At 40.2% G+C, this 72,089-nt stretch overlaps 2 protein-coding genes across 3 annotated transcripts; one reads left to right on the forward strand and one right to left on the reverse strand.

Moving 5' to 3' along the window:
- Positions 1-16,516: 16,516 nt before the first annotated feature.
- Positions 16,517-24,082, reverse strand: gask1b (golgi associated kinase 1B). Its single transcript, XM_085789082.1, has 4 exons — positions 23,152-24,082; positions 21,744-21,961; positions 20,171-20,397; positions 16,517-17,806 (listed from the first exon to the last, which is right to left on the reverse strand). Exons 1-4 carry the CDS (start codon positions 24,059-24,061, stop codon positions 17,599-17,601), a joined length of 1,563 nt encoding a protein of 520 aa, XP_085645208.1. The 5' UTR covers positions 24,062-24,082; the 3' UTR covers positions 16,517-17,598.
- A 1,765-nt stretch (positions 24,083-25,847) lies between these two features.
- Positions 25,848-32,170, forward strand: tmem144b (transmembrane protein 144b). 2 transcript variants are annotated; one of them, XM_085789086.1, is made up of 13 exons: positions 25,848-26,027; positions 26,135-26,302; positions 26,444-26,566; positions 27,336-27,435; positions 27,552-27,632; positions 27,766-27,844; positions 28,053-28,132; positions 28,615-28,733; positions 29,082-29,201; positions 30,249-30,346; positions 31,371-31,424; positions 31,645-31,738; positions 31,868-32,170. In XM_085789086.1, exons 1-12 carry the CDS (start codon positions 25,943-25,945, stop codon positions 31,726-31,728), a joined length of 1,191 nt encoding a protein of 396 aa, XP_085645212.1. In that variant the 5' UTR covers positions 25,848-25,942; the 3' UTR covers positions 31,729-31,738; positions 31,868-32,170. The 2 variants fall into 2 exon arrangements, with proteins under 2 accessions (XP_085645212.1, XP_085645211.1); XM_085789085.1 differs by lacking the exon at positions 25,848-26,027 and having other exon boundaries at positions 26,129-26,302.
- Positions 32,171-72,089: the final 39,919 nt, after the last annotated feature.

The raw sequence follows: 72,089 nt of genomic DNA on the forward strand, positions 1-72,089 counted from the left end.
TTACGAGTTTGACTGTACATTCTAACGGGTAACCATAGTAACAGGTCGGAAAAATACGAGTTACGGGTTGCCTGGAACGCACCATTATCTCTACAGTAACGTTCTGTTATTATCTCATAGCTTGGTGAATGTGCAGGTCACAACAAGTCCATGAGAGCGTTTTGGAGTTGTTGGATTGTGTATTTGATGAGTTTGATGAGGGAAACCAAGAAATCCCATGAGCCTCCGTAGCGTAGCTCTGAGCAGCTCGCGGTTCTGCTCCGCCGTTCTAAAGATAGCTTGCACCAACAAATAAAGGTAACGAACCTACTGTAACGAACCTACTGCTATGACTATAGCGATTATGGCAATGGGCCAATTTGCCAAAATGTTGAACTATCGTTGAACTATCCCTTGGGCATATTTCTTTCCACAAGATTGCAGTTAGAGAGCACAGACAGGGTCAGGCTGGTCTTCCATGTTAATAAGATTAGCACCGGGGGGGTTGTGTGCCGGTGCCATATTTATATGGGAAATATTCCACATTGTGTTCGTGACGGGGTTGCGAGTGGACATGTGCACGCAGTGATGCATGCGTCTCACACTCGTCTGTGACACAGCTTCCCACGTCCTGGCGGTTGCTATGGAAACAGTCCCACAAGCATAAGAAACACTCCATCACTAAAGTGATTTGGTGCAGATAGAGAGCGCCTTCTGAAAAAAACTCACTCACACACAGGTTATTTCTTCTGGCTTATATTTCACCAGACCCTCGGGAAGCAACAGTTCATCAGTCAGTCACACCCGGAGCGTATACTGTACTGCATGCAGAAGTTAGCAAGAGCAATGACAAATGGTAGGGAAATGCAGTTTCAAGGCATACAGCAAGTAATACAGCTGCAGACATCTTGGCAGCGTAACTTCACACTGTAAAGAACATTTTCTGTGTGTGAAATTTCCAGGTCTCTCTCTGGCTGAAAGTGAAATACTGATGTGACTCATGACTCCACACAACATGAGCCAGTTAGTTGTCTCAATCCTTCCTCTCTCTCTTATGTCGCCCACTTTTTTTTTTCTTTTTTTTTTGCCCCTGTTCACTCTGTGCATAAATAATGGCAAGCATTCAGTAAGTTCCAGCCTGATATCTTATTTAAGATGCTATTTATTCCACATTCATGTGTTTCAGTATAATATGATTTTAATATGGGCATTAATGGATAATTAATTAAGCACTTAAGCAAAATCCCAACATAATTAACTTTAACTGGGAGTGAGCAAAGATGAGGGCTGGAGCAGAACAAATTAATAATTTGTCAGTTTAAAGAGAAATACACAAAACGATTGTTAAGAAAAAGATAACAAAGTTCAGAAGTAGCATAATCATGAATCATAAATCAAATCGACTTTTATAAAAGGAACCCATGAGGGTATTCCATGAATGGCGACAGCTCTTTGCAATTAGAGGAATGATGTTTGATGCTGAACTCACAATGTTCACACTAGACATCTAAGTTAACAGGTGTAAACTTTAACACTGGCCATGTAACAGTAGCAAAACCTACAAATGGCCCCTTTTAAATAGCTAATGAGTTCACCCAAGAGATACAGAGCCATTATGGAGTGCCGCTGGGAAAATGGCCTTTTCAACTCATAGGACAAAATAAACATAAAATACAATGAGCATACTTTGAAAATATATTCCTCAACTACAACATACTGCAAATTGTTGCCATTGCTTTTTAAACCCACCCATAAACCTAGTGCAAAATACAAATGGGGAGTTTAATGTAAACATCACATAACAGAGATTCCACCAGTTCCATTTCTTTTTCATCTTTATAAGCTTCTGTACTGCAGGGACCCTAAAGGCCAATAATCTATGATAGTGCTAACTCAGGCAGCAAGCATCTTTTTTTCTTTTTCTTCACAGCCTAACATTACACTCATTCCACCACTAGATGGCAATAGAGTAACTCTTTAAAAATGGCACTCCTTCCTCCGTTAAAGCTCCAGGTGCTGTCAGTGAATTCACTTGATTAATAAAACCCTGCTTCCATAGCCTACTGAAGCAGCCTCTGCAAGTTTGTTCAGCTTCCACAGGGACATTCCTGTAGTTACTGACTTCACTGGAGCGGATCATTTTACTCAGCTACATACCGATGTCAAGCTCCTTCTGCTCACGTGTTCGGGGTCAGTGGCATGCAGCATATATCTAATCTGGCCGGGGGATATTTTAAGCTCCACAACCACTGTCAGTGTGAAATGTGATATTTTTTCAGGCAGCTGTAAATATATTGAAAAGAGACATAATCTAATGGTTCGAAGACTGAACCCTCCAGATCTCAGTCAGATCTGAGGAGATCAAACAGTACTGTGTGACCAAGACACTCATGTTTTTCCTTGATGTTCTGTTTGAATTTCTCTAGATGGCACTGTTTTCCTGCATATGGGGCAAATTGTGCTCATGCTGTTGAGGACTGTGCTTTATGATATAGACTACAATATATTGTTCTCTTCCTGTTAAATAAAACAATGCATAACACGTTTGAAGTTGCTTGAAAGTGCATTTTTACATTTTTGATGTACACTAACTAAACTTCTGTCTTTGTGCTAAGACTAAATACTTTATGTTCTGGGGCTGTTACCCATTGATGGAGCAATGAGTAATGAATTTCAGCAGTGAATTTTAAAAAAGTGTATTAAAAACTCTAATTTGAAACAAGATGGACAATATGAACAAAGCAAATGAATCAACCAATAAAGAAAAACAGGTTAAAAAAAAGAAGAAGAACTTAAATGTACAGTGACAAGCTTTTTCCAACAAATTTGACTTCAGCAGCTGCGATGAAAGAACCTCTTGTTGCGAATAAAGACCAAGTGTCTGGGGTCATGACCCATGTGGATGATGTGTGCCAATTGTATGTGGTTCTGGTCCACATTCAGCCTCCATGCTGAGTCATTTTCAGCATTTTGAGCTTTTAATCTGAAACAGAGGGGTTTTTTCAGTTGATGCTGTGAAAGAAAAATCAATGTTACAAGTGGTATTTGTGTGGAGGTGGAGGTTTGAAATGTTGCCACCCAAATGGGAGGACACCAAGGATGCAGCGTCTGAGATGTCTGATGTCACAGGTTTCAGATTGCACTTTGGAAGCAAGAGTTAGAAACCACTCAAGCACTTTTTTTTGAGAGTGAGAGACCTTGGGCATATAGGAAGACTTAGATGAGTGAGCATCCACCAAGACATGAAGTGTGATAAGCAGATATAGAAAAAAAACCCATATTGTGGTCTCGGTTACAGTGGTCAAACACTTGCATGGATGAAAAAGCAGAATCATTGCTCAAAAAATTGTGTTTAAATACAATGAGAAGATAAAAAAGAACAGGTTTAGAACAGTTTTACCCAACTGCCATATAGGCTTTGACTTATTTGTCTGGGTTTATTGGACTCCCCGTTGTAATGTTTGTCCCTGTCTGCTCTCCCAAAATAGGTGAACTTCACTGTGTGTGGATGTCTGTCTCGTGTGTGTGTGTGTGTGTGTGTGTGTGTGTGTGTGTGTGTGTGTGTTTTTATACGCAGTCACACACTAAGTGATAACGTCACCCTGAGTTATTCTTCCCTGCTGTTTCTGCTCTGCGCACGTTGTGGGAGCCGCTCTCTCACAGCAGCAGGTATATTACATTAGTAGAGTGTAATGCTTTGATATTGACCTTTCATACTGGGCCTGCAGCAGGAAAAGGCCACAGTGCACAGTTTATTTTCTCTTTAATTCAGCAGATAGCAAAGCTGTCCTTTTCATTTGTTGATATGCTGTATATTTACATAAACAGTAATCATTCGAATGTCAGTAAAATGATAATCAGCATGAGAAACAAAGAGAAAGGAAAACAATTGGTTACGATAATTGTACATGTATAATGGTCAGTCTGACTCAGATAGAAGTGATCACTGTGATCTGTGTCCCCTGCAGTTATAGCAGCAGCGAATAGCAGGCAGTCATTTAAATCTGTTTCAGTGATATTTAGTCAGTTTAATAGTGCTGCTGATAGTTTGGCATTTTCTTATTGCTGAGGTTAATGGGTGTCTGTACTGCCCTGACCTGCACAAAAGACTCACACTGACATGCTTTTTATCTTGCTCTTGGCCTCCAGTCTGCCCAGGAAGTTGTATAATTAAGAAAAGAAAAAGAATTAATTAAAATGACTATCGTAGCACTGTCAGGGGAAGTGAAAGTCTCCTATTAATTAACAGCAATTTCAGTACAAGAATAACAGAGCACGTCTGCAATGTAGAGAAACATCAGAGACAGAGATGACCAACAGCCTGATGATGTTCAAATCCTATGAAATGAGTCATTGGGCTACGGTCTGCACTTTATCCTGAGTATGGTTAGAACACAGGATAGGGAGAGGTGGGTAAGCAAAAATATTGACTGGCACTGATGATGCTGTTAGCCTGACAGAGAATATAAGTTTATTTCAAGTTGAACTTTAAAAGATAAAGTCTAGTTCTCATAAAATATTGTAATTAAGAAGAAAAAAAAAAGTCAGACCCCTCAGAGCCGTGGGCACCATGATGTGTGAATGGTTGCTTCCTTGATGTGTTTGGAACTCAAATGAGGCAGTCAGTGACTGGAGCAAACCGATAAGCAAACATGACCCAAGGTGACATATAGAAGTGTATAACAAGTTGCAATAAGCCTCTGTCGAGCACTTTTTAAGGGGCTGATATATACTGCTTCTGAAAACACAAACTAACTACAGTAACTTGTTGATGGTTTTCTGAGCTCGTGATGCCAGTGAGGCTGGAGACTAGTGGGCATGACCATTAGACTGAACGCACCGCACCCTGAGGCCGGTCTCAGTCATTTCCTTTCTGCCAGCGCAGGCCAAGCTGTTCCTGTTTGGAGTCTCGCCTCAGCCACAGTGGTGCCACATTCTTTCCTCTTCCCTCTTCATACATACCAAGGATGAAACCCCGTCTGGAGATTCATGTGAAGAGGAAAGAGGACTTTTTTTTTTTTTTTTTAGATAGGAAGGCAAACAAGCTGGTGGAAATGTATTCCATTGTATTTCCAAAGCATTCTTCTGCTCTGCATAGCACTGTCTGGATGGAGTCACTGTCTACTTTCAAGTGAAAATGTGTGTTTCAAAGATCTTTTTTTTTTTTTTTTTTGATGGTGAGCTCTCGGACAGATTTTATAGTCGTCTCTGGTAGTGTGCTATTTTGTTATCAATCATAGCTGAAAGCAAAAATAAGTATATTTTTTTAAAGCGTACAAGTCTTTCCACAATCATATTTTTTTTAATCCAGGCAATGAGCTCAAAGTCACAGTGATAATGAAAAATGGAAACAAGAATGACTCACTTTTTTCTCTTTCAGACTAATCTCAAATAATAATTTCTTTGAAAAAAGCAGCAAATTATAAATTCTTATGTTGCCCCGCAATTCTGCCATGAAAATTTGATTTGCAACTCCACCACATTGCATTCGTATATTATTAGGGACATTTCCTTTTGAATGCAGTCCTGTCAGTTTTACAGGGGAGTTTGCAGAGCGCTTACAGTGTCTGGCCCGCCTCTGATTTATGACCACTTTGCTTCCAAAAGAGTGAGTGGTGCACCGACCAAGGCCCAAGGTTTCCCACTGAACGTTTTATGCTCATGGCCTCTCGTCTATGCAGCGTCAAAATAGCACCTCCTTCAAAGGGACGAGCATGGCGGGACTAACTTTACTGCTTTAGCTGTTATCTTGGGCATTAAGACCTCAATGAATAAATCACCCCCATCAGAGCTCTCAGCACTGTGTATATTTGCATAGTAACATGAAACATTTTCCACATGAATAAATGTCTATTTTTGTTGTGCTTATTTGACTTTTAGAAGAAGTCGCTGTACCATCCCAGATAGAAATATGGTTATGAACAGTTGTACCTTTTCCCCCGTCTAAACAAACACAGTATTGGGGAGCAAAGGATAAGTTATTTTGCAAATAGACAGTGTTCTATAAAACCCACAACAACAAATTGTGGAGGCATTTAACAGAAGACTCTAATAATAAAAAAGGAATAAGATGTAGACTTTCACCCTCATTGCATCCCAGTTAGATGAAGACAAAACTTTGAGGTTTGACCTTCGTGACTATTTGTGTTTCTCTCCCATGGTGCTGTAAGACACTGCACTAATTTGAAAATCTGAAAGCAATTCGTCTCTGACAGCAACTGTTTTGAAGTCTGCTCCTCAAGATGAATTGGGAAAAGAAAGTTTGTTGTGCTGGTTAACAACAGAATCACCTATACGAGCATTTTATTGATCTGCCAACAGTACTTTTTTTTTACTTGAGGCAGCTGATTTATTGTGCAAAGAGGCCAGCTTTTTCCAAGATAATCCATTTCCTTGTCAATGGGTGTATTGTGTATTTGATTTATATATTTACAAGTTCCCTAACTTTATGAAAGTGCAATAATAATAATACTGGAGTAGGATCAGTGCCTCGCGGTAGGAGAGCGAACATGAATCACAATTTCATCCCCGATGAGAGGAGAAGAGTGCTCCATGAAACACCTTCAGTAATCATCTCATCACTCTGATGCATTCAAATATGCTTCAGGGGCTCCTTTCTCCCCTCAGTCATTTTCTCAGTGATCAAACCATTTAGTGACCCCTCGTGCCCTATGGATGAGGCCTTTTCATCCCAGAAGAGACCACCACTCCCATCAGGATAGAAAGGTTAATCGCAGCATGAAGGTGATCACTCAGAAGAAGTTTTTCTGATTGGCAGTGACTCTTCCCTCTAAAAAGGACAAGTGGACCTAAACCACAGCATAACAGCTTGAGCCGATCTTTTCACGGTGGGGGTCAAGTATACTCTTTTGGTGTGCACCAAGCACACTCCCACTTAGATGACTCATCTAATGATGTCATCTTTTGCTCCACTAAGTTCTCAAATGTGCATCTGTCTTTGTAATGAGTCTGATCCCATTGACATGAGAGCCACCTGATGAACAGCTTTCATTCTGTCTCTCCTTTTACATTGCATTTGTACACAAGCATTTTGTTTATCACACACTGCACTGTCGACCACAGTGCCATACCTCTAAATGCAGATGTCATTTCAGTCACTTTTCTTATTGAAACACTATCCAGTCGAGTATTGTTGTGACTGAAGCTCCCGCCATCTTCGCCCAAGCAATGAACCCTCGTTCAAAGTAACTTTGATCTTTTCCTTCTTGCTGCCATCTTGATACAGGATCAGAATCAACCGGGCCTGCTCAGCATTTTCATACCTGCAGCAAAGCACGATCGAATGTTAACTGCTTTACTGGGCTACACAGTGCACCTGTGTGCATTCATAATATTACTCTATTCATTTTCCCTTTTAATTTGTTTCCAGTTAGAATTTTAGGCTATACTATGTGCTATTTTTTTTTTTTAATTTTCTGTATTCTAGGTCTTTTCCTTACAGTATCTACCATGTCTTTGCAGTTCCTTTTACACATCTCTGCTGCTGTGAGACAGCACTTATTTACCCCCACTGGGATAAATAATGTGCTATCTGTCTATATATTGTAGTTTAAATCTATTCATCCACACTGACCTCTTTCCTTGGCAGTGTGCGGGATTGCAAAATTACTTCTTGCTATTGAACATTACTGTTTATCCCGGTGTGAAAATGTAAACATTGGCTTTTTCCTGCTGTTTGAATAAGCTTTCCTGCTGTATATAAGCAATCGATTTCAAAGTACATTGAGCCAGCACAGCCAGGATGTCTTCATTCCAACCAAACTAAAATTCAGCAGATGGCGAGAATATGCAAAATGTCCCAGTTTGCCATCCCTTAAAGGCTATAGGCTACTTCCTCTAAGACATGCCATAATTTGTTCCCACAGGTATAGAATATACAGTAAATTCCTCCTGTATGACTTGAGATCTTTCTATAGCTCATGGATGAGGCCCAGCTGAGTTAAGATTCCTGCTGCTGGGATGGTTTTGACCCCAGAGAGACAAGCCGGCGATGGGGTAGGTGAGGAATGTTTGGTGCCTCTCTCTCTTCAGGCTGTTTACGCCTTCAACATTGTTGTGTCAGTTTAATAGAGCACACTGTCAGTTTTTTCAGAGTGGCTTCCATTAGCTTGGTTTTACACTGTATGAGTTGTTTTTTTTGCCTTTTCCTCTCCTCTGGGTCCTTGTTTGTTTTTGCTGGGATGTTTTCCACCAGAGATGGCTGTTGGATGGATGATCACCAGCTTCAACCATCTCCAGCTCAGCCCCCCAGGGTTCATATTTGGATGCTACTCAAACTGTACACACAACACAAGACACATGTGGGAGAAGATTAAGTACAGTATCCTCCTCTGAAAGGGATAATTCAGTTTGTGTTGTGAGGCAGTCATATTTAGATGATACATTCACCTGCAGGAGAGTCTAATCAGTACAGTGCACTCCATAGGTGTGCTTGTTTATGTGTAGGAATATGGTAATTATAGTTGGAAGAAAAAAATGTTAAAGAGAAGTTCTGTTTCTTCTGAATATGTATATGCATGTACTCAGCCTTACTTTAAACATTTCTGAAAACAGCTTTTGAGAAAAGTGGTGGCTGGACATTCGCTTGACTCCCGTGATCTGTTATTTTGGTTTTGAAATTAGGACTTTGTCTGCCAGTTGCAGATATTTTAGAGAAGTGGACGTCACATGCTCATGAAATGCTGCCAAATGTGTGCAGCGGTACAATGCAACATTACACACAGTCCTTTTACTGTGCATCTACAGAATAACAGTTAACACACTTCACAAGTTACTCCTTGAGGAGATATCATCAGATCTGAAACTATTAAAACAGATCTTCCATCATGTGATGAATTGGCAGCCGAAGTCCAGAATCATATGAGGAATCATCCTCAGTGGTCTCATTCAGAGTCTGCTGCATGCTCCACATGCCACACCTCTCTCATCACAAGATCTCTAAATATAGAATGTGACATATTCAGCCCCACAACTGTTTGATTGCCCCATATATCTCTGGGAGCAGATGTTTGAGATGCCGGTCCATGGAGAGGCCTCAGCCCAGTTTTCATGTATGCACTCATCCCTTTAATCTCACATCATAGCTGCTCAGGTTGTGCTTGTGATGGGGGTTCTTCCTTTGATCACAGTTCAGTTCATATTTTATTTTCTTGTTTTTCCCAATTGGTTCTTTAAAGAAATAATTTCAGTCACTTATTTAATGTCTGGTGCATGGATCGATTCAACAAGTTATATTTGCTCTCTGTCAGGGCTTCAACCAGTTCATGAAGGTTACTGTTCATGGGCCTTAAACCTGCAGGTTCACTGCTCAGGTAGTTTCTGGCAGCTGAAAAACTCAACTACAAAACACACCATAAATCAGCGTTACTCTCCTCCCCGTAGAGGAATTTCACCTCAAGGTTAAAATCTAGTCTGATTGCACAAATGAAATTGAACAGTGAGCAAGTTCTGCTCCTCTTGTTGCAGAAACATATTGTTATAGTAGTAAACTTTACAGTGCAAGGAGAAACAATTCAAAGTCAACACTTGGCATTCAGTGCATGAATGTATCGAGGCCAAGATTCAAGAGTATTTGTAGGTGAAGATCAAGACATTTGACAAAAAACTGCTCACGTCTCAGCTGCAGCTGAATTGTTGCTCTCTGGGTTTTGTGCAGGGAAAAACCTTTGTCCTCTTTTCAGGTCAGTAAATCATAGGCATGAGATGTTAACAGGAAAATATCTCCTCTAGACTTTACAGATCAGACAGGTGGTTGGAGATGATGCCATGTAGTCGACACCTAGATCGATTCCGCCCTCACCTCAGAAGTCCTAGTCAGAGCAACACAGTGATTTTTAACCATCTCCGGGGGAAATGCTCTGCCACCGACTGTGCCTCCCCGACCCGCTGGCTTTCCTCAGAATGAAGAGAGGATTGAAAAGTAAGTGGGAAACACAGAGCTTAGTTCTGGGTAGCTACCTGCCGCGGTGGGATAATTTATCCATGCATTTGGCAGGAACCTTCTATTCTCTATAATCCAATCACAGATAGGTGTGATCAGAGATGCACATCATTGCACTAATAGAGCCCACTCACACCTTCCTCTTTATCTGTCGCTAGATGAATCCAAAGCCATTTCCCTTCATCTCTTCTAACACTGTACATGGTCTCTCACACACATATGACATTCATTTTAAAATCAAAATGATCAAACAGAATCCAACTTTGTTAAAAAAGATTTTTTAGCCCACTTTGGGTCAAGCTGTTTCTTGACCCCCACTTCTTTCATTAAGTCGGCTTTGAAAGATAACAGATACTGAGTGTCCGTACGCCGCCTCAGGCTTTTTCACTTGGCTGCATTCTTACCTGACAGAGAGCCTTCTGCTTGAATAGACCTCTCCTCAGTCTGAGCTGCAGCTCTGGTTTTAAAGCACACACAATAGCTGCCCCAGGAGAATGAGCTTTAAAAATTTCTCTAATCACTATTACGCAAACATCATAGATAGAGCACATGTCAAAACTTTTTTTTTTTTTTAGGTCAGGGGTTTTGAAGTGTAGGAAAGTGAAACTTCCCTCTGAGAACATAAAGACAGCTGACCCCTCCCCATCATCCACCCTCGGTTGTACTGTAGGGAGAGTGGGGTAATGTGAGACACCCCCTGTATCTAGAAAACGCAACACATTTTTGGTCATGTAACCATTATGTTTTCAAGCCCCTTCCATTTCCCCATGGCCATGAAGGAGAGGACCTCATGATGCTGTGGAAAGCATGTTTTTTTCACAAAAATATGATTTTTGCATGTAAAAGTAAATTTTCTTGCTGTCAACTTAATCAACTGTTGTGCCAAAGCAAATTGATTCAGGTAGAAAAACTTATATGATACATGATGATGAACTACCAACACATAAAACCATGTGATGATGCTGGCTGAAAATTTGCCTGAATTTCTAAGAGAGGTCGTTTTTTCTAAAATGGGGGTGTTGGGGTAAAGTGAGACAAATGCTGCGGGGTAAAGTGAGACCATGGATGTATTATAATAAATCCATGAGTGAGACTGTGAGCACACCACACACAAAGATTTACACTAGAATCTCGTCCCCCAAGCCAGAAATCTCGCGTGATCAAACATGATCTGTAGCCACACTGCTTTGTTATGATGTGCTCTTCAGTTAGCTCACTTAATATTGGTTACATTCAATTTTAGTCACATTCCACTTTGTCGGCTCCCCCCACATAAAAGAGGACTTTTGATCAAAATGGTCACCATTGTCGGGTCCTACAATCTGACCCCCAGACTATCTAACTGGTTCTATCTGTCATTTGAATGGCAATTAAAACATTCTGTGTTGTATTTGATTTTGTTCTTGAGTCACTTTGTGTCTAGAAACAAAAGTGCTTAATTGACCAATCCCCATGATTCTGCTACTAGTCCGACATTAGTTTTGGGAAGTGTGGTTGTCAAGCTGTCAGGATTCTAACTGTTACAACAGGTGTTGTTATGGTAGTTTCAGAGTGGAAAAAGTAAGTGGATCAGTTTACCCCGTTGATTTCTCTAGTCTGTCTCAGTTTACCCCTGAGCTGTGGTAAAGTGAGACATGAGACCACTTTTTTTAAAACTATCATATTTTCACTGTCCTTCATCCTGAATACATTCTGATAATTTCCATTGCTAGGAAACATCCTGAATTAATGGGAAATGTGTAAATTTTACTGATAAATCATTTTAGCTCGCTTAGAGGGGAGCAAATGTAAAAAGTGTCTCACTTTACCGCGCTCTCCCTATTTCTTAAAGCAACATTGCATAGTTTCAGCTCAGTGCTTCCACCATCTGGTTGAGAAGCGCTATTGTCTGGGGGGAAAAACGAAAACGAAACTTATCAGCGAGCGCATCCAGCGTTTATTCCCATTAATAAACAACAGTATTTGCCACATGTTTGCAAGGAGACTGTGTGGCGGGTGGTCGGGGGAGGGGGGTGTGTGGGGAGGGGGGGCGGCGGCGGCGGCGGCGGCGACGACCGGAGGGGAACCGTTATGTTTCGCTTTTACCCACCACGTCTCTCCCTCGACGCAGAGGGGAGGGGGGGCGGTGATTCGTACCCGTGCAGGGAAGTTACATAGTGCAGTTTCAGCCGACACGACCCCGCTCAGGCTGCAGCGGCAGCACCATTCATCCTATTAACCATTTTTCTACCATTGCAATGAGTCTATTTAAGGCCGAAAAACTCTGCAATGTTACTTTAATGACAAGTTTTTTTGAAAAGATTTTTTTATCACATTTGGAACCATCTTTTGAACCGAAGTCAATGTCACACATTGTAAGGTATTTTTGTGCAATTTTTCTGAAACCTTCACTATGAACCATTTATATATCATTGTCTGTAAATCCTTTTCAGCAAATAACTGATTCTTATTATGTGGCCCTGAAGGGCAAGGAATAGATTAAATAGGTGCACTGTGCACAGCTCCACAAAGTTGTACAGTATAGCCACAAATCTACAAAGAAAATCAATCTATTTCTTTCACATGTATAACTGAGGTTAGCCAACCTCTTTAGAGTTACATTTTCAAGTTTGTTTCTAGTGTCACATTTTTTAAAGCTGTCGTACAGTATTTTTTTTTTTTTTTTTACCATAATCAGATCCTTACTTCAAAAAATGAACGAAAACCAGGAATAAAACTTTTCAGAGATGATATAGAGGTCAGATTTATAAGGAGGGTGGAGGTGGATGATGACACACGAGGAGTGAGAGGTAAGATTTGTAGATGAGGTATTTTCAGTCAGGGCAGCTGAGGTTGAAAGGTCCTGGCTGCATGCCAAAAGCCTGCAAGAGATGTTTCTACACGCAGTTAAAGATGTCAGAAAATTCTCTCATTTACAGTGTGCTCTGATTCCATAAATCTTCAGGTTCTGAATAATGCAGCGTTTTTGGTGCAACAAGCTTTGACATGACTTTATCTGACACATGTTGACATTCTTTCAACTCCTACTGTAAAGTCCTTATCAGCATAAAAAGGAGCTTCCTGCACCGGTGTTATGTTAGAAGCAACGTGGCAGGACATTTTGTTGTGTCTGCTGGCTTCTGTGCTCAAGGAGACAATAAGTCATTTTGATGGTTTTTTTCCACTTGTTATCCTTCCATGTAATCTGCTTGTGGCCACACATGTGCTGTGCTATGTTGAAACGCTCTAGGAGACTCTTGGCAGTGAAAGGAAATGCAGTGCTCTGCTGGATCCAAGAGTTGTTGAGGCCTAAAAAGAAACAACTGCCGGCTTGAATAATAAAGCAGCTAAGGGTGAAATATAAAAGCAAACATGTCCTATCAGGAAAAGAGCTGCAAAAGAGAAAAAGTCAGAAAGCCCCAAACTCATAATCGATAGATCTGCTTTTTAAAATACTGAATAAATGAATAACTGTTTTAAGAGGAAGAATAACATAGTTTGACAGAAAGTGTGTTTAATTCAAATGATGCAACTCTTCTATCCATCTATGAAATATGCAGTTGGTTAGCTTATCTTAGCATGGGAGCTAGCCTGGAGCACAATCTATAATTTTATTGTCTTTTTTTTTAAAACATTAAACTTTCTATGGATTAAACTTGTAGTGAACTTTGACAGGTCCATGAGCAAAGTTTGTTTCAACCTGTCTCCATTTTTATGTGCTGCTAAGATAACTTGCTCTTGGCTATAACCAAATATTGAGCACACAAATTGAAGTGGTGTCTATCTTGTTATTAAACTCTCGACAAGGAAACAAGAAGTTGGATTTCCTATTGTCATAAAACTCCCTGAAAGTGCCCTGGACCATCTGCATTGCGTACTGCCTGTGCAAAAGATTACAACACACTGCTGTGTGTTGTGTGGACTTCTCTGTGGAGCAACAAATGGAACAGTTAATTGTGAGAAAGCCAACGTGGGTTCAACAAGGGTGAGTGGCAAAACTTTGCAGCAAGAAATGGGACGAGTGACATCATGGTAAACCAGAGTGAGTACTGGGGCTGAGCTAAGGTTATGAGGATAAAGAGCTCCTCTGTTTGGAGTCTGACCAGGCAACAGCCAGCTGGGCACAGCTGAGGCAGACTGTCCCAAATTATTCTCATAAACTTCCTCAAAGGCATGATCTTGTAATTTCCCATACGTCCTTGGAAACAAGATAAAGTTCAACTGCCCATAATGAGAAGACAAGGTGAAGGGAAAGAAAAATAAGAAGACATAGTGTGAGGAGGAGAGAAAAGACTCATTATCCGTGCCAACAAGAGTGAACTTGTAGGGCCTGTCGTGTAAAAAAAAAAAAAAGGAAACATCATAGAGAGTAATTGTATACATTTCACAAACCATCCCTGAGGCTTCTCCCTTGTGAAGTTATTTGAAATCTGTTGCGAAAATAATCCCATTTAACAGTTTATCAAACACACACAGACTTCTGTGCTTGAGCCAAAAGACGCTAAATGAAATGTGAAAACTGAAGTACAAAGGGTTAGGGAGGGTTCTTCTTTAACATCCTGAATTTAAACAACCTGCCTGAGGACACACAATTTGGAAACACTGCCTTTTCTTTAAGGCACGGGCACATTAAGCATTAGCTAAGCTTTTTTTTCCCTCATTAAACTTTGATAATATATTTATCTAATGAATGTGTTTGTTCAGGATCAAATATGAAGTGTTTTTCTAAATTTGCATAAACCCTCCAAAAATTAAAGGAATCAAAATGATAAATTGAATTAAATGTAAGTATTGTTTATACAGTATATGGCTATGATAATGAACACAGTAAAGTTGTCATATCACTACATTGGTTCTAAGGGCCAGTAACTTCCTGGAGTCTCTGCCAGTTGCCTGGCAACATGGTCCCGGCCAAGAAAGAGTCCAGCACATAATCCCCCATAAAGCAGTGTTATGCATTTTAAATCAAGAGGATGTAACGTGTTAATTAGTGAGCTTTAGAGGTGCTGGTAGGAGGATTTTATTACCCTTGGGCAGAGCCAGGCTAGCTGCGTCCCTCTATTCCCAGTCATTATGCTAAGCTAAGCTAACCATTAGGCCTATCACACACAAGACATGAGTGTGACATCATTCAAAGATAAAAGATTTTGAGATTCAAGGTCTTACATGTGACTCTCAATTGCTCCAGTCCATGTATGAAGTTATTTATTTAGTGAGCATTTTCACCACTTCAGCATATATATTTCAGGCCCAGTGTGTAAAATGAGGGGAAAAACAGTGACATCTAGCATTCAGATTATATTATTTATCTATTAAATATTGAGTGCTCTCTGGATTTTCCATTCCGTATTTGGCGCAAGATGGCGACACTCTCTAAGCAAGACCCTTGGTATATATAAAAGAAGAATTATAAGGCTATGAAAACCAAACAGATTTAATTTTATAGCGATTATACACTACAAATATATTCATATTCAGATTTTGCCAATAAACCTTGACAAATATTACACACTGGACCTTTAATTCAATTGTTTAGCTGTTACTGTAATTCATAAAATCGCAGCAGAATTGGCAACTCACTGTGTCAACTGTCTCTTATCCAATAAACCTGGTAGAGATTTCAAGGATTTTAATTTGGACAGGAAAATGTCTTTGCTTCCATCTGCTGCTGCAGATGTTTGCTCACTTGAGGAGAGGACTTAACTATATCCTCTGCTCCGGTCATTTTCATGTTTGAAAAGCTGGAGCATGGCAGGGTGAGTCTGAGTCAACTGACTAAGTAGTTTCTTGTAAAGTCTTGTTTGCCAGTTTGGAGTGTGGCACTTGACCTGCAGAGCCGTACACACTGTGCTCTCGTTTCACTGAATGTGGAGACATGGAGAAGGTCCAGGTCCCAACCCTTGTCTATGTGTGTGTGTGTGTGTGTGTGTGTGTGTGTGTGTGTGTGTTTCTGTGTGCTTTTGAATATATTGTTACATATATGTATTGGTCAAAAGTCACCCTTTGTCTGCATTGTGTGTGAACATGCATACACACATTCATGTAAAGAAAAGTAAGTTCCGCTGCAGAGCACTCTGGGAACTACAGAGGTTTTTCTAACACAAACACACACAGGCATGGACCCCACTGACGCACTAATGCAGGAGCAGAGGGGTTAAAACAACAGGCCAGTGAATGCCCGGCATGGACATGACAAAATAACCCTCAAAGCCCTGTCAACTCCAACTCTGAGAGCCCAAAGCACAGCATGAAAGGCAGACGCCACGCTGGAACTCAGATTTCACAGCCACAGACTATTTCTGATTGAGCTTTAAGTAGGTGGCCAGGAGGGGAAAAAATGTCTTTGCTATTGCATTTTCATGTATATACTTAGTACAGTAAGAATGAGCAGGCTTAACACTAAACAGATAATGAAGAACAAGTCTGAAACCTTTTACACAAACGCATACAAAGCGGATGAAAATGAAACGGAGATCCTATCTTTAACTGACAAATTACCTGTCAGGTCTCGGCTATATTGTAAATGAGGTTACTCCTCAATATATCTCCGAGTTTAAATAAAGGTTATGAAATGAAATGAAATGAAATTAAAGGTGCCCTCATCTGTCACGCCATGGCAAAATTCAGTATACCTAAGTTAAAATGAAAAGCTACAGATCATTATTAGGCTGAAGTGTTTGACAAATATTTGTTTTTATTGACCATTTCATGTTCAAACGTCTTCAATATTTAGAAAAGAAAGTACAAAAAATAAATAAATACAATGAAAACGGTTATGATGGAAGAAGTCGCTGTAGTTGAGCTAAAATTAAGCATGTGAGAGTGAACAGCACAACTTGTCATAAAGAGCTTTGGTTTTTTTCACATACAGTCACTGCCCCCAGTTCTGTCCATGTTGTTGCATAATAAAAAATGTTCATGATAATACTTAACAATCTTAAAAACATGAAATAACACAGGTGAGGAAAACAAGTGAAGCCTCCTCAGGGTTTTGGCAAAAGAATATTTTTAAGACTGTGCATGAGAGACTCAAGAATAAATTACTCATTAAAATCGAAAAAAAAAATTCAGCTTAATAATGTGCAGAGTGGATCCTGGCTGTGGCTTGTTTCATACAAAGAGGCTTCACCGACATTTTCATTCTTAGCATCTGCTGGAGGAAAAATAACATCATGAAGAGTCTTCCCATCATACACAGTGCAAATTTCACTCGCTGGAAGGATAAAGGATTTATAACGGCACCAAGTATTTACATAATGACAACAGCACACTGGCCTCCGGGAGAGAAAGTAATGAGGACTTAAAAGACGGAAGTAAAACTAATTAGTTTCCTTAAGTCAAAGTCAGAATCAGTCTCTCTTGCAAATGATTGGTTGAACAGTTTTCCATTGCAAAGTTATCACCATGACAACTATTTTGACAGTTTATAATAAGTCCTTCATTAGCAATATTTTTTTAAAATACATATATTAATTAATCTGTGTCACACTCTTTTGATACATAATATTAAACAATTTGCATTACTTAAACCTAAAGTTTTTAGTCACGACTGTAGCTGATGTTATTATCCAGAACAAAATGTAAATGGATGAAGCTCCAGTGTCTTGTAAAAGGGCCGACTTGGGACTTTTGTTTTGTGTGTGTCTCAGTAATTTGGCTTCTGTCTGGTGTGAATTTCATCACACATTCATTGTGATGACTTTGATCCCGTGGGCGTTGATGTAGGTGAGGAGGACATTCGCCCGCCTCTCGATCACATCGATCAGCTTGTCGATGCCCTGTCGCCCGCCCTGGCTCTCCCAGTACGTCTGGTCCAGGAACAAAGACTGGAGGAGTTTCTCCCTGAGCCTCCGACTCCTCAGGACCGACACCGCCTGCTCTGGGAGCCTGCAAATACACAGAGGTGAGAAAAAAGTCAATCCAAATTTTAATTTCAGACACGTCTCTTGGCTGGAGAGCAGAGGCAGTCTGGTAGTTTGTCAGGAGGTGAAGCTGTAGCATCTTTTTTGCAAGAGGCGGTGTATGTTATAGTAACTGCAGGATGAAACCTGTTGAAAAAACTACATGATGAATAGGATGTGACAGTCAATTTCATCTTTGCTGCAAGTTTATCTTGGTTGTTTCTTCACAGGAATTAGATACTGAGAATGTGAGTGTGACCTCAGAGAAAAAAAGCACAGAAAACAATATCAAGTGAAGGAGCAAGCAGGAAACCGAATGACTCATTGACAGATACCACCTTCTGTCTTCATACTACAGCTAACAGTATTCAGCAAACTAAACACACTGCCATGAAAGGGTTCAAGGCAGGAGCTGGCTTTTCAAGATTGTAGTGGAAGCTTATGTCAAACTGTGAAATAAATCCCCACATATTCAATGATTGTGGTCACAATCTGAAAAAGGAAAGGTAGCTACAGTACCATAACAGGGCTTGCTTCCCCTTTTCTCTAAATTTAACCTTTTTGTGAAATATTAAATAATTGAATGAAGTCTTTTGGCCTTGACAAGATATTGCTTTCCACTCTTGTAGCATTATATTTGTAATGTGTAAAAGTACCTACAATTGTATGGTACAGTAAATGCAATTAATGAATTACAGTATGTATTCAGGATGGGTTGATTGTGGGAAACAACAGTTAAAGCTTGTACCATCAAGGTTTGGCCCTTACCACAGCAGCCTGCACCTAATCCAACCCACAACCCTTCGCTGCCTGGCAAGTGGCAACCCCTCTTTTTATCCCCCCTACCTTCCTGTCTCTCTGACACTGTCACTGTTTTAAAAAAGTACAGTAAAAGTAAGTATATAAATGTTGTGTAAAAGTATAAAGCTGTAAAGAAAATACTAAATTCTGAAGTACAAGCACTTCTCAGGTGTTTAGTGGCTTTCCATAAGTGGTGGAAAAAATAGTTTTGACATTTGAAATTACACTTATTGCCCTGTAAAAAGTTGAAGTGCAGTAAAATGAAAGGTTACTCATAATTGCATATGGAAAGTTAAAAATTATTGTATTTATAGACTTTTTAACAGCTTTTGAGTGGATGAAAGCTGCACTAATGGGAGTAAAATATCAGAACAGACTAAATATGAGATGAATGGGCTCCATCATGAGATGCTGAGTAGCAGCTGGCTGCAGCCGTCAGGTTTGGAGTCGGTCCTGGGCTTAGTCGTACTTTTTGTCTTTTAAATATGAATGTGGGTGAGTGACACCTCCAAGTGTGTTCAACAAGAACAAGACAAATGGATGTGGGTTGAACCTATGTACTTAGAGTGGCTTGAACATGGTTAAACTAAAAGTGTTGTGTGCTGCTTTGATCTATCATCCAGAGATGCAGCTTTGTGGCTTGTCTCTCGATGTGCGATTAGTTAACTTCGAGAACAACTGGGAAAGAGAAAACTGTATCTACTGTATCGTAACCTTTTAAGCCCAACTTTCCCAATTAACTGTAACAGCGTCTGATGGGAACCTCAACCCTCAGTGTATTTCGCTTTGATAAAAGTCAGAGATTAAAACACTTTCAAATCTACAAAGAGATCAAAATAAAAAATCAGGTATAAATGACGCCCTGTGATCTTTAACGTCATCTGTTAGCAGCTAAATATAAACTTAGGTTGCCCTTTTATCTGATTCTGATGCCAGAATAGAAGCTGCAGTTTTGATGAGGATCACAAGGACCTATGTTTGGAGCAGTTACAAGTGCCCATGCCAAACCACATCTCCTTTTCTGTCGCCACTGATTTATTGATCAAAAGATGGATGAAATGAAAGCAATGTCTCTGCGGGACGGGTTGGAATTACATATCCACACAGATCAGTAGGGAACAAACAGGGGCACACTTGTCACGTGGATTCATCTGAGCTTTACTCTGTCAAACCAAAGTTAAATAAGTCTTTGATTGATTGTAATACAGCATTAAATAAGGGTTTATGGTTTAAACTGTGGTTTTAAAGCTCAAAAGGGGATTTCACTGATTAAAAATGACATTTTTTATTATCTTTAATAGCTGATTTGTGCTTAAAGTTGCAGATTATTGTATTTATATTCTTAACCAAAAAACATTTTAGAAATAGTAAAACACTGTTGACATTTTCAGCAACATGTGTTGATGTTTTAAGTACAACAAAAAAGTCTCATTGAAATCTAATCTTTTGATTTAAATGTGCAAGGTAAACAACACTGAGATAATCAGTATTAATCAGATAATAATTTGTTTGTTTTTTCATCTGTTTCAGTATTGTGACTCAAACTCACTCCTTGATTCCCTCCAACAGCCTGAAGTCCAAGTTGTCCTCATTGCGGTCGAAGAACCCCTTGTTGTTGGCGAAGACCAGGTGTCTGGGGTCGTGACCCCGGTGGACGATGTTTGCCAGTGGTATCTGCGCCTGGTCCCCACACTCAGCGTGGAGGCCCAGCTCCACACATGCGTCCTGCTGCCGGGGCCTGAACCCACAGCAGCTCTGATCCAGTCTGTTGTGAATCTGAAAAAGGGAAAAGTTCACATTTCCTCAGAGTGGAGTTTCAGTTGTGAGTAAAGTCAAAGTTACAAGTGGCATCTATGGATTTTCCAATTGGTCTTTCTGTAATTTTCTTTTTTTTTTTTCCCCCATTTTGAGCCATTTGAAAAGCCTGACAAGTAAACTGTTTTTTTAATTCTCCTGAAGCTGCAGTAGATCAGACTGTTGATTGACATGATTGCTCAGTGGACTTTCTCAACCCTGTCAGGCAGCACCTCAAATAAACAAAAAAAAAGGATCTCATCCTTCAATCATTCTCACTATGTTAAACCATTTGATTGGATGAGGTTTTTGATGGTGCTACCAACCAGGCTGTAGGGGGAAGCCCTAAGGATGCAGCATCTTGACACATGGGTCTCAGATGGGACTTTTGAAGTCAGGATTAAGTGACACTCGTGAACGCCTTTTAGAGAAACCAGGGGGATTGGGAGACTTGGATGAGTGAGCATCCACCAAGACATGAAGCGATGTGCAGAAATACCTCCAGGATACCTGTCAATCAAGCCAAAAAGCCATGAAGCATACCTCTCTGTGAGTCCTAATACTTTAAACCAAAACTATTAACCCCTCCTCCGCAGCCAACATCTGTCTCAATCAGAGGAACCGCAGGAGATTCACGCAGCTGTTGCTCTTCACTTGTGGGTCAATTCGGGACAAGTAAATAACTTTCTCTGATATGAATAGATGTGACTTGTCTGTAACTCAGCGCCTGATAAACCGGCGTAATAACTCCATCATATTCAATTCACTTCCCTCTTTGACAAGATGGTTCATGTACTCTCGGGAATGTGTCTCTCTAAACTGCACAATATGAGTTTCTTGTTACTTATTCATTGATTTATTTATAAGAAACCTGAAATGAAGAACTTACAGGAGATGCACGATCAAAGCTGTGGCACTGTGGCCGCAACAACTAATTTACTGGCTCTATCAAAACTGTTTTGCAGTCCTCACTCTACAAGACTTTGCTGCTCCGTGATCAGCGAGCGAATTAAAGAGTTCTCCGGGGACTTGTCCTCAATGCCAAACTGTGATCCAGTGAGGCTTCCCACACAGGAAACAAGGAGTCGCTCCAGCCAAAGGACGAAACCTCAGAGGATATTTAACCTATTTTTTTTTTCAGCAGCAACAGCTGTTGGAGCATATTGCTAATGTCAGACAAAAAGAGGTTAGGAAAAGTCATGGAGCATTTTAGGAATTCAAAGAAGCCCGAGGAGGCTTTAACTTGACAAAATCAAAAACACAAGAATGGAGAAGCTTTTTTTTAGTTCCTTATTGTCACAGTTTAGTGTTCAAACTGCCTCATTTACCTGCAACAAGAAGTCAAACAGAGCCAGCTTGCTCCACTCGTAGTGATGGATGGTGGAGCAGCCGGAGTCGGGCTTCGGGCTGATGTTCTTGTGCCAGCACCTTTGCTTCAGGGAGCTCTGGTAGCCCCCCCATGTTAACCTCACAGTGGCCCAGCCTGCAGCAAGGCCCTCTGGGTACAGCGACGCATCCCATGACACCACTGGACAGGGCTGACCATCTAAAGAGGAAGGACAGAGGGATTTACATCGGTCAGGCTGGAACAACTGCTCAGTCTCACAGAGTTTTTAAACCTATTTTTATCCAGGGAAAGCTTACTGAGCAATGCATGCGCTTCATGAGTGGTGACCTCATTGGCATTTTTTCAGGTTAACACATAGAGAGGCCTGGAGGCTGCACAGTGTCTACCTCATGTTACTGAACAGATCCAGCTAACAGAAACACAGAGAAGGGTTTTTCCCACCCAGAATGTCCGAGATGTATAAACCTGAGTGTCTCTCGCTGCGGGAACTCGCCCTCCTCAGTGAGGACCGGAGCTGTTAATGGACTGATGTGTTTACTTCTCCAAATGCAGTTTATCAAACACGTCGGCAAATGTTGTTACTGCAGTGTTTTCTTTGGAACATGGTGGAATGAGCCAGGGGAACCCGGAGAGCGGGGAGAAGCTAGACTAATGTGCCTCAGTGTGTTTATAAATATTTCATACTTTAATTTTTACATGTTGTTCATTTCCAATCGCAGCACTAACAAATCAAACTCTCAGACACATGATGCCATGCTATCTGAGGCACAGTGGACAAGGCTTTTTATGGTGTGAGGACTGAAACCCTGTTTCCACTACAACACACTGCTTCATTTCTCTTCATTCACTGGAAACTAATTTCATTTCATTTTCATACAGATGCTGTGTGATTAGATTGTCATTTGTTGATCATAATAGTAATTAATTTCTCATGTGCAGGTACTTAAAGCATAATGGTATTCCTTCTAAAACCAGCAAGACTGTGACAAAGCTACTGCTGGATTTGACTTAATCAGGGTGATATTATTCATCTGTTCAATAGGGCTGATTACACCGTTGTCAAGTTAATTGATTTTATTATTTGGATCCTGAGCACATTCAAAGGAGGAAACCGACCAATCAGGCCATGTCATTATTAATCCTTCTTACACAGAAGCTTCCCCACATCCAACCTCACTCTCTCCTCTTCTCTGTTCCTGACTAGCACACACTTAATCAGTGATTGTTAGCATGATTCCCTGTTTGCAATGAAACGCACAAGAATTCTGCTGTAATAAAATACTGTACTGTATATGTGAAATGCACAAGTGAATCACAATTGCTCAAACTTTAATCCAGTTTGGATCAGAGAGTCAATCCTCATCTCTTCAGGTAACCGGTGAACCTACCGTGCAAACGCCTGAATCTCCTGCTGACGGCTGGTAACGTCCTGTTCAGCCTCAGCACCCTGTCCAGGTGGAAGGCGAACACCTCTGTGGTGTCCACGGGGCTGCTGATCACCCCGCACTGCCCCGCGCACACGGTGCCCCGCCGCGTGCCGTGGTCCTGGTTCGCCGGGGAGACCCTCGTCGTCTCACCCTCGAAAATCAGACGCGAGGCAAAGTCTCCGTGAGAAACTTCTCTGATGCGCAAAACTTTGGCATCCGCGAGAAAGCGCATGGCTCTCACGTCCTGTGGGCTGAACCATGGCGGTGCCCTTTGGCTGTAGATCCGTATAGAACTAATGTGAGAAGAGTCTGCTGCTGCTGCTGCTGCATCTAGATGAGATTTATGGATTATATCTAAAGATTTGTAGTCAACGTCCCTGCTCTCTCTCCAGGAAGCCTTATTTGGTTCAAAGTTGTGCTTAATTTGGCCCGCGTCTCGCTCCAAAGTGCCCAGTCTGTTCTGCGTAAAAGCTGAATTAACCGGTTTATCCCTTCTCACTTTCCTCCTCAGTTTTGGTCTGACTGTGCCCCGTATGTTTGCTGGTTTTAGCCGCTTGGACTTGAGCGTTATGTAGACCACGTTGGACCGGGTCGGGACACCAAAGTTGGCACCGGTCTGAAAGTCCACGGAGTCCGGATGGTCAGCATTAGGCTCCAAATTATACAGCCCACGGGTGTGTCGGTACTTGTCTCTGTCAGTCCTCCTGTCCCGGTGCTGCGGCGAGTATCCAACATGTAAAACCACAAAAAACAAATAGACCCCACACACTGTCGCAATTAACAAACTCCTTTTGGAAAGAGGGCATCTCCGAAAGCTGCTTGTCAGTCTTAGGAAAGGGAAGCACAGCCGGTGAGAGCGAGACTTCCCCATTAGAACTTATGTTATTATCATTGCGTGTCTTTTTTTTTGCGCTAAACTCAAAGCAGGGAGGAGCGCACAACTTCCGAAACTCATTTTGAAAGGGAGGCTTTGTGGCCACAGAGACAACTACGCAGCGGATGGAGGCGCTGAGGAAACCTCCCCACAACACAAACATGAGCCTGCGTCAGGTTTTGTTGTTGTTGTTGGTTTTTTCGTCCTTTTTCATGGACAAACTGGATTTGTTGTGTGAATTTGTATATTAATGTGGACACCTCTCGCCAGTCTACATAGTATGAGTGAAATTTAATGAACCTCCCCTGCAAATGTGTCGGATTCACTTTTCCATTGCTTGAAAAAGAAATATATATATATACAGTATATATTCCAACACTTATTTTCAGCCCAGAGCCCGTTTGAGACTATAAATCCCCAAAAATGCGAGATTGATATCATTAATCTAACAGGCATTGTTAGGAGGATTTCAGTAAGGTCAGTGTGGATTTTAAGGTTATTTGATGAAATTTAAATCCAGGGGTTAGAGGTGAGGGTGAAAAGTCACACACACACCTCTGCTCAGTGAGGAACTTCAAGTAGCCTATCCTCATCTATTATTCATCTGCGCGTTTCAGGCGACACCTACTGGTCCAGTTCCCTAATTAAAGAGCAAATGTGTCCAAGTTATTCATAATAGAATAGGGAAAAATAGATGTGAAAAGGAAACGGTTAACATCAGGAGATAAATATTTCCTCCTCGGGCAGGGAGCAGGAGTCCATTTTGCAGGATATCCTGGCGTGAGTTAGAAACCGGTTTAAATATGGAGCTATTGTGTTGTGGCCCATAAAGACAACTGATGTCTATACAAGTGTTGTCATCCTCAACATACCAGCTGCATGAGTCTTCAAATCAAAGGAGGGAAAGTTACCAACAGGTCCATGTGTTTATCAGAGCTGTTCAGTAGAAACCAATGTGTACATAACTAATGTTAAATTAAGGCTGGGGAATGAGGGCTGGAGTTATTATAAGGGTCTGGAGTCTGGAGGGATAATTTTGTGCTTTTGTGTCTGATGTAGAACAAACTAGCCCATGAATATGTGATGCTCATGAAAAAAAAAAAAAGTTAAGTAGGCCAATTTCAGACCATTTCTTCTGCCAGAGGAGAGGACAGATGAGGTCTGACTGAAACGTTGTGTTTAGTATAATCACACATTTCACAGTGTCTGGATTATTTTTCTAATAAAAGACAACGGCTTTGGTTTTTATTTCCAATTATAGTCACAAAGTCTTCTCGTGTTATTCTGAGCTGCGGATGGCATGAGAGTGTGGCCTAAAGGCATCTATCTGCACAGTCAAGGACCCTGTTAAATGCAGCTATAACCATCATTATGCAAACTAGCCTATGCTTTGGCAAACTACAGCAAAGTGATTCTCCTGATAAACATCTTTTAGGTTATACTCTTTATTATTTTCGTCATTTTATTGCACACTGTCATGGTTTGATGTGAGCCAGCTGAATGAGGCCCTCATCAATTTATTTATTCATAGTCATTTTTAATTAAACACTACTGTTTTACCTGCAAGCTACAAATATGAGAGTAAACCTGCAGCCTGTAAACAACATTGTAAAGTGAAAGAGAAGAGAAACTTAATTAGAACACAGTTATTGATTAATGAGTTCACTCACGCTCCAACAAACTTAATAACATTGATGAGCCCACAGAGACAGAGGCAGCCCTCAGACGGCTCTGTGTCATCTGCACACTGAGTGATTAGATAACTGGCAGCACCTGAGTGACTCTCGTCCTCCCCACTGCAGACACACGTGGTCTCAGCCGGTGGCAGCTCTGAGGCCTGGCTCCATCACAGGAAACAAAACACTATTCAGTTTTACCATGCTCCAAGGAAAATGCTCACCTTTGCTTTTATTTATAGCTACATTATTGATGGAGAGCTGCCATAGCACCGGAGTCGGACAAGGTGGGGTGAACCAAACTCTAATTGGACTGTATATGAATGATTTAGTGAATGAATGTGGCTGTAGGTGTTCTCTGACGTTTATTTATTTTTATTTGTATTGACTCCAGGAGGCCGAGGCTCTGGAAATGCTGCAGTTGGCAAAGTGGAAACATTTGATTTCACGTATAACTCGACCAACATGACTCACTTCGCCTATGGAATTGCTGCAAATGTAGTTGCTGTGTTGTTGTACGGCAGCAACTTTGTTCCTGTCAAGAGGATAGAGACGGGGGACGGTGAGAACACAGCTTTTTAACATTTTCATCCAAAGAAGTTATTAAGTCTGCTTTTGATTTGATTCTCTAGAAGAGAAATCCTCAAGTGCTTTTTAAAAATGTGATGGCCTACATAAAAGTTTCCCTCTGCTCTGTTGACAGGGATGTTTTTCCAGTGGGTGAACTGCGCAGCCATATGGGCCGTATCTATGGTTGGAGATCTGATGCTTCAGTCGCCCAAGTTCCACCCATTTGCGATGCTCGGTGGAGTGATCTGGGCTACAGGTATTGTACCATGAAAGCCAAACTTGAAGCTCTAATTTATGTTGGTGTGGTTGAGTGCTGTTGGCCTCACAGGATCAAATCTTCTTCAAGTGTCCAGCTGGACATTTGGATGCTGCAGCAGATGCACTTAAAGCATCCATCTTAAAGAGCCCATCTGCTGCAGTCCATGTTAAAGTGATGTTGTCGGAGCATCAACTTTAAGGACGCTGGCGGAATGTCCCAATTTCATACTATTTACCACTGCTTCAAAGAGCTGCTGTTGCTGTAAAATTACTATCCTGCTTTTCTCACAATCTGAGCTCTCGCACCACATTTTACAATCATTTTTCCATCCAAACGAGAATAGATTGTTATTTTCTGTGTCTCTGTGAGAAAACACTAATGATAATATACAGTAACAAGCTCCCAAATGTTTAATAAGGCAACATGTCGACCATCATCAACCTCATCCTGTTAGGGGTTGGTAATCAGGCTCTAGGGTCTTCAGTGTTACTGGGCAAAACCAAGTGATTATTGCTCCCATGTGATACTGTGGACATCTGGAGCACACTGACCAGAATACAGACGCTAATGATGATGCGTTGAAGTAAAAAACGAGACATTTCTCCTAGTTTTTCCCCAAGTTTGAAATAAATATCCCAAGCATCTTAATTCTCTGGTGTAGGTTGTTGTACTGTGTGTCTTCCCTCTACCAATAAAGAAAGAATGCAAGTAAGTCCATACTCTAAGATGTTCATATTGTTTAACTCTCTGCTCATGTCGTTCACAGGAAATATAACAGTTGTTCCAATTATTAAAGCAATCGGCCTCGGCCTTGGGATTTTACTCTGGGGGTCCTCTAGCTTGTTGATGGGCTGGGCCACTTCAAGGTCAGAATCAGTAATGTGGTGTTTTTCCATCCAGAATGGAAAAATAAAGTCTTGCTTTTGGTGAATTTTAACTAAACAGTAACTTTGACATTTTCCCTCCCTTATCTATTTCACAGATTCGGCTGGTTTGGGATAGTTGCTCAGGATGTTTCCAGGCCAATATTAAATTACTGCGGAGCTGGTTTATGTCTTTTGAGGTGAATCTGGAACTAAGGTTTCCAAACTTACAGCCAGTGCTGTTGTCTAAGATATAAGACAACAGCAACACATATGTTCATACTCTGTTGCCTTGTCTTGTTTTGAGTGTGAATTTTGTGTTTTCTGTTCCAGTGGGCTGATCTTTTTCTTTGTCAAAGTGGACGTGGAGCTGCATCCTGATTCTGAATCTATTCCATTACTCATCGACAGGGTGAGCACATTGATCGCACGCTAGTTTATTTTTCTCACCTTCTCTTCAGTAATTTAAATTTCCCAATACTCTCAAGTAAAATGTGAAGGATAGTCAATGCCGCTGCTTTGGTTTTTTTTGTAGCAGCGGTTGTGATGACTTTATCCTGTCTTGTTTACTCCGATGGTGTCATTGTTGTGAAAGACAACATGACTGTTTCTTTCTTCAGAGAACGCATTCAGGCAGCTATGGACCAAGTTACTCTGAGTTCTGGATCGACGTCCTAGGACCAAGGACCAGGCGGTTCATGTGAGTCCAGCTCATTAGCAGTCGATGGGCCGTGTGCAAACATTCAAATACCAAGACAAGGGAGCGTGAATAAAACATTGATTCTGATTAAACTGATATGTTCCTCGAGGATAAAGTTACATATTTTACAAGAAGCCTTAGGCTTTAGAGATCTTTTTAGTTACTCAATCTGAAGGTGCTGACCTACTTGATTTTTAAATATACCTGTGTCTCTTATTAAATGTGACACTCTTCAGGTAAGAAACGGTGAGACGTTACTTTTATTAATGACTCACGAAAAGAGTTGATGATGATTAATGGATCTCTCTGAGAGAATAACCTGCAGCAATAAGGGCACTCAAATACACCCAACGCCTGAAAATGCACATTCAGTCAGTCAGACATTCATTTAGCAGCTTCATAAATGATGCTTGCATTTCTTGAGGGGACATTTAAGACCTCCTCCTGCAGTTCTTCAGTCTGTCCCTTATCCTCTTCCTCAGAGGCTGCCTGCTCGCTGTAATCTCGGGCCTGCTGTATGGTTCCTCCTTTACACCCATCCTCTACATCAAGAGTCATTCATCATGCCATGACAGCATGTTCCACGGAGCCAGCGTCTACGGTATGGATTTTGTGTTCAGTAACGGCCATTATTATTACTAAACCCAAAAGAAAGGAAAAAGAATTTCAAAGCGATTAAAAGGATGTCTCAGTGTGAAGAATGTGGCCCAGTGTTGGTCTATAAATAGCTCTGGACCCTCCAGAGGATTAGATTTAAAATCCAGTTTCCTGAGTGATTCTCTAAAGTCGTGTGTGTGTGTGTGTAAATCACTTACAGTAAGCTCTAACATTGAACTTGCCCATATTGATCAACCACTTGATTTTCAAGCATGTCTTTCATTTATTGCAAACCCACAGAGAAAAACACTTAACTGTTAAACTGTCAATTCTTGTAACTTCTCCTTTGCAGACCTCGACTATGTTTATGCGCAGTGCTCTGGCATTTTTCTTGCTAACACCGTGTACTTTGCCATCTACTGTGCTGCAATGAACAACAAGCCCAGGGTTTACTCCAGAGCCATCCTACCAGGTAACACAGCCTCTGTGTTCACACTTGTGGCATCACCATGATCTGATTGCTTTCACTTTTTAGTGCCACTCACACTTAAGGTTTTTTGATTTCGTTTAACTATATTATATAAACCCTCTAGTGCTTTCTCCCTGTAGGCATCGACTGTGCTCTGAGCATAAAAACCTGTCAGTGGAGTGAAAAGAGTTACTTTTAACAACAACTTTACAAAACGGGGACTCATTTCTGTGAATTTTGGAAACGTATGTAGAAATTAAAGCCAGCTTTTCAATTGGAGCAACAACCTAATGTATTTGATTTTGAAAAAGACTGGAATCAAAAGTTTTATTTTAAGTTTTATTTATAGATAAAAAATGCATTCAGATGTCAGTAATCATTGTCCCTGGGATAGATTTCTTTATTACCGTATCAAATATTGGGCGTCTCTCCAGGTTTCCAAAATAGTGAACTGAAAGTAATGACTCATGCACCGTCAGTGCAGGAACTACAAGCTTTTGTCTCAGGCTGGGCATCTGGTCTATAACACTGCTCTGCTCTCAACTGAGAGTGGAAAAGCTCAGGGGCCTGAATATAGCATTATTTTCCACCAGCTGATTATGTCGATGTACCGCTGAGCTGCCGTGCACCACGACCCACCAGGGCGTCTAATAATAACTCCAGTTTGAATCTCACCAAGCACAGGAAGCATCAGCTGTTGTGGAGGAACTACAGCAACTTCCTTTGCCGAGCTGCATGTGCAAACACATCCAGTCGGGGTTTGGCGGTGATGATTCAGGGAAGACTGCGGGAGCTGAACAAGTCCACTCTGGCCCAAAACCTGGCCTGCAGTGTGGCTTGCGAGTTTAGATCAGACATTTGGTTTCACAGCTGGGTGGATGAGGCTATCAGAGTGGACTTTAATTTCGTGACACCATGCAGTCTCGTCTCTTACTGTGCATTACTGACTAAAAATGAATGAGTGTGTCGGGCAAGTGTTTTTCCTACTAAACTGTATTTTCCTGCACTGTGAACTGTTGACGCTGTTTTTGACTCTGCTTTTCTCCTCAGGTCTGTTGTCTGGACTAATGTGGGCATTAGCTACATACTGCTGGTTCCTAGCTAATAACTACCTGAGTGCAGTCATTACCTTTCCTATTGTTACCGCAGTAAGTAATCATCCCAGCAATTGAGCGGTAATGGAAATAATACTGTCTTTTCACCACCTCTTAATCTGGCAAATTCAATTTGAATATTCACCTGCTACATTGCGAGAGAGCAAGAGCACAGACACACTAGAATAATCTTCCCCAGGTTTTTAATTTTGAGGGTTTTAGCAGTTTTTAATGTTGACATACCTGTGTAGTGTGAAACATCCCTGTGTAGTGTGAAACTCATTTTGGATGTCCACCAACAAACAAGCAGCAGGACAGATGGATCGTTTCTTTGTTAGTTACTAGTGATACTGGATCTTCCTGTTGAGATTCTGACGTCTGCATCAGATTAGAGATTTTGTCATGGGGTGTTGGAAACCTCGCTGTGTGTCGAGGCCATCTGTACACAAACACAACAAACTACATGAATAGTTATAGTTTTCAAGGGGCAAACAAAACTTGACAGATCATCAAACTTATAATGGCATCCTCTCCAGCCAGTAGCTGCTGAGACATCTCATTATGTCTGAGTCTATAATCTACTTGCACAACTACATGTGTCTCATTATTCTAATTCCCCATGAAAAGTGGTGTAAGTTGGCACTGGATGGACTGAATATAGTTGCTTAAACGGCTTAAAGAAAGAAGTGCTTGCTCATGTTTATTGCAGAGTCTATAGCCTCAGGTAAAGTGGTGATTGCAGCATGTATATAAATGGAAGGCACAAAAGAGAAATAAACAGAGCCCGGTGGCCTCAGCTTCTACTTTTATCCATTTTTTCCTTCCTCCTTGAGGTCAACTAATCAGCCGTGCTGCACAACCACATTCACTCTCTGATTCACATTTGACTCCTTGAGGAGCTCGTTCTGTGCAGAATGTGTGCAATTCAACAACAACAACTCCCAAAAAAAACAAAAAAACTTGCCCCTGCAGCACTTTCACTCATCTACAAAGTCAACACAAATACAAGGTGAGTGATTTTAAAGTCAGTGATGTGTGTTCAGTAAACAGCTTGTTGTTGTGGTCTTCTCCTCATCAGGGATACGGTCTGGTTGCAGCACTGTGGGGGTCCTTGGTGTTCAGAGAGATTAAAGTAAGGATCCTAACACTGCATAACACTGATCATGTTCAATAATCCATATCATCTTGCTCACTGGTTGTTTGTTACAGTGGCTCCAACACATAGGCATCGTTTACCAAGGAGAACATGTCTGAAGACTGTTCCCACATTGGCAAATCGGTTTTGATCATTTAGACTGAGATGAAGCACGTTTACTACCTGGACCTGATGTTACACATGTTTTATCTCTCAGGGGGTAGCCAACTGTATCATCTTCTTCTTGGCCTCCTGCGTCGTGCTGACTGGCTCCTTGCTCACCGCCATCTCAAAGCTCTGATGATGCAGAGGTCATTTTTCCTCCATTTGCCTCAATGAACTTTGAGCTTCATGAGATTAGATCCACATGCATGACAGAAACTCAGTGAAATGATGATTTTCTTTTTTTTTAATAGTAAGTTTTGTTTTTGAACCAACAGGGTTAATACTCTGAGCTAACAGTGGGTGGCGGTGTCTCACAGGAACCCCTCACCGTGCTCTGTGGTTGGAGGAGAGGAGGGTTACTCATGCATTTGTTGTTAAACACCTGCTTTATCACCTGTGTTTTGTTCAGGAGGTTGTAAAATAGAAACATGTTTAACACATTGCTCACTATGTTGTACTGAGATAGGCTACTGCACATTTATATTTTTACTATACAGATGAGATTGTGTGTCTATTACATCTATTTGTATTTTTGCAATATTAAGATATTAAAAAATATTTGATAATTATTGTCCCCAGCTGTCTGTTAGTTTTTGTGCAGTGTTACTAAACACAGGTCAGTATCTTGATATTTTTCCCACAAAAACACTGAGTTACTGACATATAACGAACAATATTTTATAAATGTGCCTAGAAATCTGCAGTATTTATATTCCTCTATTTATGGCAGCATGCCTGTCGCTCCCCACTGAGCTCAGCCGGTGTGTTGGCACTGTTGTAACATTAAAGCAGTGCTGTAGTTGATTTGGAGGTTGGGAAAACATGCGTTACAATAAAACTGGCAGGGGAAATTAAAGAGGCGTCAAAGTTGAACTAAATATCACTTTTGCCCATTAATCAGATTCTTCGTACCAACATGTAGCTCCTGCATGAAAGATCCTCCTGACGTGAGACTGAGCTTTTCAGACAGTGCTCATTCAAATAGTTGAAATGTTACAGCACTTTGAAAACCAGAGTTTAGGTCAAAGCCCAGAAAGATGAACAGACATGAATTAAGAGGAATTTGCTGTGGTCTTTTACTTTGTTGGTTGTTAAAACCCAGGTTCATTTTTTTAGTAGGTTCATTTTTAATTTACTAAAGTTAAAGAACCTTTAAGCCAAGGCTCTTTTAGAAGTTAAAAGTTGAAGACTCTGGAGAAAACATTAATGAAAATGTAACTTTTGTGAAGCTTTGTATAATCGAACTCAATCTTATTTCTTTTCTTTTTTTTTCTTAAAAAAACTTTCTCAGCACCATGCCCTTAGACTTTCCGACCATTTCTGAGGAACTGCCCTTTTATATTGACAGCGTTTTGGCATTCATGCTTCAGTAGACTGATGACTGTGACAAGAGAAATGCGAGATGACAAAAGTCCCCTGGATAAGATGGCTTTTCACAGAACGAGACGACATTTGACAGGAACATTTTACCCTAAACATTAACGTCTTTTTATGCCTCGGCACTGACGACAGTCAGAGCTGGAGGCGATTTGTTTTTAGGTCGAACACGACACCTTGAAGGAACTCAAGGACGAACATTTTTGATTTTTGATATTTAATGGTCACAGTGACTTTTACATAAAGTTTTTTTGGCTTGGTCTTCAACTTTCAACAGGAATTGCAGCAACACAGTCACTTGGATTCAAGGATAAACCGATGAACATATTGGTTAAATATCAGTGTGATAGCACAAAATGCTTTTTTAGTATTAACTCAAAACTTATGACAAACTTTACTTTTACACACCTGAGGGAGTGATTCTTGACTAGGCTACATCTGCTGATAAAATGTCCTAGATGCTTGTGGTGGATCCTAAAACAGTTCTGCTCAGTGTCTGATACTCACATTGGGCAGAAAACTGAATCCCTGGGGTCCAGGACAGGTTCAGTTCAGTTAATTATCTGCATAGCGCCAAATCACAACATACATCATCTACAGGCTCTTAACAGAGTATGGTCTCTAGACCCAGTTCCAGCAGTTCTCACAATGAGCATGTCATCTTTCACTGGGGTTAGTGCGGACAGCCATCTGCCGCGACCTCGATTTCCACAAAGTTCAGCATGAAATACAACATTGTATTTTAGTTCTGTGAGTCTGAACAAACTCACTCGTTCACTCATATACGTAGGTAGATAGGAAGAGAGAGCTTGTAGGAAGAGACAAATGGGCCATGTGAAATACAGCTATTCAAATTATGAATATAAATTGCAGAACAGGACATTTTTCGGTCTGTGCAGCTCTTCATGTTTGTCGCCGATTTAAAGCATTCATGTTCAATAGATTTTAGCATCTCATTTAGCCACAACCTGTTCTTGTTTTCACACAGCAGCTCCGGTGAAAGCACCACTTAATGACCTACTCAGCAACAACGGCTGAGAAAATTCAAACGCTAACTCAAAGCAGCAGCCGCCTCAACTCCAGTTTGTGTCTAACACACAAGATGATGCGAGCTGACAAGTTCAGCTTTCATTTCAAGAGTTCTTTCTTTTTTTTGAGACAAGGGCTAAGTTATCTGCTGTTATCTTCGGTTTCATTCATCAAAGTTAATCCAAATGAGCCCATTACGAGGATCTGAGCAGTGTGTGTAATTCATTGCAGAACATATTTAATATCCGAAACTGACTGACTCGACTATCCTCAACTGTTTCAGTGCATCTCTGAAATAGACCAGTCAAGTGAAAATCCCAAACACGAGGTGGCAAATTGGACTTGACACTTAAATTCTTTCTTAATTGATGCAATTTATCTGGTGTTTCCAGCTGTGTCCTCTCTGTGCTCCAGCAGCTTAAGATCAGTATTCTAAGAGGAAATGTAAAATTTGCTTATTAAGTGTCACACCCGAAGGCTTGACACATTTTGTAAGGCACATTCTGCTCCTCTTACACACAGTGAGGCATGAAACTGAGCCCGCCTGGTGTTAAAACTAGAGCAGTGTTTGCCACACTTAGTGAGGAGCTTGAGGTTGGAAAGAAAATTTGTCATAATGCTGTTATGCTACTAAACAGGATTATCACACGGTAAAAGACTATATCCCTTTTGTGATGTAAATCTTGGATACACACAGTGGCAGTATAAAATGCTTTGTCAGCTTATTAAGGCAAATTCATTTCCACACACACACACACACGGTGTATGTACACATGATGCAAGAGGATCATGTTTCTAAATCAAGCTCCATAGAGTAATCTGTTAACAAGGAACAAGCACGTCCATAGTGACTGTTTGGGCCTATATGAAATTATACTTGCAAGACTACAGTGCACATACTGTATTGTCATGTATACAATTAATACATATATAATTATTTAAATAATTACTTTTGGGTATGCACACTAAAATATAACATGTTAAAGGGACAACGAGGAGTTTCTATTTGGTCTCACGTTAATGTGGATGAATCTACGCTACCCACACTTGTTAATGGCTCCATTTTCAATATCGTTTTGTCTCTCGTTATTTTGTTATTTTAATTAATGGTGGAAATGCTGGGCGAGCCGACCAGCGTTTCCTTACTTCCTGTTTGTGGACGCTGCCCGGCGGGTCATGGGAATAACGCCGCCGAATCGTCCCCTAACCCTAACCCTATGGTCGGAACTACGACGGTATCTGATCGTCTTAGAACCTCTGACTTTCATTGTTGATGAATGAAAACATTATTGGCAAGACGTCCGTCTTGCACCGGTCCAAGAATTTCACCGTGCGCGCGGAGGCTCATGGTAAATGTAGTATGAAATCACTTCACTTTCCAAAACGCCTCATTGTCCCTTTAAGTTGTTAAGTGCTGGTTGACATATACTGGACCGGGCCAGGCTAGCTGTATGCTAAGCTAATGAGGCTGCTGCCTCACAGATGTGAGGTGGTGTTGAGTCTACTTTCAGCATGAAAGCAAACAAACATATGACCAGAAATGTCAAACTATTCCCTCTGACTTCAAGAGGAACTATGCAGGATTTCTAATTTAACTATACTACATTTTTACCTTAGCCTAATTAAACAGCTTTGGAGTAATTATGATGGTTTAATAAATGGCTTAACTTGTTACGAGGGAGAATGGCTCTCTGGCTGCCTTTCATGTTTGCGCTGTGTCCCAGCTCTCGTCTCTGTACACCGCGACAGGAACGCGCCCTGTAAACCATAATCTTTTGTTTATGACAGATTAAACTACACAAATATACACGTCATAACATCATATATGATATATAATGTTGTCTACCGCTCTATAGAATGATTTCTTGCCTGCTTCATTGTAAACAAATGCACATGGCCAGGAGGAGGGTTAGCAAAACAGCAGAAAAGTGACCAGACTAACATATTCCTCTTTCATGTCATGTCTATTTCATAATGTATGTCCATGTACATCCAAACAAGTTCTGAGGAGATAAGAGAAGGTCTAATTTATACCTTGATGTGTGTAACTGCATGTAGTCTTTGTGCAGTTTCCATGTTCAAGTGAATGTCAGTCAGTCAAATTGCATAAATTGGAGCCAGAGAAATCACAGGTCAATTTCAAACTAGGAGGGGCGGTGTGTGGCGCAGTGGTTAAAAGTGGCCACCCCATGTAGAGGCTACAGTCCTCAACGCAGGCGTCCCCGGTTCGAATCCCGTGTTGGGTAGACATTTCCTGCATGTCATTCCCCCTCTCTCTGCCTCCCTCCTTCCTGTCTATCTCACTATGTGCTATCAAATAAAGTCAAAAAAGCCCCAAAAAATATACTTAAAAAAAAAAAAATTCAAACTAGGACACTGCGCACCATGAAGATTATAAAGTTTTTTTTATTTTTTCCATTTTGTTCTTTGTCACGTGACAACTGGTAGTTTGCATAATGATTTCATCCTTTCAGCTGAGCTGACACACTTAGTTTCACAGGTTAAATGCATGGTGCCAATAGGAAATAGTCTCTAGAGTTTGCGGCATATTGGTCTGCACTGAGGAGACAAGTCCAACCAGGCACTCACAGGGAAGGCTATAGGCGACCAGACAGTCATCAGGACAGATGCAGGCAGGCAGGCAGGCAGGCAGATGAATGATGGAAGGGGGAGAAGTGACTGATAGCCGTCGTCTATATGTGCACAGAAGCTGCCCTATAAAAGGAGGAGAGGCTGGAGGCAGGTAAAGAGATAAAAGTGAAGACATCAGTAGTGACAGCTCGTGGACAGGTATGGGATGGAAAAGTCTGGAATAACAAGGGAGGTTTGTATGAATAACACAGAAGAATTCAAAGAGTTTAAACCTGACATGTTCTACTAATATATACTGTACAGTACGTTCATGGTGTGCAAAATGACAAGAAGAGAGAAATGAAAGATGAAACAGTGAAACTTTTATTACCCTTCATCTCCATACCTCTGTCCATAATAATTATATTGTAACAAAATGTATTCATCAACAGATTAAAGCCCACACAAGACCAAAGGTTTTAATTTAGATGGTGTCATTGTGGAAATTAAAAGGTTTTATTTAATTATTATTTTTTATTAAAGGCTACAGTCTGTAACTCTCCTCAGCAATCATTCACCCTCTCTTATGTACACAAACGTGATGGAACAGCATCACATGACTCGTTCAATGAAAATGAAGGGGAGAAGCCATGTTTGATTTTAAGGGTATTGTCAATCACATTGTACTAACAGTCGTAACCCTTACCCCTGCTTCTCTCTCACATCGTGTCCCTTTTGAGCTTTTTGATTGGCCTGTCGACTATCGCAGCCTCCACTGGGCCTCAGTTGTTCCACAGTGTGAACTTGTGAAACTCATTTGGTTTGGAAAGGCCAGTTCTTCCCCATGTGCTGTGCAAATATAGTACATCATAGCAAGACTGCAGAAATTGCCTTTATTTTGGACGTAACCTTCGAGCAAACTTCAAAAAGGTGAATTTTAGAGGAACAATGAAATTACCGCTCTACTGACAACTCAGAGTCTTAATTAAAAAGCAAATTTCCTGGCACGTCATTACCTCTAAGCTTTTGATATTCACAGTGTCAGGACTTAGGTGATTTTACAGCACTTTTAGCATGCTAATATATAGTCATTAATTTTTACCTCGGTGAGGGCACAGCTTTGTTCTCTGTTTCTTTATTAATATAGAGCTGTTGCCATTCTTTTCAAGTCACCACAAGACTTCAAGCTGTTACTGAAACTGCTGCAGTGTGTGTGTGTGTGTGTGTGTGTGTGTCTCAGTTACTGTTAACTGGGTTCGATCAACACTGTTATGGTTTTTTCACTCTCCTTCACACGATTTCTAAGATGAGACCAGCGTCTATTCCCCTGCTGAGACGCTTCACACAGAACATGCTACAAAATGAGCCCCTTAGTTCATGGGGCTTTATTTATGATGCTGGGTTCCTAGTTGCTTCTTTGGGCCCAAAAATAACGGTATGAGTCACACAACAAAGATCCAACCCCAAATTTGTTTCTGTGTATTTGACCAACAACACTAGACAGCCAGTTCAAATCACAGGATTTTCCTCAGCCACTGTAAAATATAATTTTTCTGATCATGTTAAGGTAATTTTTCATGGATTGGAATAACCTCAAAAAAGTGAATTTAGCACCGTCCTGTTCTACAGCTCATTGATAACATGGCATTACTGTAATTATTGATCTAAATGACACTGTCAGAAAATTAAATTAGTTTTTCACTTTTTTTACAATAGTTTGCAGTTCCTGAACAGCCCACCTGCTGAGGAGGATTATGTAACATCATCAAAACCTCCAGCTACTAAATGGACTCTGTGGTTATTTTCAAGTGCTTTTCTAAGGTCGGTAATTTATTTTGAATGTTGAACCTTTGTAGGACTTCTTTATATGCAGTGCCCACATTTTAGAACAGTGCAACTCAGCAAGGATCCTCAACACATACCAAGCAAATAGGTCTTTTGCAAGAACTTCTTTCCATGAATATAAAGTTTTAGATGGTGGAGGTGAAGCTTTAGAGCTGGGACAAGACAGAACAACCAACATTCAGTCTTCTTCTAATTAATTGTGAGGTAAGTTTCAGCTGCCCTTTTGAGCTCTTTGTGGAATTGGGGTCTTAGCTGCTTTTAAAAAGGTTTAAAAAAGGTCAGGCATTTCTTAATGCATTGTCACAACTTTTTATTTTCTCGGGAAGATGTTAAACTTTTTTTTATATGTGGAAGCAGTGGGATTCACAATGCCAAGACAGACGGGGGGTAAAACACACTGCCACTCAGGAGATCGGTAATGTATGCAGAGCATATGGACATGCGGCTCATGTGACAGAGTTGAAATGATGCCTTCACTCTGATGTGTTATTTAAAGTTCAAATGGAGAGTTTTTCATCTAAACAAACACTGATTTATTTACATCCTCTTGTGCACAGTGGCAGACGAGCTGTGTGGAGAAGCAGCAGCAGCAGCCTGTGGTGTTTTGGCCTGCATCGACCGTCAACATCCAGCTCTGATATAGCCAGAAAGAGAAGTCGAACCTCAGGAGGTGCGTACAACTCTTACGCCACACCGTTTACCTCATCATGTTTGGTGACATTAAATTAGCCTTTGATATTGGTCAGCAACAACAGAGTGTGATATGATTTCACAATCCAAAAAGTGAAGAGTTGTACTCAGTCAGTTTAGTTATCGCTGTCACCAGAAGGCTGAGTTTTCATCCATGTTTATTTTTTAGCAGGATTATGCAAATGCATGGCCAACATAGCGAGGGCCAAGGAGGAACCTATAAATTAAATTATGCAGATCGGATTAATTTACAATGTACAAGGAATCTAACTTTTTGTCTGTTGTTTGACACTGACATTGGCAGAGCTCTGCAGTCACTCAGCATTTACTTTGAAAGTTTAGTTACAGTGTAGGATTGTTGGGCCTTGGCTGAGCTATATAGCCTACTGTACTAATTGGTTTGTGCTTAAAGATAATGAGTGAAATTTGAATTTTGGGTGAACCATCCCTTTAACCCGAGACCAAGTCAAGTTCAAGACCAGAGCATACCAAGGGGTTGAGACCGAGTCAAGACCAAAATAAAATATAATTTTATATAAAATCTATAAGTTATTTAACCCATAAGAACCCGGACCCATTTATACTTGAAGGAAAATTAAGTGGGGTGAAACACAGACCAAGTGGAATGCATGGAACACATTTTTGAAGTTTTTTTTAAATAGCGCCACCTATTGTCAGAGATCTGGAATGTTGCATATATGTCACATCGGGTTTTTTTGGTAACTTAAATTTTCACTTGAAAATAAATGGGCTTGACATTTTCTTTTGCTCTGTAACACAAATTTGACCTTTTATTTGCATTTCCATAACATATATCAAAATTACAAATTTGCTGGTTACTATTAACACCTTTTTAAGACAAGTTTCACAACAAAAAAGGGCAAACACTATAGAAATGCGAATATTGCCTCATATTGAAGGCTTCAACCAGTTACTGAAGCCTTAAAAGCTGTGCAACCACAATTTTCTTTCCAACTACAAATACCTTGGCATCTGGATGGACAGTTGTCTTCATTTTAAGCACCATATCACCACCCTCATTGCTAAACTAAGAACAATACTTGGCTTTCTATACAGAAATAAGCACCGTTTCCCTACTCACCACAGGAAAAAAATTGGAGACACTATTTTTTCTCTGTTTTAGAGTATGGAGATGACATCTATGGAAGAGCTGCTAGTTCCACTTTGATTCCCCTGGATGCTGTTTACCACTCAGCCTTACATTTCATTTCCAATGATTCATATAATACTCATCACGGCACTCTTTATCAAAATGTCGGCTGGTCATTTCTGACAGTAAGGGGACAACAGCATTGGTTTTTATCAATTTTTAAAGCCCTGTCACAGTTATTGTCTCCTTATTTATCATCTCTGTTAACTATGAAATCACAAAACATTGGTACCCACTCACAGAACTGATAGTTGGGTCATATTCCATTCGTCAGAACTGAGCTGGGTAAAATGTCCTTCTCTCACAATGCACCACATGGGACCCTCTCTCCATCAGTACAGCAGTCCAGAACCCTTGTCTCAAACCTGGTTCATGACTGTTTGACTGAGTTAACTTTTCTTATTTGTTTCCTAATATTTTCTTATGTAAACTCTCATTCTTCTTTGCTGTATTTGTTGTTCTATATACAACATCTATTGCACGTCTGATGATCGTCAGTACATCCTGAACACTGTATTCTATTTTGTTACAAAAAATACAGCAAAAAAGCATAATTACATGAATATGGGACCAGCATGGGATACTAAAATCTTGTTCATTTACTGAGAAGAGTGTCTCTGCTAAATCTGTGGTTCAATTTCCAGACTGATATATCATTTTATTAAATATTGATTGAATTTGACATTATTTTTATGTTAACATTTTTAAATTATGTTTTAAATTGAACAACATAGAGTATATTAATTCAAAATACCTGAATCACCTAATTTAATTGAGCAGTTCTTTCCCATTTTTCTCATTGTGACATAGGTGTCACATGGTATTTTTCCTGACTTTTTTAAGGCCTTAGCCCGATGTGACGTATATGTCACAGCAATATTTTCTTAAGTTGTTTTATATGAGTTTCTTCAAAAAATGAGGTCAGAACAGGTTAAATACAACAAGGGACATGTTATAAAAGGATTTGCATTGTGAAATGGGTGGTGGCTTATTTTATTGACAGAAAGCAAGCTTTTTAAAAGTAGCTGCCTCTGTGAAATGTGCCAACTCTGCTGGCCACCATCTTGGAAATGTTGTCATGGATAGAGAGATTCACAGAGAGTCATGTGACTGCACCAGGATGTTGAGTAGATGTCACTTAGGGACTTCATGAGTTAAAAGTTCAACATAAATATGTGTAAGGGGCTTTCCAGGACACTTGAAGGCGGTGTGACACCCGTGTCACCGTGGGTCCTTATGGGTTAATCAAAAAAAAAGTTTGGATTGAACAGAATAACACAGCACATAACCTGCTGAAGTCTCCCACTGACATGGTCTTGAGACCACAACACCAGAAATCATGGCTCGTGAAGAAAAACTGAAAAAAGAACAACAATGTTTCTGTGAGAGTAACCAATAATCATTTAATTGATTTCATGCCATTTTGAAACAAAAGAATTCCAATGCATATATCAAATTACATCTTTTCTTACTGAATCCAAAGGAGCATTATCAAAATGACTGATAGCTATATCTAAACAGAGAAGAATCAGTTGACTCATCTCTGCAATGCATCTTCATGGATAATGTGACACATTCACAGGTGCACAAAGGCAGATAATGATGATGAATTTCCCTTCAGTCGCCGTGTGAATCATGTTCAAAACCACCTTGAAGAAATCTGATGGTAATTAAGATTCACAGTGTACCGTGTTGTTCTCTTTTTGTGTTCCCTCTTTGTTTTGACAACAAACATCAAGGTGGAAACCAAGTTCTGGTTTAAGGTTGGATGATGAAATGAGTTTTTGTGTCAGATGATCAAAGCTAATGCTTGTTAGTATAGCGTTTTTTCTTTGTTGAGAAAAACAAAATAAACAGAACCACTTACAGTAGTGGAATGATAATGATTAATCAAACTAAAGGAAAAAGCTAAACAGACAGTGTAGAAAATGAACAGTCAAGGTAGAGAGCAACTACCTGACGAGCACAACAACACTTCATCAAATCAACTGCAACCTGAATCTGAAAAACAAGACAGTTCTCTATTTCAGGCCAGGCTCATTTTTCTACCACTTGAGTAAACTCTCGACATCAAAATGTGTTTATATTCCACTGATTTGCTTTGGCAAATATGATTTGGGGGAAACTTCTGCTGCTCCAAATTGATGCTTTCATCACTGGCAAGTGTCCTTAAAATGATCAAATGAAGAAAACACCGGGGTCAGCTCAGTACACACAGAGCTCAGGACTTAAGCATTTGGTTTAAGTTGGGGAGATTTTGTGAGTTTTGGCTAAATTTAAAATAAATGTCAAATTGTTGGTGGTAAACATTACGAAAAATGTGTTCATCAAAAGCCAATTGAGCAATATAAGTTTTATCCAAAATGTAATTTACTAATGCAAAAAAGTTGAATAAACTGGGATGCATGAGATGTTGATTAAAAAATATTGAAATGTGTTTGTTTTTTAAAATAAATTATATGCAATGATGTAAAACACTGATGGGACGCCTAGTTAAATTTTAAACTAATATAAAGGATTTAAATACAGAAGTCAAGAGCCCACAAAGGTACAAGAACCGACTCATAGTGAACTCTATCTGACATCTGACATGATGTTGTTAGACAACTTTTAGCCTTCGGCCCATCTAATGTACAGATGTTGTAAAAGCTCTGACCTCTGCACACAAGCACTTAGATTAGATAGACTTAGAAGAGTAAGAATAATCAATGATAGCAGATGGAAAAATGAATCAAGACAATGGTCAACCTAACCTGTTATACTCTCCTCTAATAATACAATTTCCTGTAGATCTAAGCCTGGATAGAGTTATATATGCCATTCCATAAAGCTCCCTTTGATATTAGTTTATCTTCACATCTGGGGCTGGTGCCCTCAAAACCACTGTAGTGATTGTTATAATGCTGTCCTGTGCATCAAATCAGAACTAAAACAGAACGAAGAGCTGACTTCTGTCTTGAAATTGTGTAATTTGATGATGTTTTTTCATGTCTGACGACTATAGCTTTCAGACTGTGTAAACTGCAAATTCATAATTTATTTATTGATCTATTTTGTCAAATTAAAGTTGACTCTCTTTTTTCTTGTTTCATCTATAATTTATGAAGCTCATTCAACATTGCAGAGGTAGAAATTCACAGCAGGAGATCTGCACTGCTGATGCAACTACAAACACAACTGTTGTAGAGGTCCAATTAAAAGAAAGGGCTCAAAAGGTTCAATATTCACAAAAAGATTCAGCTGATCAAAGTTGGTCTTTGTGTTGTTTTCCTTTAGTCTTTGTATTGTCTGCAAAAATTCAATTTCCAAAAGGAAAAGTTCATTTTCAGTATTAACTCTGATGCTTGTCTGTAACTAAACTGTGTCTCTTACAAAGTCCATTTATAAAAAAAAAAAGCTACTATACAGCAGCAAATGCATTTTGCAAACCAGATTATATTTTCTATTGACATAACAAAGAAATAAATGTTAATTGAATAATTTTGCATTTTGGCTGAGGTTAGGAAACTGTCTGTCTGGTTCAAAAAGTTCATTATCCAGTTCTACAAAGATAGAAATACTTGAAATGGGCAGAGAAATTAATAATTTAACTTGTGAGAGCACAATGTTTACGGCATTGCAGACAGGCTCTCAGGCCAAGCCAGCAGCTGTTTGACTGGTGCGATGTCACTATAGTGCAACAAACACAAAGATGCTGATGATCCCATGATCCCACACAGCAAAGAGTGCAAGATTATTTTACAAACCACACTCTCTCCTCTCTGGTCGCTGTGTTTTCAGACCTGAGGAAGGAGGTGACGACACCCAAACAATTTGAAAATGCACCTCAAGTGCTTCCACAGAGCAGGACCCCGGCTGAAGATGATGATGAAAGATGTCCAGGAATAGAAATAGCTGAAAACACAAGCCTGTTGTTGTGCTTCAAAAAAGCTGCCGTGATTCAGAGCAGCTACAGTAGCAGAGCTGGTGAAGTGCGTCACTGCATTGAAGTGTACATTAAATAAGTTTGTTTTATTGTGAAGGAATTACCTCGATGTATTAAAGCAGAAGTAAGTGGTCCGGTCGTTTTCGCTAATGCTGCGTTCCAGGCAGGCTTTTGAAATCGTAAATTACAGCTTCAAGTCACAACTTACGACTTTGTAGCGTTCCAGGCAACCCACTCGTGTTTTTCCGACCTGTTTTACCGGTGAAAGTCACTATAACGGCCACTCGTAACTTCCGACCGGTGAACTCGTACCAGATCGAACTGGTACCACTTCACGGTCGGAAAAATACGAGTTTCCTTGAACGCACCATAACAGTCCTCGTCCCTACGTCGCCACATTCACGGCGTCCCTTGGCTGCACACACAGCCCTGCATGCCGTTCTCTCTCCTCATTGGATAAAAACTGTAGGATACGATAAATGTTTTCTCCTCGGCTCAGAGCAGAGCAGAGTGACTGACAGACCCGTGTTTCAGTCCAAACACTCTATGTAAGTGATTGCTGTCGGAAGATATAACTATTTAAGACTTATATTAACACAAATATATCACTTACTTCTGCTTTAACACAGCTAGTTTCTCCTCAGAGATAATAGACAATAAGTGGGGAGCAGATTAAAGACCAACAGTAAAGTCAAAATTACAGAGCAAATTAAATAATTATCCTATAAAGAGAATGCATAATGTATAATGAATAAAAAAAAAAGTGGAAAAACACTGTAAAATCTCTGTTGGAAGAGATTATGAAAGATTAACCTTAAAGTTATTAAAATTTTTGATATAATGTATGAGCAGCATACAGGAAATCATAATCTTTGACCATGTGTTATCAGCAGTTAATACATTTCCCTTGAGGAAAAACTAGATTCATTTCATTGCTACTGCTTATATTTACTGTAGGTGCTGTTTTGTTCTATACAGTATGCTATGCACATTTTAAACATGCACATCTAGGCATCATTCAAGTGCAGTTGGAAACACAGGGAGCATTTTCATGAGTGAAAACTACAAAAGATTCTTGGCTTGAATTTTCATCTTTCTTCAGCATGTCAATGTGAGTCACAAAAACTGAAAAAATAGTTTATTATAATTAGATTATTAAAATCAAACCAGAAAATTCAAATTCTTGTATTTCAATGTGCCAATTTCTTTTTACCGCCTGAAGGGAGGTGAAAAAAAAAATCCTCTTACTTTGTAATTTGCCAAATTAGGCCTCAGTCGGGCTGTGTCATAACTTTTTAAAGTTTGATATCAAGGGAAAGTGGAGTGACATGTCACTGGATCAAATCTAAATTGATGTGTGTGTCCAATGTCTCATTTCTTCATATATTCAAGCTTTATTGAAGTTATTTTGTCTCAGAGCAGTTACGCTCACAGTCTCAGGCCGACACAGTTTTCGAAAAAGGTTTTTGGTGGAGAGTGAGTGCAGGAAGCTAAATTTTCAGCAGCTGATGGCAGCAGAGCTAGAGGCACAGAGACTGGACAGATGAGACCAATATGTTTTATCTGATCTGATACGGATTTTATTTTTTCTTTCACCGCATTGAACTTATACAGTACAAAGCCGAGTTATTTCAGGACACAGCAGGTGCAGACTGTGCTTTACTCTTTACAATATTATATAGAGACCTAACATTCCCCCTATGAGCAAGCACTTTGTGACAGGGAGGAAAAACTTCCAGGCTGCACAAACAAACCACAACGCTTTCAATGTATTTAATCATGACCAAACAGGGTTGAGTCGAGGTGAAACCCCGTCCCGTCAAATCTCATCTTCTTTAAGTGTAGTCATGTGTTTGTGTTTAGTTAGTAGGTTAAAGCCAAAGCTCAGTCGGTGAAAGCTGATCAGTGAAACAACCTCAAAGTTTTTCCTCATTTAACGACATTAGCAGAAGGGCACTTTGCAGGCAAAGGTGGCTCATGCTCTGAAATGTATTTTCAAGACACTCAACTTTCACAAATATGCACATGAAAACCCAGAAACATGTCATTAGAATACACTCCAGTCTGTTTAGTTAACACAAGTTTTAACCTGAATGTATTCTGTGTGTCTGATGGTGATAATGTTGAGTGGGAGAAGGCAATGTTTTTTATTTCAGTAAGATATACTGTATAGCGAAAGTATGGCATTGGAGACAGACGTTATACCACATTTGAATGAATGCCATGAAATGTGTCTTCTAAACCTCTATGGACGGGGGCGTCATCTTTAGGGAGCCTATATTACCCTCAATTATTAGTTTTTGTTTTGTTTTTAGTGGAGTTGTTGCCCAAGTCCTTAGATAATTTTTACTTTAGGTCATGTCCAGCAATCCATCTGCTTTGGAGAGTCAAAGCAGATGAAAATCTGATGGGAAACTCCTCACATCATCATCACTGTCAGACAATAGAGACTGAATTGAAATGAATGCTTAGAGACAGGCACAATACGTCACTGTGACTATACCAACACACACAAATAGTTTGAGCATTAGAGTGTCCATAAAATATTCATCCTCCAGTAATTGTTCATCAAATAAAAATGGGAGTTTGTTGTTTCCACAAACTGATATGAAGATGTTGTGGCTGCTGAAATTTAAAATTATTATGTTGATGACTGTGACAACTGATCACTTAAGTTGGAAGTCAGGTCCTCACAATTCAACTAGTGAATAAGAAGTTGGATGGAGATGTTTTATACACTGCAGATAAACTCTAGTTACAGATCTTGTCTGCCCTAAACATAATGAGGCCTCTAAACTCTGCGTCTGTAGCTGCAGGATGAATAGCACTGGATTTAATGTATAATAAATCAGGTGCATCAAAGATATGTATATGAGATCATCGGTCTACTGTATATTCTACATCCCTATCTGATTGAGTATAGGTTTTTGTATAAAGGCTGATCCCGTGGAACTGAATATGCAAATCTAACTGCTTTGAGCTCTCAAGCGGCCGACAGCAGTTGGTGATTATTTTATACTGACTGAGGGTTAAAGTTATTGAAAATGAAGAGGGCTCATCTCTCATTCTTTTAGCATCTTCCAGTCATCTCTGTGATCAGTTATATTTGGCAGGCCGTCCAACTTTGTGCCTGCTTGACATAAGGAGGTCTTTAAGAGAGTTTTCCTGCCAGGAGCAAAGCCTGACTTTGGGCAAAAGAGGCACCTGCTGCGTTCAAGGACTCAAAGTAAAGATGAGAATGTGTCAGGAGAAGTGATAACAATGGTGGGCTGGCGGCAGACTGGAGGGAAAGTAGCTGAATATATTATTCAATATTCACTCTGTTTAGAGTTATGATAATACACATTAGTATGAATATCTGGCTCATCTCCACTAGACCTCGCTTCAGCACTTCACCTTATTAAATCATAGTTTGTTCAGGCTCTAATCATGATTAAATACATGAATGTCAGTAGTTAACCACAATTAATCCAACTTTTTAGTTGGTTATTTTATTTTATTTGTTCTTAAGGGGCTTAAAGACATCTTAAGGGGATACGTTTCAAGTGTTTAATGAAAAAGCTCCATTTCTCCAAATTAAGCTTGATAAGTCATTGAGAAATATTGTCCAGAGACCTCACTGCATTTGGAATAAAAAAATATGCTCAAGTGATAACATGAGTACCATCCAAGTGGAATTCTGGTGATATTCAATTGTTTGTTATATTGATATAAACCTTGAAAAATACAAACATTAACGTGACTGACAAATTCAATGTTGTCCACTGCAAAGTCAGTGATAAAATGACTAATGACTTGAGAAGGACAGCAGGTTTATTTATTATGCAGCTTTTACAGCAGACTGTGTGAACACTTGTTGGAAGTGAATTCACCTTCACCCCCCACTTTACAGCCTTGTACAAAAAAAAGAAGTACTCTTGGTCTCTTTTTCTATTTTCTTTTGAAAATGACATGCTGCTGTCATTTACACTGGAGACATGATTTTTATGAAGTGTGATGCAAATCAGTGTGACCGACTGTAAACAGTTGCTGATATTATGCCCCAGTGTCATGAATATTCCCTTAAATCTGGGGTGAATCCTTTGATGGACCTTCTTCTAGGACTCTGATGGATTGATTTGATGTATATTTTACACTTTTGGTCAAGCACAGTTGGATTTTCCCTCTGTTTACATCTTCACATCTGTTTAAGATGTACCACAGAGGAAATGCTCTCATGCACTGGTTATTCTGCACTTAATCAAGGAACGACAAACAACTTGTGCATATTTTTGTAGAACTTACTTAAAAGTGTGATTGAGCTGGAAGGCAAAACTACATAACAGATGTTAGTAATAAACCATAAAAGATGAGTTAGAGGATGATTTAAGGAGATATTTCAACATTTTCACAGTTATGTTGATTTAGGATTAATTCAAAAGTCTGGGAAATCCATGTAGCTACATGTACATAAATGATGAATAGCATTGTGTAATTGTAAATTAGATATGAGCCTCACAAATTAGATATAAGCCTTCTATTTCATACACCTTAGCTGCATTGTTTTACTTGCTGGGATGCAATGTCGGAATCTTGTTTGTTCATGATTTTTTCATCTTTTTACAGTGCTCCGACATTGTTAACAAGTGGAACCAGCGCTAGGAGAATTTAACTCGAAGTCGATATTTTGGGTTTGCTGCATTGGCTCTGAAAGCCACAAACTAAAATTAAAGCAGCGACATTAAGGATTTACCTCCAGTTGAGGTCATAAATCCTCGGAGGAAAGAAGAAACACTCTGTCTTCCCGCAGCACTCCTTCCCAGGATTATCAGCGGTTCGTCTTCGGCAATTTTTCCCTGCAATTTAGTGCCAATATGTTTGATTCCATCATCAGTCCTGTCGTTCACCAGAGCTGGAAGAAAAGACATATATAACATATATATTGTCAAAATGCCAGGTACTTTGATTAACTGTTTCAAAGGACCAACGTTTCCTGTCACTTTCATTGAAGAGAAAATTGCCATAAACCGGCTGTAGAAATGAATCATGTGTCAGGTGGTAGTTTGCCCCACATCAAATCCAAGGCTGCCGTTCACATCCCAGTAGAACTGATGGACAGAAGCTGCACATGGCACATGTCAACAACGTCAAACCTTCTCAATAACTTCCTTACATATACGAACAAATACTGAACCTGAGGTCACAGTCAGTGTTGAAGACTGGATTTTAGTACTAAACTGACAGAAATGTGTCATGAGTTTTTTTTTTTTTTTTTTTTTTTGGGACAGCCTATTATGCGTGTCGTTGCTCTGCTTCATGTCATGTTTATGGTGTCTTTGTCTGTTGGTTGATGTCACTGATGATCAGGAGTCAGGTTGTTGCTCTGGAGGAAATGAACTGAAACTTAAGTGAAATTGAAAATTCACAGCAGCATGCGAGTTCTTCAGCGAGTCGTAAAACAGCTTTTCTGCATCTCCAACCAACACGCCATTACAGATCCAACCAACACACAGTTTACAGCCTGGTAATATTGTTGTCAAAATTCAAACATTTCCTACTTTCTGCCTTTTTGAAACCACCAACGTGTGAAATAAATCAAAACAGCTTTAAAACCAAAATACTTTGGATCTTTCACACACACACTCACACACACACACACACACACACACACACACACACACACACACACACACACACACACACACACACACACACAGTGTTGTAAGAACACGCAGGACATGAGACCTGCTCAAAACACTGGTGGATTTCTTATTTCAATTCAATCCCATGCATTCACCATCATCCATCATCTCTTCCAGCTCGTGCATTGACCTTTCAGATGAGGTTTGTGTCACCCTCAGGCTACATGGGGTTTGAGCCCAGTCACACTGTTGGGGTTCGAGTTGGACCAGTGGAGAAAAGCTGGACTAACAAGACAATTGCTATCAAAAGGTAAACAATATGCAGAGCGAGTGAACATCAGAAATAAAAAAAAATACATAAAAACATTTAATTAAGTTGTTGTTGTCCGAGTTCAGGAGGAAGTTAAGGTCATTGCTTGTATAATAATCCAATTTCAAACCAGTTTCAGACCTTCAGCTTCTTTAGGAAATGGGATATGTGCCTTTGCAGACTGGCCTATTTGTTTTTGTTTTTTTACTTGGGAACAAGGACAACAGATGAATGCAATGCTGTGTTAGAGAATGCACAGCAGTTGTTGTAAAAACAATAATGCAAACATGCACAATTAATTATTATAAACAAGGCCGTACCCCTTTTGGCCGTAACACCTGTAATATCTACGTTGTGGTTTTATACAGATGCTGTGCTATGTTTAAATGATTTAGTGCAAAATCCAACAAAAATCGCAGCATTTTAACACTAGAACCGCCGTGAGGTCATTTTGACCTCTCTCGCTTCTTAAAATGCATGTAACTCTGTTTGCGGAAATACAGTATGTCTCCCAGTCGATGACTTTTCCTATAAGTACATTCTACATCATCTTATGCGTTTTCACGATTCTAGTATAAAAGAGAATGAAAAAAAGAGTGATTTTACCTAGAACCGCCAAGAGGTCATTTTGACCTCCATTCATTCTAATGCAAAAATGGTAAATGGACTGCATTTACATAGCCATATACATATACTATAATAATGTATATGCCTATATAAATGCAGTCCATTTACCATTTTTGCATGGTAAATGTACTGCATTTACATAGCCATATACTATATATATATATATACACTACACTATATAACTTGGCGGTTCTAACCTGGAATGTTGGCGGTTCTAGTGTTAAATTTCTTATCAAAAGAAACTTAAATCACATTTGCATCTCGGCATATAGTTACTTGGTCATATCGTGCAGCCCTAGTGAAGACATTGTCTTACAATTGTTGTCTCAGAGCGTGCAGCCTTTCACCCAGGGACAGTACAGCAGGTCAACCACACAGATGAGTGACTCAGCTGCAAGGTCACAGGTTCACACTGCAACAGCAGATCAACCCGGTGGATTATGTCTAAATGTTTCCCTTCACCTTTGTGAGTGTGGGGCAAACACAGTATGACTGATGTGTTTTAGGCCTAAATATTAGGAATGAAAGAGATTCTATGTTTGAAGAGGGGATGAATAATCGATAGACTCTCTGCATTTGATACTGTGGTGTGATAAACGCTGTCACTACAGGAAGTCAAGGGCAACAGAAGCAACATGGCTCCTCTGAAGTTGGAGTAAATCTACATGAACATAGTGAGAACACAAACACCACAGGAAAAAAGTCACCTTCAGTTTGAACTTACTGTTTTGGTAACTGTTCAGTTCTAATGACTTCAGCTTTTGTATTTTATTTGACTGAAATCCAATTCAAGGCCTATTATGCTGTATCACAACCTGCCTGAATGCAGAATTAATGCAGAGCCAGCCAGACCAGCGAGAGGCTATCTATATATATGACAGAAGATCTTAGATTGGACTTTTTTTTCCTTACAGCTACAAGTATCCCACAGAAACTACTTAAAATAATATTTTTAATCCAAAAATGGGAACAAGGCGTTCAAAGAGGCAATTTGTCGAAACGTACTTTATCTTCTACTAAATCCAGAAAAGTGCTGTTTTCCCATAGTACCAATTAGATTAAATCACTTATTCAAACCCTGTGGACCTCCGACCTGCTGCTGGTAAGTGAAGTTGGGAAGTTGTGAAAATGCTGATGTCAATAAAAGATCCTTCAAATAAATATTCAACCAGTGTGGCATTTGTGTTCACTTTACATGTATGAACTGTGCCTTTGGCTCAGTGTACTGTATGAGGACCACATACTGTGTGTGTGTCTCATTGCAGTTACAACCCCTGATGCTAAGACACAAAGGACAGGGCTGTAAGGAAGATTGGAGAATTTCAATAACATCAGAGTACAATAAGCATATGAAATAGAGGAGCCGGAGATAAAACATTTAACATGGGCCTTGTTCTCAAACTGGAAACCCATTTGTGCGGCACAGTTTTCATGCACAATACACAAAAAAAGGCAATTTAAAAAAATAAAACCAATTCCAGTATTTCCTAACTGCCTTTGTCCAAGTGTCTGCGTTTGCAATTCTAATACCGTGGTGTAAGGTTTCAGAGAAGGTCAGTCTTGCTTTTAGGACACTGATTAAAACATTTCATTCTCAAAAGTGTAGGAACAGAGTGTAAAATAATAGAGTCAATTAAGGTTATGTTGTTACATCAGTGTCTGATACTAGCCACAGATCACATAACTATGTATTTTGTTGGATGTCAAAAAGCCGTGTGAGCTAAAAGAGGGAAAGACCACACAATAAGGAGGAGGAACATCAGGAAAGTTGCAAGTAACAATTATTTTCATGTCATATTAATGCACCAATTATTTTTTTCCCAGGATCTTATAAATATGTTTGGTCTTTCACAAGAGCCCTCATGACTACAGTAGCTATAGGGAGCTTGAAAATGGGAATTATTCAATGACTTTTTAATAATTTTCTGTCAACAAATTTAATCTAATAATTAGATTTAAACAAAGTGAATGAAACACCTCATGCAAAGTCCTGAAAATGCATTTGCTCATTCTTCTCGTGATTACATTCTGCCCTTCAGTGACGTTCAGAGGAGGCTGAGCCCTTCTCCACTGCACGACACCTGCTCAGCTTGACTCTCTGCTTTTATGTTGTTTTTATTTTTGTATTTTTGGCAACACGTCTGTTGAGTTTCCAAGTGAGCTGCTGAAACGATAAAGGACCCAAAGGTTGACTTGAGGACACAGATTGACAACTGGTGAGAGCTGTTCTGAAGAAAGCACAGCAAGTAGAGCTGATTGGTGTCCAGTGGTGGTGAGTGGTTGAACGGTGAGTTGAGCTGGTCCTGCTCACAAATGAAACCACAGTGGCCAAAATAATTTTTTTGAGTGAGAATGGAGAATTATGTGTTACATCAGTTTTGTAGTAGTTGCAGTAGTTGTTCTCAACCTTATGCAACCTGGAAGTAAGTGTTTCATTGCTGTGTGTGTCTGTATCCAATTAAACTGGTCTCCACACACACACATAAAATAATAAGCCAGTAGACAATCACACACACACATGTGTGCACACACAACAACTTGGAGAATGAGCTGATGGTGAATTACATGCTGTTAATTTGTCAAGTTTACCTGTATCTATGTGTGAAGAAAAGGGGGGGAGGGTGTTGCTTGTCACTGATGATCCATGAGCAAAAACCACAACAATTCATCAGAATGACAGTTACTTTGTTAGAGGTCTACAATCATTATGCTGTCGCTGTTTCAGTCTATTATTATCGCCTGTATTCTCAACATGTGATCATAATGGACAATTATATTAGAGATTTCTTCTTCTAGAGATGGAGGGCTTAGATTAGCTCACTAAGTTAGCTATGGAAACAATTTAACATGAAAACTGCTGTGATGAGAGGGGTTCACTCGCTCAAGTTCAGAGGACATGAGACCTCAAACATATCCCACTAAAGATGCTAAATAGTTCAGGCATTGGACCTACTTGACAATTCATGGATCAATAAAAGATATAAAATTAAAAATGAGCAGTATATTTATTGTTTGGCACAATTTGACCTCAAAGTTTCATATTACACCAACAGATTCAAAATAATTGACTGTGTTGTGTTCACACTGTGCTCACTGCTTCAGCAGGAAATCAAATGCCAAAAAAAACCAAAACAACAATGTATCAGTAGAGAGCACAGCTGCAAATAATGCCAAACACTGGCTGCAGTTTCTTCTTTTGTCTCTGTCTGCTCCATGTGCTTGTACTGCTGGATAAAATAACTCCTGCTCCTGACTGAGAATGAGAAAACCTGAAATTATCCTAGAATTGAAATTTGTGTTTGTGTCGTAGTGCTGTAAAGCAGGCGCTGATCTTGTAAGGTTGTTTTTCGACCAAGAGATAGGTGGAAAGCAGAGAGCCTCCATTCTCCCTGTACCAAGTCATTTAGTCAGTGCGATTACTGACGCCGGTGTAAATCGCGCGAGATTTGGACGGACCAGGAAGAGGAGCTTCTGCTACGAACAAGCTTGAAATATAGATTTATTAAATTTTTTTCAGAACAATTTCTCATGTTGGGGCTTCAATACAAGGCGGACATTACAAGACGAGCTGTGTGGAGGTATTTGGATGGTTTTTGGTGTGTCTTTTTGGATGAAGAAAAAGTTTGCAACCGTCATATGGACATGCAGTGCTGCACGGAGCCCCGCTGTAACTCAAGAGAAGGCACGGAGGACTCTGAAACTTCTCCCAGCCCTTAGTCGACACGAGGGTGAGTAGATAATGTGTGAAATTTGAATTTTGGGTGAACTATCCCTTTAATAATGAAGAGAAATCCTATTTGCCAAAAACTACACAGAAAGACAGAGCTGCAGTTAGTGTGATCTCTCATGTTTGCTTCTCCACAGCAGTTCAGCCATGTCAGCCGCCATGCTCAGGCAGCACAGGCAGTGAGTTCCCTGCAGAAGGACGTCAGGTAACAAAACCGAGTAAATACCAGAGTTTGCTGACATTTGATATCTTAACTGGGGTCAGCACACAGACTCTCTCTGCAGTGGGAAGCCTCAGGACTCGTAGCCTCAGGGCGTGGACTCTTAGCCGGGGGCCACGCGACAGCAAAACACAATTTCCCAAAAAGTTGGCGAGCACCGGGACCGTGTCAATCACTGTGACCGGACTAATTAAGCTCACAGTGTATAGAGCACACTCAGGACAGTATGTAGACTTGTTGCTAACATAGGACCCCAGACTGACTGTACTGCAACACCACTGCAACCATGTTTTTCAGCCACTGGCATCACCCGAAACAGCTTCAGAGGCTCCTATTTGATTGCTCACATACATAATACTTATGTATAAAGCTGCTGGATTAACATACGACTGAACCATGTAAGAGACATATGGCATAAAAAATAACCAAACCACAAAAAGAGAAAGCAAAGCTGTAAACATAAACAGAGAAAGAACAATGAACTGAGAATGAAAGAAAGCAAATAGAGATCCACAAGTGTACGGTGTACATTTTAGGACATCCTCAGGATCAGACTTCAGTGTCAGACCTCAGATGAAAAGGTATATGGTCTGAGGAAAACCTCTGTCATACTCGCACCAAACTTCATCAGGTCTTCATCACTAAGCCTTCAGAGTTAGACTGAACGGCCTCACACGTTACGCTGTCAATTATAAGCTCTCAGAATCAGCCTCAACGGCATCGCACGTTACGCTGTCATTTATAAGCTCTCAGAATCATCATGAACGGCCTCACACGTTACGCCGTCATCTATAAGCTCTCAGAATCATCATGAACGGCCTCACACGTTACGCCGTCATTTATAAGCTCTCAGAATCATCATGAACGGCCTCACACGTTACGCTGTCAATTATAAGCTCTCAGAATCATCATGAACGGCATCACACGTTACGCCGTCATCTATAAGCTCTCAGAATCATCATGAACGGCCTCACACGTTACGCCGTCATTTATAAGCTCTCAGAATCATCATGAACGGCCTCACACGTTACGCTGTCAATTATAAGCTCTCAGAATCATCATGAACGGCATCACACGTTACGCCGTCATCTATAAGCTCTCAGAATCATCATGAACGGCATCATGAAAAAATATGTCACAGTGTGTATCAGGACAACAGCTGATTCGCCAGCAACGACGCTGAAGTTCGCTTCCAACACACACACACACACACACACACACACACACACACACACACACACACAGGAATGAGTTTTGAAGCGGGCCGATTGATAAAACTGTAAGGCACACACAATGCCATAGCCTACAGTACACTATTTTCAACATACATGTAATGTTGTGTGTCGTTTTTTTAATGATTATTATTATAACTCTCAGTTAATGTTGGCTACTAACTAATTTCCACTAATTTATCCATAAATGGACGAAGTGTTTCACCAGCGAGGATTACGCGCGACTATTACGCACAGTTTAATAGAAATTTGCAGCAGTGACAGAACATGCAACTTAAAAGAGGCCGCATCAAATATATATAGCTATACTATATCGACATCCCTCTATCTAGACATGCCGGTAATCCCACACTTTTTGGTACCGCCATTCCGACACATCATATTTCTTTTCTTTCTTCTTCTTCTTCTTTTTTTTTTTTTTTTTTTTACAGCTGCAATACCCAGGCGCGTCTCTCTCTCTTTTTTTCTTTTCAGCATGCCTATCACCAGGGAATTATGTTCTTAATCCCAACAAACTGTCACACACAAAACTGACATGATAAACAAACAGAACTACTGTAGTACTGTCAAGTTAACCTGTCACCTTCAGCACACACGTGCAGGAACCCCCTGGGGCCTGGTGGCGAAAGTTGAGAAATTGTTGCAATGACAATAAAATGATAGATTATTTGTGATTGCTGCATAAAGGTTTCATTCAATATTAAATCCTAGCCGCTGCACCAAAATCGGCCAGTAGATGGCGGTACTGTAATTTGGCTTGTATTTAACTCAACTAACTAATTTAACTCATGAAATCCCTTTTTTTTAATGACATTAACTTTTTCCTCTGAAACGTATGACTTAAACTGAACAAACAAAGAAGTCATTGAAGCCATTTGTAATGTCCTAAGTGTTATAGGCTACAGTTTTTCCTCAATCGCTTTGGTGCTATTCTCAGATCAGAATAGCCTATAGATAATTATTGCTAAAAAGCTTTGATGTCATAGGCCTACATAGGATAGGCTACATAGGCTAACAATAAATCATTGCAACAACTGAATGACTGGCCCCTTAGGGTTCACAGCATTCTCTGGCCATTTGTATCATTTTTGAGCTGCCTAAGTGAATTTCCCTTTAGTCTATCTATCTATCTATCTATCTATCTATCTATCTATCTATCTATCTATCTATCTATCTATCCATCTATCCATCCATCCATCTGTCAATGCTACTCTACAGTAACGTAATTATGTAGTAGGCATGTTACTGTAATAAACAAATTTACAGTAACAATTATCACTACTGTAATCCTATTTGTTTGAATAAAAAATTAAACTGGAACAACAGTTATTTCAAAATATAAATTCTTTATTTGAAACTGCATCTTTTATATTCATGGATTGCAGTGACGTCACGTCGAAGTGACCCCTAATACATCCATGAGTGACCCATACATGTGTATGGAAGTGACCGCCGCCGTATTTGTGTCCAATTTGACACTTCTCATCATGAGAGCATGCAAACCGCAGGATGGAAATGACAGTTTCTTGACAAAATGACAGGGTTTTTCATAGGCTACATCCTGTCTCGGTTTATTTCTCCATAATAGACAAACTCTATATTATCCCAAGTAGGACACGATTCATGAGTGAATTAATTTCATCCCATCGCAGTTATCTGATGGTGAGAGAACTTTTACATTTTTTCTCAATCGCTTTGGTGCTTTTTTCACATCACTCTTAACATTTGCACAACAGTTAGTGCATTTCTCAAAACAATTATTACCAACTGCAAAACCTAAGTGGACAACCTGCAAAAGCGCATCACTTGGTACACTTGCTCAAAATGGATAGTCCATCCCTCAAAAGCAAGTAATTATGTCAGTGAAACTGTCAGTGTCGTCAAAATGAGAAGTCCTGACATCATCGTTTTTGAAGAAGACAGTCAAATGGCTTTGTCATGTTTTCATTATGACACTTTATTCTCTATGTGTTTTTCAATCCAAAAAAAGATACTACCTGAAAATACTCAAGACAGCACCATACACTATACAGCCATGTGAAGTAGGCCTACAGTTACACATTACTGGATGTAGTGGAGCTACTGAATGTTTCAAATTTTTACTATATGCTCTTTGCAATTCTTATTTGTTCACAGCATTGTGCAAAGAGTAGGATTTTCATCTTTTAGGGAAATCTTTACTGTGTTTGCTGTAATACTAGCTACAGTAGGCTACAGTAAATCTGTTCTCTTGTGAAGCTGTAAGTCTAAATGTAAATCTAAAATATGATTGTCCCACTGTGGCTTACAGGACACAATGAGCAGTGCAGATTGTTTAGTGCTGAATTACCGTCCAATGCTATAGCTACCTGTTCTTCCTTATTGCAGATGAATAGTAATTTAATTTGCAGTGTTTCTCCCAACATTTACAATGAGTTTGACAGATTTTTAAAACTAGTTCAACAATTTTCTATGTAATGACTCAAGCAATGAAATGAGGACTATTAGCCTAGTTTTTTAGGGAAAGACTATTCAGCGTTCAAAAGTATAGTTCATTTTGACTGATGTTACACACTACTCCACTCCGTGTTTATTAACACAGCAATCTGAAAAACAAAACAACAGACACTTAATTGTGACTTGTAACATTTGTTGCCAAAGTAGCGCTGGACTTCCCTCATATCCTACTGGTTGCTACGACAACGGGGGCAGCCCGGCAGCAGCAACAAGAGCGACCATGTAACGTTTAGTACAATACGACACAACCAACACGATCCAACCGTCACGAAACAACCATGTAAACAACACAAACAACAGCGACTATGTCAGCACGTAAAGACGATACATTTACAACGTCGAGATATTGACGACATACCAACAACATACAACAACGGCCGCCAAATGCAGCCACCGAACTCTCACTAACTATAACATTTCTAACACATAGTAAACACAACGAACACCACCGCGATTGAAGAGAAAATACAGAAAACAGAGAAAACATCTAGACATGGGTGCTTGTGTGGACTAACGTTAGACTCATCTGAAAAAAACAACAACAACAGGCACTTAATTGTGGCTTGTAACATTAAGTTGCCAAAGTAGCGCTAGACTTCCCTCATATCCTACTGGTTGCTACGACAACGGGGGCCCACAGCAACCACCCGCGGTTACCATGCGCCATCTACTGACGTAAGGTGGTAAACCAGGTCTGTCATTCCTGCAATCTATTAAAAATGTTCAGGGTGCCACACTGACATGACATTAACAAATGATAATGTTATAAGAATTTAATGAAAGAAACTTGTCCAAAAGCATTTGCTATTTGTTCAGAGGAAGGAGGAACTGCTACTATGATGTGAACAAATGACTAGGCTACATGTTGTGGAGGTTGAACTAATAGTTATGAGAACTTTCATTCTGATCTGAGAATAGCACCAAAGCGATTGAGGAAAAACTGTAGCCTATAACACTTAGGACATTACAAATGGCTTCAATGACTTCTTTGTTTGTTCAGTTTAAGTCATACGTTTCAGAGGAAAAAGTTAATGTCATTAAAAAAAAGGGATTTCATGAGTTAAATTAGTTAGTTGAGTTAAATACAAGCCAAATTACAGTACCGCCATCTACTGGCCGATTTTGGTGCAGCGGCTAGGATTTAATATTGAATGAAACCTTTATGCAGCAATCACAAATAATCTATCATTTTATTGTCATTGCAACAATTTCTCAACTTTCGCCACCAGGCCCCAGGGGGTTCCTGCACGTGTGTGCTGAAGGTGACAGGTTAACTTGACAGTACTACAGTAGTTCTGTTTGTTTATCATGTCAGTTTTGTGTGTGACAGTTTGTTGGGATTAAGAACATAATTCCCTGGTGATAGGCATGCTGAAAAGAAAAAAAGAGAGAGAGACGCGCCTGGGTATTGCAGCTGTAAAAAAAAAAAAAAAAAAAAGAAGAAGAAGAAGAAAGAAAAGAAATATGATGTGTCGGAATGGCGGTACCAAAAAGTGTGGGATTACCGGCATGTCTAGATAGAGGGATGTCGATATAGTATAGCTATATATATTTGATGCGGCCTCTTTTAAGTTGCATGTTCTGTCACTGCTGCAAATTTCTATTAAACTGTGCGTAATAGTCGCGCGTAATCCTCGCTGGTGAAACACTTCGTCCATTTATGGATAAATTAGTGGAAATTAGTTAGTAGCCAACATTAACTGAGAGTTATAATAATAATCATTAAAAAAACGACACACAACATTACATGTATGTTGAAAATAGTGTACTGTAGGCTATGGCATTGTGTGTGCCTTACAATTTTATCAATCGGCCCGCTTCAAAACTCATTCCTGTGTGTGTGTGTGTGTGTGTGTGTGTGTGTGTGTGTGTGTGTGTGTGTGTGTGTGTGTGTGTGTTGGAAGCGAACTTCAGCGTCGTTGCTGGCGAATCAGCTGTTGTCCTGATACACACTGTGACATATTTTTTCATGATGCCGTTCATGATGATTCTGAGAGCTTATAAATGACGGCGTAACGTGTGAGGCCGTTCATGATGATTCTGAGAGCTTATAGATGACGGCGTAACGTGTGAGGCCGTTCATGATGATTCTGAGAGCTTATAGATGACGGCGTAACGTGTGAGGCCGTTCATGATGATTCTGAGAGCTTATAGATGACGGCGTAACGTGTGAGGCCGTTCATGATGATTCTGAGAGCTTATAATTGACAGCGTAACGTGTGAGGCCGTTCATGATGATTCTGAGAGCTTATAAATGACGGCGTAACGTGTGAGGCCGTTCATGATGATTCTGAGAGCTTATAAATGACGGCGTAACGTGTGAGGCCGTTCATGATGATTCTGAGAGCTTATAAATGACAGCGTAACGTGTGAGGCCGTTCATGATGATTCTGAGAGCTTATAGATGACGGCGTAACGTGTGAGGCCGTTCATGATGATTCTGAGAGCTTATAGATGACGGCGTAACGTGTGAGGCCGTTCATGATGATTCTGAGAGCTTATAAATGACAGCGTAACGTGCGATGCCGTTGAGGCTGATTCTGAGAGCTTATAATTGACAGCGTAACGTGTGAGGCCGTTCAGTCTAACTCTGAAGGCTTAGTGATGAAGACCTGATGAAGTTTGGTGCGAGTATGACAGAGGTTTTCCTCAGACCATATACCTTTTCATCTGAGGTCTGACACTGAAGTCTGATCCTGAGGATGTCCTAAAATGTACACCGTACAAGTGAAAAACCTGGTAGTGTTACATACAGGAATCAAAACAGAACAAGTCATTTCAATTGTTTTGTTGTTCCTTTTGATTTTATTCCTCACTCATCATTTTGCTTCTTCTTAGATGCTTTTACATTCACATTTTTTGGTTGGTTTGTTCTTGTTCCCTTTCTGGCTGTCAAACATTTCTGGCCCTAATTTACTTTCATAGCGATCAAGCATGTCAAGCAGTTCAAACTTCCGCCCTTATTATCAGGAGAAAGTCTAAAGTAGAACTTACAAGCTGCATATCAATAAATGACCTCCGTGGAACATGTTCCCCTCTTGTAGTACTACATGGATTAAGGAAGCAGAGCGAAAGGATCGTCAGAGAGCTCTCACGTCTTTAAGCATAATACGGTCTATGTTAGTTATGTTATTTATGTGAGAATTGATCCCTTTAGCACTTCAGCAAACTGTGGCAAGGACATACAGTAAATAAAGAACTGAAAGTCTGACAGATTAAGGAGAGAAAAAGAGGCAGGAAGTCAGGGTTACAAACTCACCTGAAGCCAGGAGTAGGCTTCTGGCTTTCAAAGGTTCCCTGCTGCCTTGTTTAGGATGAAGTTGCTGTGAATTCTGTTCAATTCTGAAAACACACAAAAGAAGCTTGAACGACGACGTGTAAAGAAACTGTTTTTACAGACGGATGCCTTTATCAGAGATCTGTTACGGACACTGCAGTTTTAAAGCAGGACAATTCAGTTCAACTCAGCAGAACAATGAAAAGCTCAACCTATCCTGAAGTCTAGAAGTTAGTGGTTTTACCCTAGAAAATCTTCTACAAGTGTTAGCTAACATGTCCATACTTAAGAAGTTTGGTAGCTAATGCTAACAATAAAGTGCCCATACTTTTTTACTTATTTCTACTATGCTTAATTGGTTCATTGTGTTTACCTTGAATCTCAGTACCAAAGACGGGTAAATAGAGTATCTTTGTCAGTACTCACCTTATGTAGTCAAAGGAAGTGGCAGCCAAGCACCTCCCTGTTTTATGCTTGTGATGTCACAGGTCATACCATGACTGTGGTCTCACAGGGGGGGTCTTGGGTTAAATACACACATTTAAATTTATTATATGTCTAATTATAAGCAAACACTTAGTTTGTAACACAATAATATTGTACATCGTCTTTGTGCTGCTGGTGTTTACTGAGAAAACACATTTTTGTCAAGTCATAATTTAAAAAAGACAGACAGACCCCTGATTTAAGTGTGTCTGTGCAGTCGAGAACATTATTGTGGTCCTATTTCATTACTACTACTACTTCATTTTCATTTTCTTCTTTGACAGATTTGAGATTTCTTCATAGCTTTTATGTAAAATAATTTTAATTTAAAGCAGAAGTAAGCGATCCGGTCGTTTTGGCTAACTTCTTGTCAGCCGATGGAATTAGCAGTCCCCGTCCTCGTCCCTACGTCACCACATTCACGCGCATCCCTTGGCTGCACACACATAGAGGACCGCCCCTTTATGCCGTTCTCTCTCCTCATTGGATAAAGGTTGTAGGATACAAGGAAAGTTTTCTCCTCGGCTTACAGCAGAGCAGAGTGACTGACAGACCCGTGTTTCAGACCAAATACTCTATGTAAGTGATTGCTGTCGGAAGATATAACTATTTAAGACTTATATTAACACAAATATTCCGCTTTCTGCTTTAACTCTATTTAGGCTACTCTGTTCACGTTAACCACTACGCCTCTAATTGTCTTCACAAGCCCCATTCGTTGATAAACAGGCTAATTATGAATATGACCTCTAAGTTAATGATGTTCACAAACATAAGGGAAAGATTTATGAGAAGAATGTGCTGACATATAAATAAATGTACATGTGTACCTAATTATCTTTTGCATGTTATGAAAAGACAGAGGCTATACTCACCCTCATGTCGACTAAAGCTGCGTTCACACCGGACCTTTTGTTTTTCGAACGAGCGACGAGTTTACATGTTAAGTCAATGCAAACAAGCGATTGAGCGTTTAATCGCCCAGGCGAAAAAACGCTGGGGCTCGGAGCGACGGAGCGTTTTTTTGCTCAAGTCGCTCCCGTCGCTCGAGATGAGAAATCCCAACTCTCCAGTCGTCAGTCACTCGTCGCTCAGCGCTGATTGGCTGCCGTAATCCTGGTGGTGCCGGTGTAAACAGAGACACATGGCAGTGGGCATGACGTCATCAAAGCGAAAATGCGAGTCTGTGTCTCTGTGCCAAATTGACGAGCACCTGCAGCTGAGCGACGGAGCGTTTTTTTCGGAGCGATACGAGCGACAGCGACAAAAATAAAAGGTCTGGTGTGAACGCACCTTAAGGGCTGGGAGAAGTTTCACAGTCCTCCGTGCCTTCTCTGAGTTACGGGGGGGTCCGCGCAGCAGTATTTGTCCATTAATGGTTGTGAATGGTGCTCACTTTTCTTCGTCCAATAAGACACACCAAAAAACATCCAAATACCTCCACACAGCTCGCCTGTAATGTCCCTCTTGTATTGAAGCCCCGACATGAGAAATTGTTCCGCCGGATACAGGAAGAGCAGTGAACTGAGACACTGGGAGCTTCCGCTACAAACAAGCTTGAAATATAGACTTATTTAATTTTTTTCGGAACAATTTCTCATGTCGGGGCTTCAATACAAGAGGAACATTACAGACGAGCAGTATGGAGGTATTTGGATGTTTTTTGGTGTGTCTTTTTGGACAAAGATAAGTGAACACCATTCACAACCATTATATGGACAAATACTGCCCCCCCACACCCCCCCTCGAGAAGGCACAGAGGACTCTGAAACTTCTCCCAGCCCTTAGTCGACATGAGGGTGAGTAGATAATGAATGAATAATGAAATTTGAATTTTGGGTGAACTATCCCTTTAAGTGGTCTTGACCACAACACATGATTTCTAGGTTTTATAAACTGCAAAAAGAGGGGTTTTTATATGCACATCACAGTTTTTTAGGTGCAGGGCCATATAAAAATGCCATAGTGGTCCACCGTGATGGCCACTAACATGATGGACACAAATTTCATTTCACCTCCTGCAACCAGTGAAGACGGATGTGTGTTGTTTTTTTAGTGAACTTAATTGCAAGATCCCAAATATTAATTTACATGTTGCACAAATGCTGATACTAAAAGTTCAGTAAAATGTTCGGACATATAAAAAAACTTCTTGCAGCACTCGGTTATGTGAGCTTCCAGATTCAGAGTGCTTCATTATGTTTATGCAATCTGTCAGTCAGCCCTGCCGCAATGCTACAGATCACTGCGTATAGATAACTGAGAGAATGAAAAGGTTGAGGTTGTTTCGCTGATCACAACCCCGACCTGCCATCCCTCGAGTTCAATTTCAGTATCTCTCCTTTCTTTGCAGCATTTGCAGAGACTCTGGTAATGCATTCATCACCTGCCTGTTCACTGTGCTTCACTGTAAGAGAGTTGACTTTAGCCGTACATTCATGTGTGCACAGGAACATGAACATAGCACGGGAACAGATATTCAAAACTACACCAGATAAAACATGTAGGCAGACTAGTAATCACCTTCAGATATAGAATTGTCCTGCACATACTTTAGGTTTTGAATTAGGATAACACACTGCAATGACCTTGCTTCATAAAGCGGTTTTAAAAAGTTTGGAATTAAAAACTAAAAGGGATCTCTTCTGAAGCACCTTTCAACTCATTGGAAAAGAGTAAATCTCCTCTGTATGGGCTCCTAATGAGCAGGTACAATAAGTGTAGTGTGACTATAGAGGACAGTTGTATGGCCTACAATGGATACATAAGACTAGAGATTAAAAAGACAGTGAATAATGCTGTTTAAAAGATACATTGATTAATAGTTAATTCACAGATGAGAGACTTAGTTGACCTCCCCATTACCATATATATCATGTTCTTTTTCTACTCATATTTAATTTCGTAGAACAGATCATTTAGGGTGGGCCATTATTTCCCTATGGGGCCTTTTTTATTGTATAAAAAACTCAGTTCTTAGTGATCAAATTAATGCACTTTTTTATAAATGAATGTGAATCATTGTTTCCTGAACCATCATCTCATGTTCTCGACAGGGCTGCAGTGATCTGATCCAGGAGACCTCACCAAGCAGACTGTGTCTCTGTCATGACATCACTGGTCCACAGTCAATGCAGTCCTTGGAAAAAAAAACTTTCAATCATCATTTAACAGTGCGATGCCACAGCCTCACGATCTCAACACAGTGAGGTGAGCACATTTTTAACTTGACTAACTGCACTTATTTTAATTACAAAGAGACCCGCTGATGATAAGGCTGGTGTTTGGTGTTAAACAGCTGTAAGGGAAGAACAAATGACAATCCTGTAAGGGTAAAACACAGTGGACTTAATGATGCACACAACTCTGTAGTTAATGAATGAATGAAGTGGAAGTAACATCACACTGAATAAAGGCCTTTACACTAACTTCATGTGCTTTTGTGTTCAGATTTTTTTTTTTAAGGTTTTTTAAGTCCCTGACAAAAATCCTTGTGCTTCCATAGTTAACAATACACGGCCCCTTAGAGAGCAGAGCTCTACAGTAGGCTGCCTTTTTAAAATCACTGAATAGTGTTTCCAAAGCAGTAAATAGTTACTCAATTTGTTCTCAATATCCTGTCTTTTTCTGTGAAAGCATCATAGCTAAAGCAGACATGTATCAAGGTGCAGCTAGTTTACCCCCGCAGGAACATACCGTATCGATCAGCACATATAGAGTAAGGACATCAAATACATACCTTTCATACCAGCTGCAGGCCATATCAGTGTATGTGGTTTGCATGGATGATGAGAAACCTTGAGTGCTGACAGTTTCCACATATTTGTGTACGCTCAAGTCACTAATGCTGCCTTCACAGTGACGTCTGGGGCTGCATCCATATGCTAATGCTCCTTCACGACCACTGTGCTCCACCAAGCAACATCTTCTGGTAGTGCCACCCCTACAAAATGATTTATCTTCGAACAAATAAGGAAGATAATCAGCAGTAAATGTATTATCACTTTGTGAAAGCCTTGGTAAAAATACATCTTTATTTCAGGTTAGCTGTTATACGTCTGTAACGCTGGAACAATGGAGGAGGAACATTAGATTCTCCAGAATGAGCCAAGGTGAACTTGAAGAAAAATAGGAGAAAAGTATAAAAGAGAAGTATAATGGGCCATGAGGAATGGACTGAGCTGAAACATTTTCCAAGGACTTCATTAAAGGGATAGTTCACCCTAGAATGATATTTCACTCATTATCTACTCACCCTCATGTTGACTAAGGGCTGGAAGAATTTTCAGAGTCCACCGTCCCTTCTCTGAGTTACAGGGGGTCTTGGCGTAGCAGTGCATTTCAATGCAACGGTTGCAAAGGGACACCAGAGCTCTTCGTAAAAAAACACACACAAAAAAACATCCAAATACCTCCATGATGCTCGTATGTAATGTCCGTCTTGTGCTGAAGCCCCAAATTGCGTAATTGTCCCGAAAAAAATTAAATAAGTCCACATTCCAAGCATGTTTGTAGCATTAGCTCCTAGTGTCTGTTGTCCGGTCCTCCGCTGCCAGCGCGCATGCAAGGTTCGCACTGAGACCGACTCGAGTCTCAGTCGGTCTCAGTATCAGTGCGAACCTTGTGCATGCGCGCTGGCAGCGGAGGACCGGACAACAGACACTAGGAGCTAATGCTACAAACATGCTTGGAATGTGGACTTATTTAATTTTTTTCGGGACAATTACGCAATTTGGGGCTTCAGCACAAGACGGACATTACATACGAGCATCATGGAGGTATTTGGATGTTTTTTTGTGTGTGTTTTTTTACGAAGAGCTCTGGTGTCCCTTTGCAACCGTTGCATTGAAATGCACTGCCACGCCGGGGTCATTCCCATGTTCCCTCATTTCTAACTTTTGTTGTCACTGAAAATTAGGCCCTATGTTCCCTCAGCCCTTTGGTCCCACCATTGGTTGGGTTTAGGCAATGAAGAAAGGAGTTGGTTAAGTTTAGTAAAAAGACCAGGTAGAGGCTAGATAGGCCAGATAGGTAGAGTCCAGATAGGTAGAGAGAGTCCAGAGGGAACATAGGGCTGAGGGAACATAGGGCTGTGGGAACATAGGCACGCTCCCGCTACGCCAAGACCCCCTGTAACTCAGAGAAGGGACGGTGGACTCTGAAAATTCTTCCAGCCCTTAGTCAACATGAGGGTGAGTAGATAATGAGCGAAATATCATTCTAGGGTGAACTATCCCTTTAAAAGAAAGTATTACAACCACTGTTCAAGAAGAACTATACCAATGTACACTATTGCAATGAGGGGTTTAGCAAGTAAAATGAGAATGGATTAGATGCACTTGTGTTTCCCTCTCTCTGAAGCATCTCTGAAGTGCATTTAAGGGAGTACCAATGTTGATAATTTTCAATAGGCTGAAAGGCAAAGGACTGAAGAGGATAGTGACTCAGCTGCTGGGCTGAAGAGCAGCAAGAGGAAGAGGAGGAGGATGTGGACACAACAATAAGAGGAATTGATTCAACTCTTATGTTCAAATTTGTAACAGTAGTTTTAAGTAGTAATGTAATGGATTATATTGTGTGGTGTGGTGCATCACAGGTTTAGGCCTATTAGAAATGCCTATTTGTGTTATACCACAAAATTTAGCACAGAACCGAAGCTGCATGCTCATCTCTGAAACAAACACTGGAAAGCTTCAAACATGTAGCATACTGTATGTTGCAGGAATCTTGCATCATGCAGGTGTCTGTTTACTGTTTGCAGGTTTCTTGGGATAATGTCCTTAAATCACACACATTACTCACAGCCTCTCAACAAGAACAACTTTACCTCTTTTCCGTTTGCTGTAGAGGTGTGATACATTTTGATATGAGAATTAGGAAAACTGATATGTGAGGGTCGAGGTGAAAAGGAAGTGAAAAATGAGGAGACTTTTTTTGGTACTTTATCTTTAGATAGCGGTTTGTTTTGGCTGTAGATCTCAATTCTTTGCTTTATCTGACGGCTTCAAAATCACCAAATTTGGAATTGCATGGCTCACTGAACAATAATGGGATTTTTCAGAATATGTATTTGAGTCTGTTGAAGGTGGGGAGGGAAAAAGATCTTTTGGAAATGTAATAATGTGGCGAAGGTTGTAATGAAGGCCCGTCTGTTTTTTTTTGGATCTGGCAAAGAGCAGGAGGAGCTCTTGGCAAACCATGAATTGTTTTTCTCCACAAATGCCTGCAAGGAAGAATGTGTCGATCTATATTTGCCTCCTACATTGTCTCAGGGCGGACACATACGTCCCCATTTCTGATGCATGAAGAGCACAGTGTTGCTTATGTCCTTATGTAGCTACAATATGTTTTACAGAGAAGGCGCTTTATAATATTGTATCAAGAAAATGTTGAGAGTGGTGCACTAAGGTACGGAAGCCGAGACCAGTCATGTCCATTTTTTAAAAAAATGTTATTACTATTTTCTCATGATAGCGACTTGCATTATTATTTCGTTATCTCGGGATAACAAAGTCTGTTTTCTCGTGATAACCGGCCAGTTATGTGGCCAATTGGCCCATAATCTTTTGACACATCCCATTAGTTAATTGTCATTCAGTCAGGGGCTGTCAATCACCCAGGTATACTAGATTGGTTCGCTAATGGCAGTGTCACAGCAAGGCTGGTCTCAGGTGACAACATGAAAAATCAACCTACACTCAAAAAACTGACCCAGGGCATGTGTTCGATTAACAAACTAGAAATATGTTCACATTAAATGAATGAATCATGTTTATGTTCATTAAATTATTTGTTCTTGTTGGTTTAACATGAATCAAGGAAAAGTTAGATGAATTAGATTCATTCATTTCAGTCCAATGAGACTGAGGTCCTTCAAATCAATGACTCTGATAGGGACAGCTACTGCGCATGCGCCACACCCACCGGAAGCAGAGAAATTTCAAAAGAAGAAAAAAAAGTCGGAGTGGAAAGTTTGATGGACGTTTGCCACAAGTGATATTGGTAAGTAATTTAGATGTATATATACAAGAGTGTATTGAATTAAACAGCGTGAGTGATGTATTGTACACATTAGACATTTGTGAGACATATTTTAGTCACTCGTTTTTCTCAGTTAATGCTAACTTGCTATGGCTAACAAAAACGAGTGGAGAAGAGGGGAAAAAAGCGCATCATGTTTATGGTTTCTGAGTCCGTTTAGCATGTTAGCCGGTGTCCGTTCGTGTGTGTGTGTGTGTGTGTGTGTGTGTGTGTGTGTGTGTGTGTGTGCGCGCGCGCTCGTGCGTGCGCGTGTGTACGCGTGTGCTCGTGCTCGCCTCGGTTGTGTGCTCTGGTTAAACAGCGTGTGACGTGCCAGGATGTAGTCATAGCCACACACAGTTACAGCGCTGCTCGACTACCGGCGTTTGTGATGGCTCGTCATTTTTCAGCAGGCTAAATAACTGATAGACGACCATGAGTTGGAGCTGCAGTTCTGGGAAGGTAGCAAACGGTCTAAATCTGTTGATGCTCTATGATGCTATGAAAGCTGTGGTGCAGTAACTTAGGCTATGTGTCATCTCGATGAAGACATGTCATGTCTTCAATGTATGTAATTGCAAGTATTGTAATACTTGCTATAGATTATATCTATAGATTATTCACTATAGAAACATTATGTTGTATTAACCTTTTTTAAACAATTTCTCTTTTTACCAGAAATACATCCCAAAATAAAGGAGTGTCCCCATGCCCTGAGATTTGTGCACCTCAAAAATACATGGTAAGTTGTTAATATTTTTGTCTGTGTGTATTCATTTATCATTTGTTAATGTTTTTGATTTTCTTTCTTTTCTTTCAGTGACGTGTATGTGGCAGTGCAAGTCTTGTGTCGCCAGAGAGAGTAGTAGGTAATTACTTAAACATTATAAACTACATCATCATTATTATTCTGTCTCCTCCTCCCTCGTCTGTCTTCCTTCCTTTTCTCTATCCTCCTCCCTCGTCTCTGTCCTCCTTCCTTTTCTCTATCCTCCTCCCTTTTCTCTATCCTCCTCCCTTGTCTCTGTCCTCCTTCCTTTTCTCTATCCTCCTCCCTCGTCTCTGTCCTCCTTCCTTTTCTCTATCCTCCTCCCTTTTCTCTATCCTCCTCCCTCGTCTCTATCCTCCTCCCTTTTCTCTATCCTCCTCCCTCGTCTCTGTCCTCCTTCCTTTTCTCTATCCTCCTCCCTTTTCTCTATCCTCCTCCCTCGTCTCTGTCCTCCTTCCTTTTCTCTATCCTCCTCCCTCGTCTCTGTCCTCCTTCCTTTTCTCTATCCTCCTCCCTTTTCTCTATCCTCCTCCCTTTTCTCTATCCTCCTCCCTTGTCTCTGTCCTCCTACCTGTTCTCTGTCCTCAGACGGACAGCTGATACTATTGTGATAGTATTGTGAATCGATTTTTTTCCTTCCACCCATAATATCATGACGGTACAGCTACAGTAGTAATAATGACAAGTGTATTGTTGATGTTTTTCAGATCGACAACGAGTTCATACGCATATGAACTGTACCTCTGCTATCAACATTTTGCTGAGCTCGACCGACACTCTCCACGCATGATGGAGCTCTTTCGAGGGAAAGGTGGAGCGGCACAGGAAAAAATTAGAACTATGGTGGCCATTTCCAAGGTTTGTATTTAGTTTTTGAAAAGTTGTGCAAAAGTTCAGAGAGTCCGTTAATACTGTGGAGTTTCTTTTTGGAACTGCTGCCTAAAATGCAGAATATTGTTAAAATGGGTTCCTTTTTTTTCCAGGATGACACTACATACAAGATGAGCATGCATCCTCAAGTCCTTGCGACTACCTGAACGCAGACCATGAGAAATCCGTGAAAGAATATATGGTGAGTTACATGCACGAGGTGTGACAAAGTAGCCAGTCAGAGAAAGCACATATTTACTTGTTGGATGTGTTAAATTTGCGCTATTTCTCATATTTCTGCAAGGTTGAAAACTAGAGATATAATTGGCTGAATGTATGTTTTAAATGTCCTAAAACAATATTATTAACCATTTTAATATATTTAGTACAAATCCTGGCCAGAATTGAGCCTGTTTGTTGTGTAACATTATCATTTTACATCCCTCAAACATAAATGACATCTGTTGTTTGATGCTAAGTACTGTTACTTTGAAAGCATAAATTAGAAAAAAAAATTTCATACAATTAACGTTTATGCAGTGTTCTTGCTGAGGTTGAAGCCTATTTCCACATTTTGTCTAGACTCATATCAAATGTATTTATTGTCATATTTTACTCCATAGAGTGCAAACACGGAGGCCAAGACTTCAATGGAGCAATCTGTGATGGGAGTGTACGTCATACAGGAGGGTGCAGAGCCTGGAGATGATCCAGAGGACATCGGCGTCCTGATTGAAGGTGTGGGGATCCTCAGTGGTTTGGGGGACACTGCGATTGCCTGTGCTCTGTTATTTGGACTGTCTGAACCTGAGCTACCCACGCTCCAATGCACTTTGGATGGGTGGAGGTTGTCATCCAAGGCACAGCTCCTGAAAAACAAGCTTTTGAATAAGCTTGATCAAGACTGATTCAAGGGTGGCATTTGCCCACATATCTGCCAATGCAGATTTTTGTTTTTGAAAGTTCAAGATTAGAAGAAAAATGTTTCAACAGGCAATTTAGGTTGCACAGTGGACTGAGATTAAGATTGTTGTCTCCTATGTTGAAAAGTATCGTGTGTGTGTGTGTGTTTTTGTGTTTGACAAAGGTTGAAAAAATGTTGCATGTTAAACTTTAAATGCACATATTTTGCAAGACTGTACTGTATATGCTGAACTCTGAATACAGCATTCCCAAATGCATCATATGGTTAATGGAATACTTCACCCAAAATTCAAATTTTACTCATTATCTA

The sequence above is a fragment of the Trachurus japonicus genome, chromosome 10 (genome assembly GCF_045865225.1).
Source record: "Trachurus japonicus isolate A0001 chromosome 10, Traja_1.0".
Lineage (NCBI taxonomy): Eukaryota > Metazoa > Chordata > Actinopteri > Carangiformes > Carangidae > Trachurus > Trachurus japonicus.

What these genes read in the sequence shown, in the direction of transcription:
- gask1b (XM_085789082.1), bottom strand. Translation starts at nt 24,061, where the DNA reads ATGGGGAAGTCTCGCTCTCACCGGCTGTGCTTCCCTTTCCTAAGACTG. An exon ending in GAGATTCAGGCGTTTGCACG is followed by an intron (nt 21,962 to 23,151) that starts GTAGGTTCACCG and finishes CTTCCTCTTTAG; the next exon opens with ATGGTCAGCCCTGTCCAGTG. An exon ending in TGTTTGACTTCTTGTTGCAG is followed by an intron (nt 20,398 to 21,743) that starts GTAAATGAGGCA and finishes TCCCTTTTTCAG; the next exon opens with ATTCACAACAGACTGGATCA.
- tmem144b (XM_085789086.1), top strand. Translation starts at nt 25,943, where the DNA reads ATGCTCCAAGGAAAATGCTCACCTTTGCTTTTATTTATAGCTACATTA. An exon ending in GAGGATAGAGACGGGGGACG is followed by an intron (nt 26,303 to 26,443) that starts GTGAGAACACAG and finishes CTCTGTTGACAG; the next exon opens with GGATGTTTTTCCAGTGGGTG. An exon ending in ATGGGCTGGGCCACTTCAAG is followed by an intron (nt 27,436 to 27,551) that starts GTCAGAATCAGT and finishes TCTATTTCACAG; the next exon opens with ATTCGGCTGGTTTGGGATAG.